The sequence below is a fragment of the Pseudophryne corroboree genome, chromosome 8 (genome assembly GCF_028390025.1).
Source record: "Pseudophryne corroboree isolate aPseCor3 chromosome 8, aPseCor3.hap2, whole genome shotgun sequence".
In the NCBI taxonomy this organism is placed as follows: domain Eukaryota; kingdom Metazoa; phylum Chordata; class Amphibia; order Anura; family Myobatrachidae; genus Pseudophryne; species Pseudophryne corroboree.
In genome coordinates this window covers 57,562,715-57,634,803 of record NC_086451.1, presented here as the reverse complement: position 1 = coordinate 57,634,803, position 72,089 = coordinate 57,562,715, and the positions used below count along the sequence as shown (strand labels likewise).

Sequence of the window (72,089 nt, the reverse complement as noted above, 5' to 3'; positions counted from 1 at the left end):
AAAACCACGGGTAGGTGGTATACAATTATGGACGGACTGCCGAGTGCCGACACAGAGGTAGCCACAGCTGTGAACTACCGTACTGTACTGTGTCTGCTGCTAATATAGACTGGTTGATAAAGAGATGTCGTAGTATGTATGTATGAAGAAGAAAGAAAAAAAAACCACGGGTAGGTGGTATACAATTATGGACGGACTGCCGAGTGCCGACACAGAGGTAGCCACAGCTGTGAACTACCGTACTGTACTGTGTCTGCTGCTAATATAGACTGGTTGATAAAGAGATGTAGTAGTATGTATGTATAAAGAAGAAAGAAAAAAAAACCACGGGTAGGTGGTATACAATTATGGACGGACTGCCGAGTGCCGACACAGAGGTAGCCACAGCCGTGAACTACCGTACTGTACTGTGTCTGCTGCTAATATAGACTGGTTGATAAAGAGATGTCGTAGTATGTATGTATGAAGAAGAAAGAAAAAAAAACCACGGTTAGGTGGTATACAATTATGGACGGACTGCCGAGTGCCGACACAGAGGTAGCCACAGCCGTGAACTACCGTACTGTACTGTGTCTGCTGCTAATATAGACTGGTTGATAAAGAGATGTCGTAGTATGTATGTATAAAGAAGAAAGAAAAAAAAACCACGGTTAGGTGGTATACAATTATGGACGGACTGCCGAGTGCCGACACAGAGGTAGCCACAGCCGTGAACTACCGTACTGTACTGTGTCTGCTGCTAATATAGACTGGTTTATAAAGAGATGTCGTAGTATGTATGTATGAAGAAGAAAGAAAAAAAAAACCACGGTTAGGTGGTATACAATTATGGACGGACTGCCGAGTGCCGACACAGAGGTAGCCACAGCCGTGAACTACCGTACTGTACTGTGTCTGCTGCTAATATAGACTGGTTGATAAAGAGATGTCGTAGTATGTATGTATAAAGAAGAAAGAAAAAAAAACCACGGTTAGGTGGTATACAATTATGGACGGACTGCCGAGTGCCGACACAGAGGTAGCCACAGCCGTGAACTACCGTACTGTACTGTGTCTGCTGCTAATATAGACTGGTTGATAAAGAGATGTCGTAGTATGTATGTATGAAGAAGAAAGAAAAAAAAACCACGGTTAGGTGGTATACAATTATGGACGGACTGCCGAGTGCCGACACAGAGGTAGCCACAGCCGTGAACTACCGTACTGTACTGTGTCTGCTGCTAATATAGACTGGTTGATAAAGAGATGTCGTAGTATGTATGTATAAAGAAGAAAGAAAAAAAAAACACGGTTAGGTGGTATACAATTATGGACGGACTGCCGAGTGCCGACACAGAGGTAGCCACAGCCGTGAACTACCGTACTGTACTGTGTCTGCTGCTAATATAGACTGGTTGATAAAGAGATGTAGTAGTATGTATGTATAAAGAAGAAAGAAAAAAAAAACACGGGTAGGTGGTATACAATTATGGATGGACTGCCGAGTGCCGACACAGAGGTAGCTACAGCCGTGAACTACCGTACTGTGTCTGCTGCGACTGGATGATAAATAATGATATAAAAAATATATATATATCACTACTGCAGCCGGACAGGTATATATATTATATAATGACGGACCTGCTGGACACTGTCTGTCAGCAGAATGAGTTTTTTATAGAATAAAAAAAAAAACACCACACAAGTGAAGTCACACGACGAGTGTTTAACTTTTTCAGGCAATCACAATATAGTATACTACTAACTATACTGGTGGTCAGTGTGGTCAGGTCACTGGTCAGTCACACTGGCAGTGGCACTCCTGCAGCAAAAGTGTGCACTGTTTAATTTTAATATAATATGTACTCCTGGCTCCTGCTATAACCTATAACTGGCACTGCAGTGCTCCCCAGTCTCCCCCACAATTATAAGCTGTGTGAGCTGAGCACAGTCAGATATATAATATATACATAGATGATGCAGCACACTGGGCTGAGCAGTGCACACAGATATGGTATGTGACTGTCTTGTACTCCTGGCTCCTGCTATAACCTATAACTGGCACTGCAGTGCTCCCCAGTCTCCCCCACAATTATAAGCTGTGTGAGCTGAGCACAGTCAGATATATAATATATACATAGATGATGCAGGCATGCAGCACACTGGGCTGAGCAGTGCACACAGATATGGTATGTGACTGAGTCACTGTGTGTACCGTTTTTTTCAGGCAGAGAACGGATATATTAAATAAAACAACTGCACTGCTGGGGGTCACTGTGGTCAGTCACTAAACTCTGCACTCTCTTCTACAGTATCAGCCTCAGGTCAATCTCTCTCTCTCTCTGCTAATCTAAATGGAGAGGACGCCAGCCACGTCCTCTCCCTATCAATCTCAATGCACGTGTGAAAATGGCGGCGACGCGCGGCTCCTTATATAGAATCCGAGTCTCGCGAGAATCCGACAGCGTCATGATGACGTTCGGGCGCGCTCGGGTTAACCGAGCAAGGCGGGAAGATCCGAGTCACTCGGACCCGTGAAAAAAAACATGAAGTTCGTGCGGGTTCGGATTCAGAGAAACCGAACCCGCTCATCTCTACTATATAACCCAGGGATTACACAGTAACTTAGTGTTTACCCAGTAGCTGCTGTTTATGATAATTTGCGCCTAAATTTATGTGCCGCCCTCTTTTTACCCTTTTTCTACCTTGATACTGCAGGGGAGAGCCTGGGGAGCTTCCTCTCAGCGGAGCTGTGAAGAGAAAATGGCGCTGGTTAGTGCTGAGGAAGAAGGCCCCGCCCCCTCAGCGGCGGGCTTCTGTCCCGGGTCTGTGTAATAAAATGGCGGGGGCTCGTACATATATACAGTGCCCAGCTGTATATATGTGTCTTTTTGCCAAGAGGTATCCTAATTGCTGCCGAGGGCGCCCCCCCCCCCTGCGCCCTGCACCCTACAGTGACCGGAGTGTGTGGGTAGTGTGGGCGCAATGGCGCTGCAGTGCTGTGCGCTACCTCATGTGAAGACAGGAGTCTTCTGCCGCCGATTTCGATGTCTTCTTGCTTCTGCCGGCTTCTGACTTCTGGCTCTGCGAGGGGGACGGCGGCGCGGCTCCGGGAACGGACGACAAGGTCAGGTCCTGTGTTCGATCCCTCTGGAGCTAATGGTGTCCAGTAGCCTAAGAAGCGCAACCTAGCCGCAGTTAGTAGGTTTGCTTCTCTCCCCTCAGTCCCACGTAGCAGAGATTCTGTTGCCAGCAGAAGTTCCCTGAAAATAAAAAAAATAAGATTTTACTCACCGGTAAATCTATTTCTCGTAGTCCGTAGTGGATGCTGGGACTCCGTAAGGACCATGGGGAATAGCGGCTCCGCAAGAGACTGGGCACAACTAAAGAAAGCTTTAGGACTACCTGGTGTGCACTGGCTCCTCCCACTATGACCCTCCTCCAGACCTCAGTTAGGATACTGTGCCCGGAAGAGCTGACACAATAAGGAAGGATTTTGAATCCCGGGTAAGACTCATACCAGCCACACCAATCATACCGTATAACTCGTGATACTATGCCCAGTTAACAGTATGAAATATAACTGAGCCTCTCAACAGATGGCTCAACAATAACCCTTTAGTTAGGCAATAACTATATACAAGTATTGCAGACAATCCGCACTTGGGATGGGCGCCCAGCATCCACTACGGACTACGAGAAATAGATTTACCGGTGAGTAAAATCTTATTATCTCTGACGTCCTAAGTGGATGCTGGGACTCCGTAAGGACCATGGGGATTATACCAAAGCTCCCAAACGGGCGGGAGAGTGCGGATGACTCTGCAGCACCGAATGAGCAAACTCTAGGTCCTCCTCAGCCAGGGTATCAAACTTGTAGACTCTTGCAAAAGTGTTTGAACCCGACCAAGTAACAGCTCGGCAAATTTGTAAAGCCGAGACCCCTCGGGCAGCCGCCCAAGAAGAGCCCACTTTCCTCGTGGAATGGGCTTTTACAGATTTAGGGTGCGGCAGTCCAGCTGCAGAATGTGCAAGTTGAATTGTGCTACAGATCCAGCGAGCAATAGTCTGCTTAGAAGCAGGAGCACCTAGCTTGTTGGGTGCATACAGGATAAATAGCGAGTCAGTTTTCCTGACTCCAGCCGTCCTGGAAACATATACTTTTCAGGGCCCTGACTACGTCCAGTAACTTGGAATCCTCCAAGTCCCAAGTAGCCGCAGGCACCACAATAGTTTGGTTCACATGAAAAACTGATACCACCTTAGGAAGGAATTGGGAACGAGTCCTCAATTCCGCCTTATCCATATAAAAATAAGAATTTACTTACCGATAATTCTATTTCTCGGAGTCCGTAGTGGATGCTGGGGTTCCTGAAAGGACCATGGGGAATAGCGGCTCCGCAGGAGACAGGGCACAAAAAAGTAAAGCTTTACTAGGTCAGGTGGTGTGCACTGGCTCCTCCCCCCATGACCCCCCTCCAGACTCCAGTTAGGTACTGTGCCCGGACGAGCATACACAATAAGGGAGGCATTTTGAATCCCGGGTAAGACTCATACCAGCCACACCAATCACACCGTACAACTTGTGATCTAAACCCAGTTAACAGTATGACAACAGAAAGGGCCTCTTAAAGATGGCTCCTTAACAATAACCCGAATTAGTTAACAATAACTATGTACAAGTATTGCAGATAATCCGCACTTGGGATGGGCGCCCAGCATCCACTACGGACTCCGAGAAATAGAATTATCGGTAAGTAAATTCTTATTTTCTCTATCGTCCTAAGTGGATGCTGGGGTTCCTGAAAGGACCATGGGGATTATACCAAAGCTCCCAAACGGGCGGGAGAGTGCGGATGACTCTGCAGCACCGAATGAGAGAACTCCAGGTCCTCCTTTGCCAGGGTATCAAATTTGTAAAATTTTACAAACGTGTTCTCCCCCGACCACGTAGCTGCTCGGCAGAGTTGTAATGCCGAGACCCCTCGGGCAGCCGCCCAAGATGAGCCCACCTTCCTTGTGGAGTGGGCTTTTACAGTTTTAGGCTGTGGCAGGCCTGCCACAGAATGTGCAAGTTGAATTGTGTTACAAATCCAACGAGCAATCGACTGCTTAGAAGCAGGTGCGCCCAACTTGTTGGGTGCATACAATATAAACAGCGAGTCAGATTTTCTGACTCCAGCCGTCCTTGCAATGTATATTTTTAAGGCTCTGACAACGTCCAACAACTTGGAGTCCTCCAAGTCGCTAGTGGCCGCAGGCACCACAATAGGTTGGTTCAGATGAAATGCTGATACCACTTTAGGGAGAAAATGCGGACGAGTCCGCAGTTCTGCCCTATCCGAATGGAAGATTAGATAAGGACTTTTATAAGATAAAGCCGCCAATTCAGATACTCTCCTGGCAGAGGCCAGGGCTAGTAACATAGTCACTTTCAATGTGAGAAATTTCAAATCCACCTTTTTCAATGGTTCAAACCAATGGGATTTGAGGAAATCTAAAACTACATTTAGATCCCACGGTGCCACCGGAGGCACCACAGGAGGCTGTATATGCAGTACTCCCTTGACAAAAGTCTGGACCTCAGGGACAGAGGCCAATTCTTTTTGGAAGAATATTGACAGGGCCGAAATTTGAACCTTAATGGATCCCAATTTGAGACCCATAGATAATCCTGATTGCAGGAAATGTAGGAAACGACCCAGTTGGAATTCCTCCGTCGGAACCCTCCGATCCTCGCACCACGCTACATATTTTCGCCAAATGCGGTGATAATGTTTCACGGTGACTTCCTTCCGTGCCTTAATCAAGGTAGGAATGACTTCTTCTGGAATGCCTTTCCCTTTTAGGATCTGGCGTTCAACCGCCATGCCGTCAAACGCAGCCGCGGTAAGTCTTGAAAAAGACAGGGACCCTGCTGTAGCAGGTCCCTTCTCAGAGGTAGAGGCCACGGTTCGTCCGTGAGCATCTCTTGAAGTTCCGGATACCAAGTCCTTCTCGGCCAATCCGGAACCACTAGTATTGTTCTTACTCTTCTTTGCCGTATGATCTTCAATACCTTTGGTATGAGCGGCAGAGGAGGAAACACATACACTGACTGGTACACCCAAGGAGTTACCAGTGCGTCCACAGCTATTGCCTGTGGATCTCTTGACCTGGCGCAATATTTGTCCAGTTTCTTGTTGAGGCGAGACGCCATCATGTCTACAATTGGTCTTTCCCAACGGTCTATTAACATGTTGAAGACTTCTGGATGTAGACCCCACTCTCCCGGATGAAGATCGTGTCTGCTGAGGAAGTCTGCTTCCCAGTTGTCCACGCCCGGGATGAACACTGCTGACAGTGCTATCACGTGATTCTCCGCCCAGCGAAGAATCTTGGCAGCTTCTGCCATTGCACTCCTGCTTCTTGTGCCGCCCTGCCTGTTTACATGGGCGACCGCCGTGATGTTGTCCGACTGAATCAACACCGGCTTTCCTTGCAGGAGAAGTTCCGCCTGGCTTAGAGCATTGTAGATTGCTCTTAGTTCCAGAATGTTTATGTGAAGAGACTTTTCCAGACTCGTCCATACTCCCTGGAAGTTTCTTCCTTGTGTGACTGCTCCCCAGCCTCTCAGGCTGGCGTCCGTGGTCACCAGGATCCAATCCTGAATGCCGAATCTGCGGCCTTCTAATAGGTGAGCCTTCTGCAACCACCACAGAAGTGACACCCTTGTCTTTGGTGACAGGGTTATTCGCAGGTGCATCTGCAGATGCGACCCTGACCATTTGTCCAACAGATCCCTTTGGAATATTCTTGCATGGAATCTGCCGAATGGAATTGCTTCGTAAGAAGCCACCATTTTTCCCAGGACTCTTGTGCATTGATGTACTGACACTTTTCCTGGTTTTAGGAGGTTCCTGACCAGATCGGATAACTCCTTGGCTTTTTCCTCTGGAAGGAAAACCTTTTTCTGAACCGTGTCCAGAATCATTCCTAGGAACAGCAGACGAGTTGTCGGGATTAAATGGGATTTTGGAATATTCAGAATCCACCCGTGTTGTCTTAGCACCTCTTGAGATAGTGCTAAAGCTGTCTCCAGCTGTTCTCTGGACCTTGCCCTTATTAGGAGATCGTCCAAGTATGGGATAACTAATACGCCTTTTCTTCGAAGAAGAATCATCATCTCGGCCATTACCTTGGTAAAGACCCGAGGCGCCGTGGACAATCCGAACGGCAGCGTCTGAAACTGATAGTGACAGTTTTGAACAATGAACCTGAGGTACCCCTGGTGTGCGGGGTAAATCGGAACGTGTAGATACGCATCCTTGATGTCCAAGGATACCATAAAGTCCCCTTCTTCCAGGTTCGCTATCACTGCTCTGAGTGACTCCATCTTGAACTTGAACTTTTTTATGTAGAGGTTCAAGGACTTCAGATTTAGAATAGGCCTTACCGAGCCATCCGGCTTCGGTACCACAAATAGAGTGGAATAATACCCCTTTCCTTGTTGTAATAGGGGTACTTTGACTATCACCTGCTGAGCGTACAGCTTGTGAATGGCTTCCAACACCCTCTCCCTTTCGGAAGAGACGGTTGGTAAGGCAGACTTCAGGAAACGATGAGGAGGATCCGTCTCTAATTCCAACCTGTACCCCTGAGATATTATCTGCAGGATCCAGGGGTCTACCTGCGAGTGAGCCCACTGCGCGCTGTAATTTTTGAGACGGCCCCCCACTGTCCCCGAGTCCGCTTGAGAGGCCCCAGCGTCATGCTGAGGTTTTTGCAGGAGCCGGGGAGGGCTTCTGTTCCTGGGAAGGAGCTGCCTGTTGGTGTCTCTTCCCTCTTCCTCTGCCTCGTGGCAGGTACGACAAGCCCTTTGCTCTCTTATTTTTGTAGGAGCGAAAAGGCTGCGGTTGAAAGGTCGGTGCCTTTCTCTGTTGGGGAGTGACTTGAGGTAAAAAAGTGGATTTCCCGGCAGTAGCCGTGGCCACCAAGTCTGATAGACCAACTCCAAATAACTCCTCCCCTTTATACGGCAAAACCTCCATGTGACGTTTTGAATCCGCATCGCCTGTCCACTGTCGTGTCCATAAGGCTCTTCTGGCTGAAATGGACATAGCACTCACCCGAGATGCCAGTGTGCAAATATCCCTCTGTGCATCACGCATATAGATAAATGCATCCTTTATTTGTTCTAACGACAGTAAAACATTGTCCCTATCTAGGGTATCAATATTTTCAATCAGGGATTCTGACCAAACTACTCCAGCACTGCACATCCAGGCAGTTGCTATAGCTGGTCGTAGTATAACACCTGCATGTGTGTATATATTCTTTTGAATAACTTCCATCTTTCTATCTGATGGATCCTTAAGTGCGGCCGTCTCAGGAGAGGGTAACGCCACTTGTTTGGATAAGCGTGTGAGCGCCTTGTCCACCTTAGGGGGTGTTTCCCAGCGCGCCCTAACCTCTGGCGGGAAAGGGTATAATGCCAATAACTTTTTTGAAATTATCAACTTTTTATCAGGAGCAACCCACGCTTCATCACACACGTCATTTAATTCTTCTGATTCAGGAAAAACTGTTTGTAGTTTTTTCACACCATACATAATACCCTGTTTTACGGTATCTGTAGTATCAGCTAAATGTAACGTCTCCTTCATTGCCAAAATCATATAACGTGTGGCCCTACTGGAAAATACGTTTGAATTTCTACCGTCGTCACTGGAATCAGTGCCCGTGTCTGGGTCTGTGTCGACCGACTGAGGCAAAGGGCGTTTTACAGCCCCTGACGGTGTTTGAGGCGCCTGGACAGGCATTAATTGATTGTCCGGCCGCCTCATGTCCTCAACTGACTGTTTAAGGGAAGATAAACCATCACGTAATTCCACAAATAAAGGCATCCATTCTGGTGTCGACCCCCTGGGGGGTGACATCTGCATATTTGGCAATTGCTCCGCCTCCACACCAATATCGTCCTCATACATGTCGACACCACGTACCGACACACACCGCAAACTCACAGGGAATGCTCTAATGAAGACAGGACCCACTAGCCCTTTTGGGGAGACAGAGGGAGAGTCTGCCAGCACACACCACAAAGCGCTATATATACAAGGGATATCCTTATATTAAGTGCTCCCTTATAGCTGCTTTAATATATATATATATATAGCCATTAATGTGCCCCCCCTCTCTGTTTTACCCTGTTTCTGTAGTGCAGTGCAGGGGAGAGACCTGGGAGCCGTTCTGACCAGCGGAGCTGTGACAGAAAATGGCGCCGTGTGCTGAGGAGATAGGCCCCGCCCCTTTTTCGGCGGGTTCTTCTCCCGCTATTTTTCCAGTCAGGCAGGGGTTAAATATCTCCATATAGCCCCTATGGGCTATATGTGAGGTATTTTTAGCCTTGTATAAGGTTTATATTTGCCTCTCAGAGCGCCCCCCCCCAGCGCTCTGCACCCTCAGTGACTGCCCAGTGAAGTGTGCTGAGAGGAAAATGGCGCACAGCTGCAGTGCTGTGCGCTACCTTATGAAGACTGAGGAGTCTTCAGCCGCCGGTTTCCGGACCTCTTCACGCTTCAGCATCTGCAAGGGGGTCGGCGGCGCGGCTCCGGGACCGGACTCCACGGCTGGGCCTGTGTTCGATCCCTCTGGAGCTAATGGTGTCCAGTAGCCAAGCAGCAAATCCACTCTGCATGCAGGTGAGTTTACTACTTTCCCCCTAAGTCCCACGTTGCAGTGATCCTGTTGCCAGCAGGACTCACTGTAAAGAAAAAAACCTAAACTAAACTTTCTCTAAGCAGCTCTTTAGGAGAGCCACCTAGATTGCACCCTTCTCGTTCGGGCACAAAATCTAACTGGAGTCTGGAGGGGGGTCATGGGGGGAGGAGCCAGTGCACACCACCTGACCTAGTAAAGCTTTACTTTTTTGTGCCCTGTCTCCTGCGGAGCCGCTATTCCCCATGGTCCTTTCAGGAACCCCAGCATCCACTTAGGACGATAGAGAAATACAGATAAGGGCTTTTGCATGACAAAGCCGCCAATTCTGATACACGCCTGGCCGACGCCAAGGCCCACAGCATGACCACTTTCCACGTGAGGTATTGTAGCTCCACGGATTTAAGTGGCTCAACCCAATGCGACTTCAGGAAATCCAACACCACGTTGAGATCCCACGGTGCCACTGGAGGCACAAACGGGGGCTGACTATGCAGCACTCCCTTAACAAAAGTCTGAACTTCAGGCAGTGAAGCCAGTTCTATTTTGGAAGAAAATCGATAGAGCCGAAATCTGGACCTTAATGGAACCCAATTTTAGGCCCATAGTCACCTCTGACAGTAGGAAGTGCAGAAATCGACCTAGCTGAAATTCCTCCTTTGGGGCCTTCCTGGCCTCACAGCACGCAACATACTTCCGCCATATGCGGTGATAATGGTTTGCGTTCACTTCTTTCCTAGCTTTAATTAGCGTAGGGATAACTTCCTCCGGAATGCCCTTTTCCTTCAGGATCCGGCGTTCAACCGCCATGCCGTCAAACGCAGCCGCGGTACGTCTTGGAACAGACAGGCCCCCTGCTGCAGCAGGTCCTGTCTGAGCGGCAGAGGCCATGGGTCTGGAGTTCTGGGTACCAAGCTCTTCTTGGCCAATCCGGAACAATGAGTATAGTTCTTACTCCTCTCCTTCTTATTATTCTCATTACCCTGGGTAAGAAAGGCAGAGAAGGGAACACATACACCGACTGGTACACCCACGGTGTTACCAGAGCGTCCACATCTATCGCCTGAGGGTCCCTTGACCTGGCGCTATATCTTTGTAGCTTTTTGTTGAGGCGGGACGCCATCATGTCCACCTGTGGCCTTTCCCAACGGTGTACAATCATTTGGAAGACTTCTGGATGAAGTCCCCACTCTCCCGGGTGGAGGTCGTGTCTGCTGAGAAAGTCTGCTTCTCAGTTGTCCACTCCGGGAATGAACACTGCTGACAGTGCTAACACATGATTTTCCGCCCATCGGAGAATCCTTGTGGCTTCTGCCATCGCCATCCTACTTCTTGTGCCGCCCTATCGGTTTACATGAGCGACCGCCGTGATGTTGTCTGACTGGATCAGCACCGGCCGGTGTTGAAGCAGGGGTCTAGCCTGATTTAGGGCATTGTAAATGGCCCTTAGTTCCAGAACATTTATGTGTAGGGAAGTCTCCTGACTTTTCCATAGGCCTTGGAAGTTTCTTCCCTGTGTGACTGCCCCCCAGCCTCGAAGGCTGGCATCCGTGGTCACCAGGACCCAGTCCTGTATGCCGAATCTGCGGCCCCCTAGAAGATGAGCACTCTGCAGCCACCACAACAGCGACACCCTGGCCCTTGGAGACAGGGTTATCCGCCGATGCATCTGAAGATGCGACCCGGACCACTTGTCCCACAGATCCCACTGGAAGATCCTTGCATGGGACCTGGCGAATGGAATTTCTTCGTAAGAAGCTACCATCTTTCCCAGGGCTCGCGTGCATTGATGCACCGACACCTGTATTTGTATTAGGAGGTCTCTGTCTAGAGACGACAACTCCTTGGACTTCTCCTCTGGGAGAAACCCTTTTTATCCTGTTCTGTGTCCAGAACCATACCCAGGAACAGTAGACGCGTCGTAGGAACCAGCTGCGACTTTGGAATATTCAGAATCCAGCCGTGCTGTTGTAGCACTTCCCGAGATAGTGCTACTCTGACGAACAACTGCTCCCTGGACCTCGCCTTTATAAGGAGATCGTCCAAGTACGGGATAATTATTTCGGCCATTACTTTGGTAAATACCCTCGGTGCCGGGGACAGACCAACGGCAACGTCTGGAATTGGTAATGACAATCCTGTACCACAATTTTGAGGTACTCCTGGTGAAGAGGGTAAATAGGGACATGCAGGTAAGCATCCTTGATGTCCAGTGATACCCTGAAATTCTCCAGGCTTGCAATAATCGCCCTGAGCGATTCCATTTTGAACTTGAACCTTCGTATATAAGTGTTCAAGGATTTCAATTTTAGAATGGGTCTCACCGAACCGTCTGGTTTCGGTACCACAACATTTTGGAATAGTAACCCCGGCCTTGTTGAAGGAGGGGTACCTTGATTTCACCTGCTGGAAGTACAGCTTGTGAATTGCCGCCAGTACTACCTTTCTCCGAGGGCAGCCGGCAAGGCTGATGTGAGGTAACGGCGAGGGGGAGTTGCCTCGAACTCCAGCCTGTATCCCTGTGATACTACTTGCAGAACCTAGGGATCCACCTGTGGGCAAGCCCATTGGTCCCTGAAGTTCCCGAGACGCGCCCCCACCGCACCTGTCTCCACCTGTGGAGCCCCAGCGTCATGCGGTGGACTCAGAGGAAGCGGGGGAAGATTTTTGCTCCTGGGAACTGGCTGTCTGGTGCAGCTTTTTCCTTCTTCCCTCGTCTCTGTGCAGAAAGGAAGCGCCTTTGACCCGCTTGCTTTTCTGAAGCCGAAAGGACTGTACCTGAAAATACGGTGCTTTCTTAGGCTGTGAGGAAACCTGAGGTAAAAAATTTTCTTCCCAGCTGTTGCTGTGGATACGAGGTCCCAGAGACCATCCCCAAACAATTCCTCACCCTTATAAGGCAGAATCTTTATGTGCCTTTTAAAAGCAGCATCACCTGTCCACTGCCGGGTCTCTAATACCCTCCTGGCAGAATGGACATTGCATTAATTCTGGATGCCAGCCGGCAAATATCCCTCTGCGCATCCTTCATATATAAGACGACGTCTTTAATATGCTCTATGTTAGCAAAAATATTATCCCTGTCTAGGGTATTAATATTATCTGACAGGGTATCAGACCACGCTGCAGCAGCACTATTTATGCTGAGGCAATTGCAGGTCTCAGTATAGAACCTGATTGTGTATATACAGACTTCAGGATAGCCTCCTGCTTTTTATCAGCAGGCTCCTTCAAGGTGGCCGTATCCTAAGACGGCAGTGCCACCTTTTTTGACAAACGTGTGAGCGCCTTATCCACCCTAGGGGATATATCTCCCAACGTGACCTATCCTCTGGCGGGAAAGGGTACGCCATCAGTAACTTTTTAGAAATTACCAGTTTCTTATCGGGGGAACCCACGCTTCTTTACACACTTCATTCACTCATCTGATGGGGGAACAAAACACTGGCTGCTTTTTCTCCCCAAAAATAAAACCCCTTTTATGTGGTACTTGGGTTCATGTCAGAAATGTGTAACACATTTATCATTGCCGAGATCATGTAACGGATGTTCCTAGTGGATTGTGTATATATCTCAACCTTGTCGACACTGGAGTCAGACTCCGTGTCGACATCTGTGTCTGCCATCTGAGGTAACGGGCGTTTTTTGAGCCCCTGATGGCCTTTGAGACGCCTGGGCAGGCGCGGGCTGAGAAGCCGGCTGTCCCACAGCTGTTACGTCATCCAGCCTTTTATGTAAGGAGTTGACATTGTCGGTTAATACCTTCCACCTATCCATCCACTCTGGTGTCGGCCCCACAGGGGGCGACATCCCATTTATCGGCCTCTGCTCCGCCTCCACGTAACCTTCCTCATCCAACATGTCGACACAGCCGTACCGACACACCGCACACACACAGGGAATGCTCTGACTGAGGACAGGACCCCACAAAGTCCTTTGGGGAGACAGAGAGAGAGTATGCCAGCACACACCAGAGCGCTATATAATGCAGGGATTAACACTATAACTGAGTGATTTTCCCCCCAATAGCTGCTTGTATACACATATTTCGCCTAAATTTAGTGCCCCCCCTCTCTTTTTAACCCTTTGAGCCTGAAGACTACAGGGGAGAGCCTGGGGAGCTATCTTCCAGCTGCACTGTGAAGATAAAATGGCGCCAGTGTGCTGAGGGAGATAGCCCCGCCCCTTTTTCGGCTGACTTTTCTCCCGCTTTTTCATGGATTCTGGCAGGGGTAATTTATCACATATATAGCCCTGAGACTATATATTGTGATGATTTGCCAGCCAAGGTGTATTATATTGCCCTCAGGGCGCCCCCCCCCCCAGCGCCCTGCACCCATCAGTGACCGAAGTGTGAGGTGTGCATGAGGAGCAATGGCACACAGCTGCAGTGCTGTGCGCTACCTTGTTGAAGACAGAAGTCTTCTGCCGCCGATTTTCCGGAACACTTCTTGCTTCTGGCTCTGTAAGGGGGCCGGCGGCGCGGCTCCGGGAACGAACACCAAGGTCGGGTCCTGCGGTCGATCCCTCTGGAGCTAATGGTGTCCAGTAGCCTAAGAAGCCCAAACTACCACCAGTTAGGTAGGTTCGCTTCTTCTCCTCTTAGTCCCTCGCTGCAGTGAGTCTGTTGCCAGCAGATCTCACTGTAAAATAAAAAACCTAAAATATACTTTCTTTCTAGGAGCTCAGGAGAGCCCCTAGTGTGCATCCAGCTCAGCCGGGCACAAGATTCTAACTGAGGTCTGGAGGAGGGTCATAGTGGGAGGAGCCAGTGCACACCAGGTAGTCCTAAAGCTTTCTTTAGTTGTGCCCAGTCTCCTGCGGAGCCGCTATTCCCCATGGTCCTTACGGAGTCCCAGCATCCACTTAGGACGTCAGAGAAACCTAACTAAAATACTTTCTTATTAGCAAGCTCAGAAGAGCTCACTAAAAGCACCCAGCTCTGGCCGGGCACAGATTCTAACTGAGGTCTGGAGGAGGGGCATAGAGGGAGGAGCCAGTGCACACCAGGTAGTACTAAATCTTTCTTTAGAGTGCCCAGTCTCCTGCGGAGCCCGTCTATTCCCCATGGTCCTTACGGAGTCCCCAGCATCCACTAGGACGTTAGAGAAATACACGACACCAGTCTGTAGTTAAACCACTGGGTTCCTACACCACAGCATATTATTGTTGAAAGGGGGTTACAATACAAACAATACAATACAATATAACAGAGTAAATGGCTACAGTCAATGTTACATACGTGAGTGGATTCGCTTGCGCTACCCGGTCCGGTCCTCCGCCATCTGATAGATAACGTTGTGAGCCTTCTGTCTGACCAGGCCTGCTGCAGGCTCTCTTTATTCACTTCCTCCAAAACATAACACAATGGATACTGTGGGGCAGTACGGATGGTGTAATGGTTAGCATTACTGCCTCACAGCACTGAGGTCATGGGTTCGATTCCCACCATGGCCCTAACTGTGCGGAGTTTGTATATTCTCCCCGTACTTGCGTGGGTTTCCTCCGGGTACTCCGGTTTCCTCCCACAATCCAAAAATATACTGGTAGGTTAATTGGCTCCCAACAAAATTAACACTAGCGTGAATGTGTCTGTGTACATGTGGTAGGGAATATAGAATGTAAGCTCCACTGGGGCAGGGTCTGATGTGAATGGGAAAATATTCTCTGTACAGCGCTGCAGAATATGTGTGCGCTATATAAATAACTGGTAATAATAATAATAATAATAATAATAATAATAATACTGTAATCTCTTTGTCCATTGGACACAGGGATGGTCATTTACAGTACAGGAGAGGTCATAGGTCTGTTTGAATAGGTGGGCGATGTCTATTTTCACTGCTCTTGTGGGTGGTCTCCTCTGGATTCCAGCCGCATACATAATGTAAAGTAAATACAGTTTATATCTATATTCTGCTCCTGCACATAACTATCTGCAGGAACATGCGATCTTCCTCAAACCAACACCGGAATGTTTCCCTTAAAATACCCTACAGCTGGATACCAAACACCACCTTGTAACCTTGTTCTGTCCTCTCCTATTCTGTAAAGGTGAATCCCTTTGTTCTGAAACCATTCAAACTGTTGTTACTTTCTGATGTGGTGCAGGGAGGCTATGTGTACATTGTGCACTATTTGGATTAAATATGTAATGTATTTTGATAGCCTTCCATGCGTTCACAAACTCTACCGTAAATACTCATACCACGCGCTAATGCGCAGGACCGCGGGAGCGACCATATGCAAATTGCGAATATGCGCACGCACAGCAGAGCAAGTACGCGCACGGAGGCCATCTGTGTGTAGTTTGTACATGATGTGTGTACTGCAATATTTTTCGACTTTGACACCACACTATACTGCCTCCACTTCATAGTGTGCTACGTTACAGTGCCCCATTCATATTATACCACACTATATTGCCACCACTTCATAGTGTGCTACATTACAGTGCCCCGTTCATATTATACCACACTATACTGCCACCACTTCATAGTGTGCTACGTTACAGTGCCACGTTCATATTATACCACACTATACTGCCACCACTTCATAGTGTGCCACAATACAGTGCCCCCAGTTCATATTATACCACACTATAGTGCCTCCACTTCATAGTGTGCTATATTACAGTGCCCCGTTCATATTATACCACACCGTACTGCCTCCACTTCATAGTGTGCCACATTACAGTGCCCCCAGTTTATATTATACCACACTATATTGCCACCACTTCATAGTGTAACACATTACAGTGCCCCTAGTTCATATTATACCACACTATACTGCCACCACTTCATAGTGTGCCACAATACAGTGCCCCCAGTTCATATTATACCACACTATAGTGCCTCCACTTCATAGTGTGCTATATTACAGTGCCCCGTTCATATTATACCACACCGTACTGCCTCCACTTCATAGTGTGCCACATTACAGTGCCCCCAGTTTATATTATACCACACTATATTGCCACCACTTCATAGTGTAACACATTACAGTGCCCCTAGTTCATATTATACCACACTATACTGCATCCACTTCATAGTGTAACACATTACAGTGCCCCTAGTTCATATTATTCCACACTATAGTGCCTCCACTTCATAGTGTGCTATATTACAGTGCCCCGTTCATATTAAATTACATTCTAGTGCCCCGTGACCATATTATTCCATACTATAGTGCCTACACTTCATTTTGTGGCAGATTGCAATGCTCTAGTTCATATTATGTAACATTATAGTGCCCTCCAGTTCATTTTATACCACATTACAATAAGCAGGTGCAAGCTAGATATATTGAAGCCCCTGCTTGTAAGGGTCCCTACATATAACACAATGGTGAAAAATGTATATAACACATGTAACAGTGGTGGTCATTCCGAGTAGATCGCTAGCTGCCGTTGTTCACAGCGCAGCGATCAGGCTAAAAATCGGCATTTCTGCGCACTGCTTCCGGCCAGCAGTGCGCACGCGTGACGTACTTTCACAAAAAAACTTTACAGTTTTACACAAGGGCGAGCGACTCTTTTCCGTCGCTCTGTTGATCGGTGAGTGATTGACAGGAATGGGGCGTTTCTGGGAGGTAACTGACCATTTTCCGGGAGTGTGCTAAAAAAACGCAGGCGTGCCTGGGGAAACGGGGTAGTGGCTGGCCGAACGCAGGGCGTGTTTGTGACGTCAAAAAACAGGAACTAAACAGACTGAAGTGATCGCAAGGAAGGAGTAGGTCTGCAGCTACTCTGAAACTGCTTGAAAAAAAAATAACCACGTTCTGCGATCTTTTCGTTCGCACTTCTGCTAAGCTAAGATACACTCCCAGTGGGCGGCGGCTTAGCGTTTGTACTGCTGCTAAAAGCAGCTAGCGAGCGAACAACTCGGAATGAGGGCCAGTGACAGGGAAGGATGCACCTCTCAGTTCTGGGCCCCATAGCAGCTGCTCTCCCTGCACCTGTGGCAGCTATGAACTTGTATATAACACCTGTAACTGTGATAGGGAAGGTGGCCTCTCTCAGCTCTGTGCCCCATAGCAGCTGCACCCCCTGCACCTATGGTAGCTACACCCTTGTATATAACACATGTAACTGTGACAGGGAAGGTGGCACCTCTCAGCTCTGAGCCACATTGCAGCTGCACGCCCTGCACCTATGCCATTGTATATAACACATGTAACTGTGACAGCGAAGGTAGCCCCTCTCACTCAGCTCTGGGCCCCATAGCAGCTGCACTCCCTGCACCTATGGAAAACCCTCCAACTGTACCTTTTTAGCAGGTACAGTACCTTTTTTTTATGGTCTGTACCGATTTTTGGCTCTCCAAACTTCCATTGATAGTATAGGAAAATAAGATTTTACTCACCGGTAAATCTATTTCTCATAGTCCGTAGTGGATGCTGGGACTCCGTAAGGACCATGGGGAATAGCGGCTCCGCAGGAGACTGGGCACTCTATAAGAAAGATTTAGGACTACCTGGTGTGCACTGGCTCCTCCCACTATGACCCTCCTCCAGACCTCAGTTAGGATACTGTGCCCGGAAGAGCTGACACAATAAGGAAGGATTTTGAATCCCGGGTAAGACTCATACCAGCCACACCAATCACACCGTATAACTCGTGATACTATACCCAGTTAACAGTATGAAATACAACTGAGCCTCTCAACAGATGGCTCAACAATAACCCTTTAGTTAGTCAATAACTATATACAAGTATTGCAGACAATCCGCACTTGGGATGGGCGCCCAGCATCCACTACGGACTACGAGAAATAGATTTACCGGTGAGTAAAATCTTATTTTCTCTGACGTCCTAGTGGATGCTGGGAACTCCGTAAGGACCATGGGGATTATACCAAAGCTCCCAAACGGGCGGGAGAGTGCAGATGACTCTGCAGCACCGAATGAGAGAACTCAAGGTCCTCCTCAGCCAGGGTATCAAATTTGTAGAATTTAGCAAACGTGTTTGCCCCTGACCAAGTTGCAGCTCGGCAAAGTTGTAAAGCCGAGACCCCTCGGGCAGCCGCCCAAGATGAGCCCACTTTCCGTGTGGAATGGGCTTTTACTGATTTTGGATGCGGTAATCCAGCCGCAGAATGCGCCAGCTGAATTGTGCTACAAATCCAGCGAGCAATAGTCTGCTTAGAAGCAGGAGCACCTATTTTGTTGGGTGCATACAGGATAAAAAGCGAGTCAGTTTTCCTGACTCCAGCCGTCCTGGAAACATAAATTTTCAAGGCCCTGACTACGTCCAGTAACTTGGAATCCTCCAAGTCCCTAGTAGCCGCAGGCACCACAATAGGTTGGTTCAAGTGAAAAGCTGATACCACCTTAGGGAGAAACTGGGTACGAGTCCTCAATTCTGCCCTATCCATATGGAAAATCAGATAAGGGCTTTTACATGACAAAGCCGCCAATTCTGACACACGCCTGGCCGAAGCCAAGGCCAACAACATGACCACTTTCCACGTGAGATATTTCAGATCCACAGTTTTAAGTGGTTCAAACCAATGTGATTTTAGGAAACTCAACACCACATTGAGATCCCAAGGTGCCACAGGAGGCACGAAAGGGGGCTGAATATGAAGCACTCCCTTTACAAAAGTCTGAACTTCAGGCAGTGAAGCCAGTTCTTTCTGGAAGAAAATCGACAGAGCCGAAATCTGGACCTTAATGGAACCCAATTGTAGGCCCATAGTCACTCCTGACTGTAGGAAGTGCAGAAAACGACCCAGCTGAAATTCCTCTGTTGGGGCCTTCCTGGCCTCACACTACGCAACATATTTCCGCCAAATACGGTGATAATGGTTTGCGGTTACTTCTTTCCTGGCTTTTATGAGCGTAGGAATGACTTCCTCCGGAATGCCCTTTTCCTTTAGGATCCGGAATTCAACCGCCATGCCGTCAAACGCAGCCGCGGTAAGTCTTGGAACAGACAGGGCCCCTGCTGTAGCAGATCCTGTCTGAGCGGTAGAGGCCATGGGTCCTCTGATATCAATTCTTGAAGTTCTGGGTACCAAGCTCTTCTTGGCCAATCCGGAACCACGAGTATCATTCTTACTCCCCGCCTTCTTATTATTCTCAATACCTTTGGTATGAGAGGCAGAGGAGGGAACACATAAACCGACTGGTACACCCACGGTGTCACTAGCGCGTCCACAGCTATCGCCTGAGGGTCCCTTGACCTGGCGCAATATCTCTTTAGCTTTTTGTTGAGGCGGGACGCCATCATGTCCACCTGTGGCCTTTCCCAACGGTTTACCAACAGTAGGAAGACTTCTGGATGAAGTCCCCACTCTCCCGGGTGTAGGTCGTGTCTGCTGAGGAAGTCTGCTTCTCAGTTGTCCACTCCCGGAATGAACACTGCCGACAGTGCTATTATGTGATTTTCCGCCCATCGGAGAATCCTTGTGGCTTCTGCCATCGCCATCCTGCTTCTTGTGCCGCCCTGTCGGTTTACATGGGCGACTGCCGTGATGTTGTCTGACTGGATCAGTACCGGCTGGTTTTGAAGCAGGGGTTTTGCCTGACTTAGGGCATTGTAAATGGCCCTTAGTTCCAGAATATTTATGTGCAGGAAAGTCTCCTGACTTGACCATAGTCCTTGGAAGTTTCTTCCCTGTGTGACTGCTCCCCAGCCTCGAAGGCTGGCATCCATGGTCACCAGGACCCAGTCCTGTATGCCGAATCTGCGGCCCTCTAGAAGATGAGCACTATGCAGCCACCACAGAAGAGACACCCTGGTCCTTGGAGACAGGGTTATCAGTTGATGCATCTGAAGATGCGATCCCGACCACTTGTCCAAGAGGTCCCACTGGAAGGTCCTTGCATGGAACCTGCCGAATGGAATTGCTTCGTATGAAGCCACCATTTTTCCCAGGACTCGTGTGCAGTGATGCACCGATACCCGTTTTGGTTTTAGGAGGTCTCTGACTAGAGATGACAGCTCCTTGGCTTTCTCCTGTGGGAGAAACACTTTTTTCTGTTCTGTGTCCAAAATCATCCCCAGGAACAGTAAGCGAGTGGAAGGAACCAGTTGTGACTTCGGAATGTTTAGAATCCAGCCATGCTGTTGTAGCACATCCCGAGATAGTGTTACTCCGACCAGTAACTGCTCCCTGGACCTCGCCTTTATAAGGAGATCGTCCAAGTACGGGATAATTAAAACTCCCTTTTTTCGAAGGAGTATCATCATTTCTGCCATTACCTTGGTAAACACCCTCGGTGCCGTGGACAGTCCAAACGGTAGTGTCTGGAATTGGTAATGGCAATCCTGTACCACAAATCTGAGGTACTCCTGGTGAGGAAGGTAAATGGGGACATGCAGGTAAGCATCCTTGATGTCCAGGGATACCATGTAATCCCCCTCGTCCAGGCTTGCTATAACCGCCCTGAGCGATTCCATCTTGAACTTGAATTTTTTTATGTATGTGTTCAAGGATTTCAAATTTAAAATGGGTCTCACCGAACCGTCCGGTTTCGGTACCACAAACAGTGTGGAATAGTAACCCCGTCCTTGTTGAAGTAGGGGTACCTTGACTATCACCTGCTGGGAATACAGCTTGTGAATGGCCTCTAGCACAGCCTCCCTGCCCGAGGGAGTTGTCGGTAAGGCCGATTTGAGGAAACGGCGGGGGGGAAGCGCCTCGAATTCCAGCTTGTACCCCTGAGATACTATTTGAAGGATCCAGGGATCCACTCGTGAGCGAACCCACTGATCGCTGAAATTTTTGAGGCGGCCCCACACCGTACCTGGCTCCGCCTGTGGAGCCCCACCGTCATGCGGCGGATTTGGAAGAAGCGGGGGAGGACTTTTGGTCCTGGGAACCTGCTGTGCGTTGCAGCTTTTTCCCCCTTCCTCTGCCTCTAGACAGAAGGGACCCACCTTTTCCCCGCCTGTTTTTCTGGGGTCGAAAGGACTGTACCTGGTAATACGGCGCTTTCTTAGGCTGTGAGGGGACATGGGGCAAAAATGCTGACTTCCCAGCTGTAGCTGTGGAAACAAGGTCTGAAAGACCATCCCCGAATAACTCCTCACCCTTATAAGGCAAAACTTCCATGTGCCTTTTAGAATCTGCATCTCCTGTCCACTGCCGAGTCCATAAGCCTCTCCTAGCAGAAATGGACAATGCACTTATTCTAGATGCCAGCCGGCAGATCTCCCTCTGTGCATCTCTCATGTACAAGACTGAGTCTTTTATATGCTCTACGGTTAGCAATATAGTGTCCCTGTCTAGGGTGTCAATATTTTCCGACAGGGAATCTGACCAAGCAGCAGCAGCACTGCACATCCACGCTGAAGCAATAGCTGGTCTCAGTATAACACCAGTGTGTGTATATATAGACTTTAGGATAGCCTCCTGCTTTCTATCAGCAGGTTCCTTTAGGGCGGCCGTATCCGGAGACGGTAGTGCCACCTTTTTAGATAAACGTGTGAGCGCTTTATCCACCCTAGGGGGAGTTTCCCAACGTGACCTATCCTCTGGCGAGAAAGGGAACGCCATTAGTAATTTTTTTGAAATCACCAATTTTTTATCGGGGAAAGCCCACGCTTCTTCACACACTTCATTTAATTCTTCAGATGGGGGAAAAACTATAGGTAGTTTTTTCTCCCCAAACATAATACCCTTTTTTGAGGTACCTGGGTTTATATCAGAAAGGTGTAATACCTCTTTCATTGCCTCAATCATGCAACGAATGGCCCTAGTGGACATTAAATTTGACTCATCGTCGTCGACACTGGTATCAGTATCCGTGTCGACATCTGTGTCTGCCATCTGAGGTAGCGGGCGCTTTAGAGCCCCTGATGGCCTTTGAGTCGTCTGGGCAGGCACGAGCTGAGAAGCCGGCTGTCCCGCATTTGGCATGTCGTAAAAAATTTTATGTAAGGAGTCGACACTTGCACGTAATTCCTTCCATAAATCCATCCACTCAGGTGTCTGCCCCGCAGGGGGTGACATCACATTTACAGGCATCTGCTCCGCCTCCACATAAGTCTCCTCATCAAACATGTCGACACAGCCGTACCGACACACCGCACACACACAGGGAATGCTCTTAAAGGAGACAGGACCCCACAAAAGCCCTTTGGGGAGACAGAGAGTATGCCAGCACACACCAGAGCGCTATAATAATGCAGGGACTAACTGAATTATGACCCTTTATAGCTGCTTATAGTATTAAACTGCGCCTAAATTTAGTGCCCTCCTCTCTTTTTTACCCTTTCTGTAGTGTAGACTGCAGGGGAGAGTCAGGGAGCTTCCTTCCAGCGGAACTGTGAGGGAAAAATGGCGCCAGTGTGCTGAGGGAGATGGCTCCGCCCCTTTTTCGGCTGACTTTTCTCCCGCTATTTTTTGTATTCTGGCAGGGGTAATTACCACATATATAGCCTCTGGGGCTATATATTGTGGTTATTTTGCCAGCCAAGGTGTTTTTATTGCTGCTCAGGGCGCCCCCCCCCCAGCGCCCTGCACCCTCAGTGACCGGAGTGTGAAGTGTGTAATGAGGAGCAATGGCGCACAGCTGCAGTGCTGTGCGCTACCTTGGTGAAGACTGAAGTCTTCTGCCGCCGATTTGCCGGACCATCTTCATGCTTCTGGCTCTGTAAGGGGGACGGCGGCGCGGCTCCGGGAACGAACACCAAGGACGGGTCCTGCGGTCGATCCCTCTGGAGCTAATGGTGTCCAGTAGCCTAAGAAGCCCAAGCTAGCTGCAAGCAGGTAGGTTCGCTTCTTCTCCCCTTAGTCCCTCGTTGCAGTGAGCCTGTTCCCAGCAGGTTTCACTGTAAAATAAAAAACCTAAATTAAACTTTCTTTCTAGGAGCTCAGGAGAGCCCCTAGTGTGCATCCAGCTCAGCCGGGCACAGAAATCTAACTGAGGTCTGGAGGAGGGGCATAGAGGGAGGAGCCAGTGCACACCAGATAGTACCAAATCTTTCTTATAGAGTGCCCAGTCTTCTGCGGAGCCCGTCTATTCCCCATGGTCCTTACGGAGTTCCCAGCATCCACTAGGACGTCAGAGAAAAGGGGAGTGTCCATGCTCCCTTTACCCATGGTCACGCCCCCTTTTCTAATTTGTACCGATTTTTATGTGTAAAATGTTGAAGGGTATGCTATGGTAGCTACACCATTGTATATAACACATGCAACTCATACTTACCGACTCTTCTGCTGCTCTCTCCGGGAGAGAGCAGCCAGGTCTGTTCAGCAGGGGGTGGGGAAGGGTAGTGACGAGGAAAGGGGGCGGAGCAGAGGCGGAACGGGGGCGTGGTCGAGGCGGGGTGGGTGTGTGGCAGAGGTATTTCGTCATTTAAGCCACGCCCCCACCGCATAATGCCGCTAATATAGGCATTATACTGTAGGGGGCGTGGCTATGATGACGCGATTCAACAAGAATCGCGTCATCGACTGCCCGGACCGCCCACTTTACTTACTAAGTGGGCAGCTGGGCAGGGGGGAGCGCAGGGATCGGGAGACTTGCCTGCTTTTCCGGGGGGCCGGGAGGGTCACCCGATTTTCGGGAGCCTCCCGGCCATTCCGGGAGAGTAGGCAAGTATGATGCAACTGTGACAGGGTAGGTGGCCCCTCTCAGCTCTGGGCCCCATAGCAGCTGCTTTCCCTGCACCTATGACAGCTATGCCCTTGTATATAACACATGCAACTGTGACAGGGAAGATGGGATCCTCTCAGCTTTGGGCCACATAGCAGCTGCACCCCCTGCACCTATGGTAGCTACGCCCTTGTATATAACACATGTAACTGTGACAGGGAAGGGGGCCCCTCTCAGCTCTGGGACCAATAGCAGCTGCACTTCCTGCACCTATGGCAGCTTCGCCCTTGTTCCACGGATACAAACTGCAGCTGTCCTGGTGCTATCATATTTTTTATTTATTTGTTTTACACTATTTTCACTTTCATTTTTAAGGAGTAAAGTTCTTTGGAGCTACCACTCCCCTTAGTATCCCATACAAGTATACTGCCAGCTCTCATGGATGCAACTCGGAGGTCTCACACTGGGACATGGCTGCTGTTTATGTTAATGCTGGTAGCACCCCTTCAGGATGTTGAGTGTCTGGAACCTGTCAGTCTGACCATAGCTGCTGCCTCTGCTGTTGCCCTGACCAGCTACGCGTCCCATCGTCTGTACTGCAGACTGACCCAGAGATGCGATGAGGAGAAGCCGTTCAGCACCGCAGGTGAGACCCTGCAGCCTAACTGCGCAACCAGATCACAGCATGGACCCTGTCTGGGGGCAGCAATAGTGGGGGCTGAGGAAGAAGATAGGGAACTGAGCTGGGTCTTTGTGATGGTTGGGAATTAAGAATAGAAAAGTTAATTAGCATTATTATTTTCCCACGTTCATGTTGCAGCAGCTGCAACACAGCTACAAATAAGACCCCAATATAACACATTTGTACACAAAGACTTTAATTTAGCTCCTGATAGGTGTAAAAGTAAAGTAGTTTCAGGACTGGAAAAATAAAATTATAAATGCACAGGTAACCACTGTGAGAATACAATGGTCACTGCTTCAAAACAAACATTCACCCATTTTCCACAGTGTATGAATTATGGACCTAAGTCTGACTGGACCGCTGCAGCGGCAGTGATCGCAGTCTGAAGCCCTTTGTGGAGTGCTTTCGCGCAGCGGGCGCACCCCGGGAGCCCAGTGAGATGCTAAAAGCATCACAGGACTGTGATCGCCTCTGCCTGATAGGCAGAGGCTCTCGCTGGGCGGGAGGAGGCATGCCAACGGCGTTAGAATGCTGTTGGCTGGGCGCAGTCTGGACAACGCAGGTGTGTCCAGCCCGTAGCGGGGGCTGCGTGACGTCACACGCAGCCGCTGCGACCTGGGATGAGGAGGGTAGCCGCCTGCCAGCACAGCTAGGCTACGCAGGCAGGGAGCTTCTCATCGGGTGCAAAAGCATCACCGACGTACAATGCTTTTGCACCTGTGCAGGGGGGGGCGGACTAGCCCTGTGCTGGGCGTCCCCCCGCGTGTCTGAGAAACTGATCATAGATGTGCTAAATTTAACACATCTACGATCAAATCTGAATTACCCCCTATATTAAATGTTACTTTCAAGGTATGGTAGAACTGATTTACTTACTGTGATCTCTCTACCTATACCACACCTAGCGGGTCTGAACTGCGCAGGCCCCGCCAGCGACGGGGAGCACCGGACTGCGATGGGGTGGACGATGAAAGCGATCGCACCGGCGATGGAAAGAAGATTGGCAGGAGGAGGCCGTTTGTGGGTGTCAACTGACCGTTTCCAGGGAGTGTCCGTGAAAACGCAGGCGTGTCAAGGCGTTTTGAAGGGAGGGTTCCTGACGTCAGCTCTCTGCACAAGCGATCGCACCCCTGCACAGCGACTACCCCCTCCCCCTGTAGGTGGTGACTATCTGATCGCAGGGATGTAAGAACCACACCCTAGTGATCAGGTTTGAATTAGGCCCCTTGTTCTAACAGACATGTATAATGCTTCATTTACATCATGCCCGCTGGACTTTGATCAGGATACAGTAGATAACAGCGGCACACGGAATAAACTACAGACACAGGAATTGCTTCAATAACCAACATTTCAATGTCTCTGCATTTTGTTATACGTCACAAATACACAATTCTTACCTTGTATTCCACAGCAGTGCACATTCAGTCATCAGTATTAGAAACAGATGGACGGTGTCTTAACAGATATATAGAGATAGAGATACGGTTAAGATGCCAGCTGTTGGGATCCGGCAGTTGGCATACTGATGCCGGAATACTGACACCCGTCAAAATGCTGATGGCAGAACCCCAACATGTTCAGGAGACCGACGCCAGAATCCCGACAGCCGGCATCCTGACTGTAAGCAGTGCTTAAAGTGGTCCTAGAGAGGTGGTGGAACTCACCCCCCCCCCCCCCCCTGGCGCCCATGCAATAAAAGTATTGCGCGCGCCCCCCAAAAGGGGCATGGTCTCAAACCGAAAGGGGCGTGGTCACACAATAGTAATAATGCCCACAGTAGTAGCACCCCTAATACACATAATGCCCACAGTAGTAGCACCCCGTAATACACAATGCCCACAGCAGTAGCGCCCCTTTTACAATGACCACAGTAGTAGTGCTGCTTATGCAATGTCCACTGTACTGGTAGTGCTCCTTATATAGAGCCCATAGTAGTGGTGCCCCTTATGCAATGCCCCCAGTAGTAGTGCCCCTTATGTCGCCAGTAGTGATGCTACTTATGAAGTGCCCCCTTTACAATGCCCTCATTAGTAGTGCCCCCATTAGTAATGCCCTTAATGGTAATGGCCCTGTGTAGTATTGCCTCCAGTAGTAATGATGCCTGTAGTAATGCCCCCAGTCATTTAGCCCCCTGTAGTTTAGCCCAGTAGTTATGCCCCCAGTAGTTTAGCCCCCAGTAGTAATGCCCCTGCAGTTATGACCCTCACTTTAGTTTAGCCTCCCAGTGGTAATGCCCCTAGTAGATTAGCCCCTGTAGTTTAGTCCTCATGTAGTTTGCCCCATGTAGTTTAGCCCCCAGCGGTAATTCCCCTTGTAGTTTAGCCCCTGCAGTTATGCCCCCAGTAGTTTAGCCCCCCAGTAGTAATGCCCCCAGTAGTTTGGCCCCATGTAGTTTGCCCCAAGTAGGAATGCCCCCTGTAGTTTAGCCCCTGCAGTTATGCCCCCTGTAGTTTAGCCCCCCAGTAGTAATGCCCCCAGTAGTTTAGCCCCATGTAGTTTGCCCCAAGTAGGAATGCCCCCAGTAGTTTAGCCCCTGTAGTTATGCCCCCCTGTAGTTTGCCCCCTTGTAGTTTAGCCCCCTGTAGTTATGCCCCCAGTAGTAATGTGCCCCTGTAGTTATGCCCCCAGTAGCAATGCACCCCTGTAGTTTGCCCCCTTGTAGTTTGCCCCCAGTAGTTAGCCCCATGTAGCTTACCCCCAGTAGTTTGCCCCCTGTAGCTTGCCCCAAAGTAGTATTGCCCCCTTGTAGTTTAGCCCCGCTGTAGTAATGCCCATGTAGTTTGCCCCCAGTAGTAATGCCCCTGCAGTTATGCCCCCAGTAGTAATGCACCCCTGTAGTTAGCCCCATGTAGCTTGCCCCAAGTAGTAATGCCCTCTGTAGTTTGTCCCCTTGTAGATTAGCCCCCTGTAGTAATGCCCCCCTGTAGTTTAGTCCCCAAATAGTAATGCCCCCAGTAGTTTAGCCCCTGTAGTTATGCCCCCAGTAGTGTGCCCCAAGTAGTAATGCCCCAGTCGTAATGCGCCCCTGTAGTTTGCCCCCAGTAGTTTACCCCTTGTAGTTTGCCCCCTGTAGCTTGACATGCCTTAAAAAAAAAAAAGCACCATACTTACTAAGCCCAGCTCCCGCGTCCGACCACTGTGATCCTCCCGGCGTCCGCCTCCCTGCACTATGAGAGAGATGTCACGACGTCTCTCTCATAGCGCACACTAGAGACGGAAGCAGTAGCTCAGTACTGAGCTCCTGCCGCCGGGCTTCCACTGTGCGGGGAGAGCCGGTCGCCGCTGATAACAGCGGGCGCCCGGCATCTCCCTGCGGCACCGGCACACATCGGGTAAGGTGATCCGGAGGAGGCGGAACTGCGTTCCGTCTTCAAGTGTAACTGACGGAACGCAATTCCGCCCCGTTCTGGCTCACTTTAACCCCTGACCGTAAGTATAGCAGTAGGATTAGGGCGGCGGGGGGGAGGGTTGTTTTAGGCACCACCTGGGGGGGTTAGGGTAAGGCAGTGTGTGTGTGGGGATGGGGGGGGGGGGGGGGGGTTGCGCTGTGGGGAAGAGGGGTGGCGGTGAGGGTTAGGCACCACCGGGGGAGGTTAGTTTTAGGCACTAAGGGGAGTTAGGGTTACGCTGCGGGGAGGGGGGGGGGTAAGGGATAGGTACCACCAGGGAAGGTTAGGCACTAAGGGGGAGGGTTAGGGTTAGGCTTCGGGGGAAGGAGGGGGTTAGGTTTAGACACCACCGGGGGGGAGGATAGGGTTATGCTGTGGGGAAGGGGAGGTTAGGGTTACACTGCGGGGAGAGTAAGGGTAAGGTACCACCAGGGGAGGTTAGGTTTAGGCACTTAGGGGGAGAGTTAGGGTTAGGCTGCGGGAGGGGGGAGTTGGGTTACGCTGCGGGGAGGGGGAGTAAGGGTTAGGTACCACCAGGGGAGGTTAGGTAGAGGCACTAAGGGGGAGGGTTAGGGTTAGGCTGCGGGGAAGGGGGGGTTAGGATTAGACACCACCGAGGGGAGGATAGGGTTAGGAAGTAAGGGGGGAAGGTTAGGGTTATGCTGCAGAAAGGGTGGGTTAGGGGGTAGTGGACAGGGGGGAACACACTTCCCTCGCCGCTGTCGGGATTTCACAGATCAGGATTCCGGCATCCCGCACGGCAGTCAATCATACTGAACCCAATATATAAGTACATATAAAATCTATGCAAAGAGTCACTACTCACCAAAAACAATAAAAACTATAGAAATACACCAAAGCTAATATACTATGTACAAAAACAAACTCAAATGATCTGCAACAAATAATCTCCTGCTAAAGTGTCAGAAATCGTATCATTTGAAATGTCTACAACATCAGCAGATTCACTTCAAATTCAATGATGTAAATAAAATACTATGGGGGGGGGTAAAAGTACAATTAGCCGCATGTTCCGCGCCCCTTGCGCATGGGTTAATGTTCCACGCATTTCGCAGGATATTTTCATGGAGAGTGCTCCAGATTCCCTTGCAATTCAATTAGAAGCAGAAAGTCGCAGACGTCACCTGGTAAGGGGATGAAAGTGGGAAAGCAGACAGATCTAGCGGATGTAAGCATATTGCGCGTGCACGAAAGAAAGAAACCAACCACTGCACATGCGCCAGATCACACTTACACTGACAGCGGATTCTACTGTCTGCTGACGGACCACGCTTTCCTAAAAGTGGTTTTCTGCATGATAACTGGGCAGTGCCCGATTTTGTGAGACTGTCGTGGGCGGGTAATCCAACTTCCATGTGTTATCGCAGCCTTTGGATGGAAACAGGATGTCTGTTTCTGACGGATCTTTTGTATTTAGGATGGTCCACAGACCAAGGCCGGCCGGGCCATTAGGCAAAGTATGCATACGCGTACGCGACAGGTCTGTAAGACCGTCATCTCCCACTGCGGTCAGATCATCTGCGACACTGCTGCCTCCCGGCTCCCAGGCCCCGCTGACCACATGAAGGTGCTGCTTAGGGAGGTCAATCCCATGCAGTTTTTTCAATCCCGGGATTTGGGATTGAAAAACAATCAATCCCGGGATTCCTGGGATTGGGTTAGTGTAAAAAAAATTAATTAATGCCCCCCCCCCCCATTGAACAGCCCCCAAAGTGACTCACTCTCCTCTCTGCGTGGCTAGGCAGGCGGCAAGGTTGGCTACTGGTGCAGGCGGTCCGGCCAGTAACGTGGCTTGCAGTTGGGTGCGGCCGGTCCAGCCAGCGGCACAGCTTGTGGCTGCGTAGCGTGACTTCTTACAACAGGTCGCGCTGCAAGCAGGCGTGCAGCTGGGGGCAGGGGGAGCCGGGCAGCATCTGAGCTATATGCTGGAATTAACAAAAAAAGCATTATCTGGCTAATGCCGAAAACCCAGGATTGGAAGCTACAATCCCAGTATTCAATACCGGACAATTTTAGGCCATAAGTGGCCACCCTAGTGCCGCTCCAGGTGGATACCTGTAGCGGAGAGGTACTTTCGTCCGCGGGAGAAGGGGGGTTGCTGCTGTTGCTCGCACTGTGCCCGGGACCCGCATACACAGTAACCCCTCCACTGCCATGCTCCATTTATTTAGATGTACAGGAACAGAAAGCTCCCTGACACTATCTCTCTGTCACTCCTACCTCCCCAGTGACCCACTATCTCCACGTCACCCCTGCCTCTCCAGTCACCCACTATCTCCATATCATCCCTACCTCCCCAGTCACCTACTATCTCCATGTCACCCCTGCCTTCCGAGTCACCCACTATTTCCTTGTCACCTACTATCTCCCCAGTTACCTACTATCTCCCTGTCAACCCTGCCTCCCAGTCACCCACTATATACCTGTCACCCCTGCCTCCCCAGTCACCCACTATCTCCCAGTCATCTCTGCCTCCCCAGTCACCCACTATCTCCCTGTAACCTGGGGGTACTATTGTGTGGCCACGCTACTTCCTTGTGAGACCACACCCCTTTGGCGCACACTGTCCCTTTAAGAATTTGATCCCATTAAGGAGCACCAAAATCTAAATTCGCTTACCCAAAAAATTAAGCTTGGGCCGGCCCTGCCATAAACGGATACCCAGTGGGTGGGACAGACTTCCGCTTTCGATTGCAGGGATTTTCTGCACACTTTGATAGATTCTCGCACTAGTATATGAAAGTAAGTAGACTGCCACGTCAGACCCTAAATCTGCAGTGTACGACCTATATGAAGTACATGGGGATATCATCCTGAACCTTTAAAAAAAGGGGCAAATTAGGTGGCAGGACAGCAACGCAGCAGTGCACCCTGTGCCGGCCCCGCCCCCTAAACCCATGACATTATAACATCACGCCTAGGGGGGCAGGGCTGCTGGCACTGGGAAGTAGAGGACTGCGTGCAGCTTCTGTGATAGCACTCGCAGCCCCATCTGCTGCGGCATTTGGGTGGCGGCATCCAGCACCGTTCTTCAAAATGGGAGGCCCTGTTTTGAAGGCGTGATGGGTCCAGGGTCTGTGTCATCAGACGTAGACTTACTGGACCCAGGTGTACGGATCCAACGGCCAGCCTGAGTAAGCTTCAACTTACGCAGGCTGATCGGTGCCTAATAAATCCGTGGTCGCGATGGTGATCTCAGGCCGGGTCCTCAGACACAGCATTTGGATCTTACAAGTGCAATCTCTATCTCTTAGACGCCTCCTGCTGCATTTTCATTTTAATTACGTGCAATTCCATACAAACATGAACACCTTATAACAATATCTCCTGCACCTCAAAAAAAAGGCTTTGCATCTGTCAATAACATCTTAGAGTCTGAATCATGGCAGCATTTCCAGAAACAAGGCCTGGCATGGTCACCAGATATTAGGGAAAGACAGTCGACAGTTGGTAATAATATTAATTATGCATTACTGTATTACTATTTACACAACAGACTTTCACTTTCCATGTGCAAGGAAATGAAACTTTTTCAAGCCTCCTCCTACTCTTCCCAGTACAGTGTATTCCTAATGAGCCTGTAAGGAAGCCGTGTGTTACTGCTCTGATACAGGCAACTGTCTGCAACTGCACCACTCTGTACTGAATGTCTGAAGCTAATATGACTGACTGACTCCCTCCCTCTCCCTCCCTCTCCCTCTCACACAGCTCACACAGTAGCAGGGATAGGCGGGACAGGGGCGTGCCCTTGTCCACTGGTCCAATCAGTAACGTCGGAGTGTGTACTATATGGATTCTTTGAGATAACGCTAGGGGGCAGTGTGTCAGGTCGCGTACGGTGCACGTTACCGGCAGCCATGGCAGCAGCTCGCTGTTCCTGTCCCGGGACATGGCTGCTGCTGTTCATCTCGTTGCTGGCTCACCCTCATCACGTTGCGGGGTTATTGGACCCCTTCAGCCTGGGCATAGCCGCCGCCTCCGCTGCTGCCCTCACCGGCTACCTGTCCAACCCGCGCTTCTACTGCGGCCGCCTGGTTGAGTGCTGCGAGGAGGACAAGTCGCTGAACATCACAGGTGAGAGTTTCTGGGGGCGAGGTGCGCAGGTACACGTTGTTAGGTTAGGACTACATTTCACAGCATGCCCTGCCAGCCCGGGGAGGGAGGGCAGCAATTACAGCGCTGCCAGTGCAGGGAGAGGGGTCCACTGCTTCTGCCAGTGCAGGGAGAGGGGTCCACTGCTTCTGCCAGTGCAGGGAGAGGGGTCCACTGCGCTGTGTGTGTACGTGCAGAGAGGGGTCCACTGCGCTGTGTGTGTACGTGCAGAGAGGGGTCCACTGCGCTGTGTGTGTACGTGCAGAGAGGGGTCCACTGCGCTGTGTGTGTACGTGCAGAGAGGGGTCCACTGCGCTGTGTGTGTACGTGCAGAGAGGGGTCCACTGCGCTGTGTGTGTACGTGCAGAGAGGGGTCCACTGCGCTGTGTGTGTACGTGCAGAGAGGGGTCCACTGCGCTGTGTGTGTACGTGCAGAGAGGGGTCCACTGCGCTGTGTGTACGTGCAGAGAGGGGTCCACTGCGCTGTGTGTGTACGTGCAGAGAGGGGTCCACTGCGCTGTGTGTGTGTACGTGCAGGCAGGGGTCCACTGCGCTGTGTGTGTGTACGTGCAGGCAGGGGTCCACTGCGCTGTGTGTGTGTACGTGCAGGCAGGGGTCCACTGCGCTGTGTGTGTGTACGTGCAGGCAGGGGTCCACTGCGCTGTGTGTGTGTACGTGCAGGCAGGGGTCCACTGCGCTGTGTGTGTGTACGTGCAGGCAGGGGTCCACTGCGCTGTGTGTGTGTACGTGCAGGCAGGGGTCCACTGCGCTGTGTGTGTGTGTGACGTACGTGCAGGCAGGGGTCCACTTCGTCAGAAAGGAGTCAATGTAATTCCTTATCTGGACGATCTACTGATAAAGGCGAGATCCAGAGAGCAGTTGTTACAAAACATATCACTCTTTCTGTCAATACTCCAAATACTCCAACAACACGGGTGGATCATAAATTACCCAAAGTCACAATTGGAACCGAAAATGGTAAAACAGATATTGAAACCATCAAGTGTGTCGGTCCATTAGTGCATTCGGTTGTTGGGGAAGATGGTGGTGGCCTACGAGGCCCTGCAGTTTGGCAGGTTCCATGCCAGAGTATTCCAGTGGGACCTGTTGGACAAGTGGTCGGGGTCACACCTACACATGCACAGAAAGATAATCCTGTCGTCAAGAGCCAGGATTTCGCTCCTGTGGTGGTTGCAAAGCTCTCACCTACTAGAGGGACGCAGGTTCGGGATTCAGGACTGGGTCCTGGTAACCATGGATGCAAGTCTCCGAGGCTGGGGAGCAGTCTCTCAGGGAGAAAACTTCCAGGGACGTTGGTCACATCAGGAAGCCTGCCTTCACATAAACGTTCTGGAGCTAAGAGCCATTTACAACTGCCTTCAACAAGCGGTACATCTTCTTCAAGACCGTCCCGTGCAGATCCAGGCGGACAATTTAACAGCAGTCGCATACATAAGCAGGCAGGGCGGAACGAAAAGCAGAGTGGCAATGGCAGAGGCGACAAAAATCCTCCGTTGGGCAGAAAAACATCTACAAGCTCTGTCGCCAATATTCATTCCGGGGGTAGACAACTGGGAAGCAGACTTCCTCAGCAGACACGATCTCCATCCAGGAGAGTGGGGCCTCCACCAAGAAGTCTTCGCAGAGGTGACAAGTCTTTGGGGAGTTCCTCAAATAGACATGATGGCGTCTCGTCTCAACAAGAAGCTTCAGAGATACTGTTCCAAGTCGAGAGACCCTCAAGCAGTAGCAGTGGATGCACTGGTGACCCAGTGGGTTTTTCAGTCAGTGTATGTCTTCCCTCCACTTCCGCTGATCCCAAAAGTACTCAGGATCATAAGAAAAACAAGGGTTCGAGCAATCTTCACTGCCCCAGACTGGCCAAGGAGTGCTTGTTACCCAGATCTTCAACAGTTGCTCATAGAAGATCCTCGGCCTCTTCCTCCTCGAGAGGACCTGCTGCAGCAGGGGCCGTGCGTGTACCAAGACTTACCCCGGCTACGTTTCATGGCATGGCTGTTGAGCGCCGTATCCTAGCCAGGAAGGGTATTCCCAAGGAAGACATCCCCACCCTTATTCAGGCCAGAAAGGGAGTAACGTCGAAACATTACCACCGTATCTGGAGAAAATGTGTCTTGGTGTGAATCCAAGAAAGCTCCTACGGAAGAGTTTCACTTAGGACGTTTTCTCCATTTTTTGCAGGATGGTGTGGAGGCGGGCCTCCGATTGGGATCAATCAGGGTCCAGATTTCGGCCTCGTCAGTGTTCTTCCAAAAACAATTGGCCTCTCTTCCAGAGGTTCAGACCTTCGTGAAAGGGGTTCTGCACATCCAACCTCCATTCGTGCCTCCAGTGGCACCATGGGACCTTAACGTGGTATTGCAGTTCCTTCAATCGGATTGGTTTGAGCCTCTACAAAAGATAGTTGAAGTTTCTCACTTGGAAAGTGGTGATGCTTTGGCATCCGCAAGGCGGGTGTCTGAATTGGGGGCCTTGTCTTACAAGAACCCTTACCTGATCTTCCATGAAGATAGGGCAGAGTCGAGGACTCGTCAACATTTTCTTTCGAAGGTGGTTTCATCTTTCCACATAAACCAACCTATTGTGGTGCCAGTAGTTACTGACACATTCACTGATTCAAAATCTTTAGATGTGATTAGAGCTTTGAAAATTTCTATTGCTAGAACAGTTCGTATATGGAAAACAGAGGCCCTGTTTGTCCTGTATGCTCACAACAAGATTGGCTGTCCTGCTTCCAAGCAGACTATTGCACGTTGGATTAGGAATACGATTCAGCAAGCTCATACTACGACTGGATTGCCGTTACCGATGTCTGTAAAGGCCCACTCCACTAGGAAACTTTGCAGTTACTTGGTCAGGGTCAAACACATTTGCTAAGTTCTACAAGTTTGACACCTTGGCCGAGGAGGACCTAAAGTTTGGTCAATCGGTGCTGCAGGGTCATCCGCACTCTCCCGCCCGTACTGGAGCTTTGGTATAGACCCCACGGTCTTGATGTCGTCCCCAGCATCCTCTTGGACATATGAGAAAATAGGATTTTGATACCTACCGGTAAATCCTTTTCTCCTAGTCCGTAGAGGATGCTGGACGCCCGTCCCAGTGCGTATTTTACCTGCAGTTTAGTTATTACAGTTACACAAGTTGTGTTATCCTAGTTTCAGCATGTTGCTGCAATTGGTTCATGCCTGTTTGCGTGTGTTACGTTGAATGCCATGTGTACGGCATGGTTGAGGGTGTGAGTTGGTAGATATCTCACCACTAGTTAAGTAATTATTTTCGTCGTAATGTCAGTCTCCCTGGGCACAGTTCCTACAACTGAGGTCTGGAGGAGGGGCATAGAGGGAGGAGCCAGTTCACACCCAATGAAAAGTCTTTAGAGTGCCCATGTCTCCTGCGGATCCCGTCTATACCCCATGGTCTTGATGTCGTCCCCAGCATCCTCTACGGACTAGGAGAAAAGGATTTACCGGTAGGTATCAAAATCCTATTTTCTCTGACGTCCTAGTGGATGCTGGGAACTCCGTAAGGACCATGGGGAATAGACGGGCTCCGCAGGAGACTGGGCACTCTAAAAGAAAGATTAGGTACTATCTGGTGTGCACTGGCTCCTCCCACTATGACTCTCCTCCAGACCTCAGTTGGATTTCTGTGCCCGGCCGAGCTGGATGCACACTAGGGGCTCTCCTGAGCTCCTAGAAAGAAAGTTTATTTTAGTTTTTTTATTTTACAGTGAGACCTGCTGGCAACAGGCTCACTGCATCGAGGGACTAAGGGGAGAAGAAGCGAACCTACCTGCTTGCAGCTAGCTTGGGCTTCTTAGGCTACTGGACACCATTGGCTCCAGAGGGATCGACCGCATGGAACTGGCCTTGGTGTTCGTTCCCGGAGCCGCGCCGCCGTCCCCCTTACAGAGCCAGAAGCAAGAAGAGGTCCGGAAAATCGGCGGCAGAAGACATCAGTCTTCACCAAGGTAGCGCACAGCACTGCAGCTGTGCGCCATTGCTCCTCATACACACTTCACACTCCGGTCACTGAGGGTGCAGGGCGCTGGGGGGGGGCACCCTGAGCAGCAATAAAAACACCTTGGCTGGCAAATATATCACAATATATAGCCCCAGAGGCTATATATGTGATAAATACCCCTGCCAAAATCCATAAAAAAGCGGGAGAAAAGTCTGCAAAAAAGGGGCGGAGCTATCTCCCTCAGCACACTGGCGCCATTTTCTCTTCACAGTGCAGCTGGAAGACAGCTCCCCAGGCTCTCCCCTGTAGTTTGCAGGCTCAAAGGGTTAAAAAGAGAGGGGGGGGGGCACTACATTTAGGCGCAATATTGTATATACAAGCAGCTATTGGGAAAAATTCACTCAATATAGTGTTAATCCCTAAATTATATAGCGCTCTGGTGTGTGCTGGCATACTCTCTCTCTGTCTCCCCAAAGGGCTGTGTGGGGTCCTGTCCTCAGTCAGAGCATTCCCTGTGTGTGTGCGGTGTGTCGGTACGGCTGTGTTGACACGTTTAATGAGGAGGCTTATGTGGTGGCAGAGCAGATGCCGATAAATGTGATGTCGCCCCCTGTGGGGCCGACACCAGAGTGGATGGATAGGTGGAAGGTATAAACCGACAGTGTCAACTCCTTACATAAAAGGCTGGATGACGTAACAGCTGTGGGACAGCCGGCTTCTCAGCTCGCGCCTGCACAGGCGTCTCAAAGGCCATCAGGGGCTCAAAAACGCCCGCTCCCTCAGATGGCAGATACAGATGTCGACACGGAGTCTGACTCCAGTGTCGACGAGGTTGAGACATATACACAATCCACTAGGAACATCCGTTACATGATCCCGGCAATAAAAAAATGTGTTACACATTTCTGACATTAACCCAAGTACCACTAAAAAAAAAAAAAAAAAAAAAAAAGGGTTTTATGTTTGGGGAGAAAAAGCAGGCAGTGTTTTGTTCCCCCATCAAATGAGTGAATGAAGTGTGAAAAAGCGTGGGTCCCCCCGATAAGAAACTGGTAATTTCTAAAAAGTTACTGATGGCGTACCCTTTCCCGCCAGAGGATAAGTTACGCTGGGAGATATCCCCTAGGGTGGATAAGGCGCTCACACGTTTGTCAAAAAAGGTGGCACTGCCGTCTTAGGATACGGCCACTTTGAAGGTACCTGCTGATAAAAAGCAGGAGACTATCCTGAAGTCTGTATTTACACACTCAGGTACTAGACTGAGACCTGCAGATAGTGCTGCTGCAGCGTGGTCTGTGACCCTGTCAAACAGGGATACTATTTTGCGAACATAAGAGCATATTAAAGATGTCGTCTTATATATGAGGGATGCACAGAGGGATATTTTGCCGGCTGGCATCCAGAATTAATGCAATGTCCATTCTGTCAGGAGGGTATTAGAGACCCGACACTGGACAGGTGATGCTGACTTTAAAAGGCACATAGAGCCTTATAAGGGTGAGGAATTGTTTGGGGATGGTCTCTGGGACCTCGTAACCACAGCAACAGCTGGGAAGAAAATTTTTTACCTCAGGTTTCCTCACAGCCTAAGAAAGCACTGTATTATCAGGTACAGTCCTTTCGGCTTCAGAAAAGCAAGCGGGTCAAAGGCGCTTCCTTTCTGCACAGAGACGAGGGAAGAGGGAAAAAGCTGCACCAGTCAGCCAGTTCCCAGAATCAAAATTCTTCCCCCGCTTCCTCTGAGTCCACCGCATGACGCGGGGGCTTCACAGGCATAGCCAGGTATGGTGGGGGGCCGCCTCAAAAATTTCAGCGATCAGTGGGCTCGCTCACAGGTGGATCCCTGGATCCTTCAAGTAGTATCTCAGGGGTACAAGCTGGAATTCGAGGCGTCTCCCCCCCGCCGTTTCCTCAAATCTGCCTTGCCGACAACTCCCTCAGGCAGGGAGGCTGTGCTAGAGGCAATTCACAAGCTGTATTCCCAGCAGGTGATAGTCAAGGTGCCCCTACTTCAACATGGACGGGGTTACTATTCCACACTGTTTGTGGTACCGAAACCGGACGGTTCGGTGAGACCCATTTTAAATTTGAAATCCTTGAACACATACATAAAAAAATTCAAGTTCAAGATGGAATCGCTCAGGGTGGTTATTGCAAGCCTGGAGGAGGGGGATTACATGGTATCCCTGGACATCAAGGATGCTTACCTGCATGTCCCCATTTACCATCCTCACCAGGAGTACCTCAGATTTGTGGTACAGGATTGCCATTACCAATTCCAAACACTGTTGTTTGGACTGTCCACGGCACCGAGGGTCTTTACCAAGGTAATGGCAGAAATGATGATACTCCTTCGAAGAAAAAAAAGGGAGTTTTAATTATCCCGTACTTGGACGATCTCCTTATAAAGGCGAGGTCCAAGGAGCAGTTGTTGGTCGGAGTAGCACTATCTCGGGAGGTGCTACAACAGCACGGATGGATTCTATGCATTCCAAAGTCACAGCTGGTTCCTACCACACGCCTACTGTTCCTGGGGATGGTTCTGGACACAGAACAGAAAAAAAGTGGTTCTCCTGCAGGAGAAAGCCAAGGAGCTGTCATCTCTGGTCAGAGACCTCCTGAAACCAAAACAGGTATCGGTGCATCACTGCACACGAGTCCTGGGAAAAATGGTAGCTTCTTACGAAGCAAAATTCCATTCGGCAGGTTCCATGCAAGAACCTTTCAGTGGGACCTCTTGGACAAGTGGTCGGGATCGCATCTTCAGATGCATCGGCTGATAACCCTGTCTCCAAGGACCAGGGTATCTCTACTGTGGTGGCTGCAGAGTGCTCATCTTCAAGAGGGCCGCATATTCGGCATACAGGACTGGGTCCTGGTAACCACGGATGCCAGCCTTCGAGGCTGGGGGGGCAGTCACACAGGGTAGAAATTTCCAAGGACTTTGGTCAAGTCAGGAGTCGTCCCTACACATAAATATTCTGGAACTGAGGGCCATTTACAATGCCCTAAGTCTGGCAAGGCCTCTGCTTCAAAAACCAGCCGGTACTGATCCAATCAGACAACATCACGGCAGTCGCCCATGTAAACCGACAGGGCGGCACAAGAAGCAGGATGGCGATGGCAGAAGCCACAAGGATTCTCCGATGGGCGGAAAATCACGTCTTGGCACTGTCAGCAGTGTTCATTCCGGGAGTGGTCAACTGGGAAGCAGACTTCCTCAGCAGACACGACCTACACCCGGGAGAGTGGGGACTTCATCCAGAAGTCTTCCAACTGTTAGTAAACCGTTGGGAAAGGCCACAGGTGGACATGATGGCGTCCCGCCTAAACAAAAAACTAGATATTGCGCCAGGTCAAGGGACCCTCAGGCAATAGCTGTGGACGCTCTAGTGACCCCGTGGGTGTACCAGTCGGTTTATGTATTCCCTCCTCTGCTTCTCATACCAAAGGTACTGAGAATAATAAGAAAACGAGGAGTAAGAACGATACTCGTGGTTCCGGATGGGCCAAGAAGAGCTTGGTACCCAGAACTTCAAGAAATGATATCAGAGGACCCATGGCCTCTACCGCTCAGACAGGATCTGCTACAGCAGGGGCCCTGTCTGTTCCAAGACTTACCGCGGCTGCGTTTGACGGCATGGCGGTTGAATTCCGGATCCTAAAGGAAAAGGGCATTCCGGAGGAAGTCATTCCTACGCTGATAAAAGCCAGGAAAGAAGTAACCGCAAACCATTATCACCGTATTTGGCGAAAATATGTTGCGTGGTGTGAGGCCAGGAAGGCCCCAACAGAGGAATTTCAGCTGAGTCGTTTTCTGCACTTCCTACAGTCAGGAGTGACTATGGGCCTAAACTTGGGTTCCATTAAGGTCCAGATTTCGGCTCTGTCGATTTTTCTTCCAGAAAGAACTGGCTTCACTGCCTGGAGTTCAGACATTTGTAAAGGGAGTGCTACATATTCAGCCCCCTTTTGTGCCTCCTGTGGCACCTTGGGATCTCAACGTGGTGTTGAGTTTCCTAAAATCACATTGGTTTGAGCCACTTAAAACTGTGGATTTGAAATATCTCACGTGGAAAGTGATCATGTTATTGGCCTTGGCTTCGGCCAGGCGTGTGTCAGAATTGGCGGCTTTGTAATATAAAAGCCCTTATCTGATTTTCCATATGGATAGGGCAGAATTGAGGACTCGTCCCCAGTTTCTCCCTAAGGTGGTATCAGCTTTTCACTTGAACCAACCTATTGTGGTGCCTGCGGCTACTAGGGACTTGGAAGATTCCAAGTTACTGGACTTAGTCAGGGCCTTAAAAATGTATATTTCCAGGACGGCTGGAGTCAGGAAAACTGACTCACTTTTTATCCTGTAGTCACCCAACAAAATAGGTGCTCCTGCTTCTAAGCAGATTATTGCTCGCTGAATTTGTAGCACAATTCAGCTGGAGCATTCTGCGGCTGGATTGCCGCATCCTAAATCAGTAATAGCCCATTCCACGAGGAAAGAGGGCTCATCTTGGGCGGCTGCCCGAGGGGTCTCGGCTTTACAACTTTGCCGAGCTGCAACTTGGTCAGGGGCAAACACGTTTGCTAAATTCTACAAATTTGATACCCTGGCTGAGGAGGACTTTGAGTTCTCTCATTCGGTGCTGCAGAGTCATCCGCACTCTCCCGCCCGTTTGGGAGCTTTGGTATAATCCCCATGGTCCTTACGGAGTTCCCAGCATCCACTAGGACGTCAGAGAAAATAAGATTTTACTCACCGGTAAATCTATTTCTCGTAGTCCATAGTGGATGCTGGGCGCCCATCCCAAGTGCGGATTGTCTGCAATACTTGTATGTAGTTATTGCCTAACTAAGGGTTATTGTTGAGCCATCTGTTGAGAGGCTCAGTTATATTTCATACTGTTAACTGGGTATAGTATCACGAGTTATACGGTGTGGCTGGTATGAGTCTTACCCGGGATTCAAAATCCTTCCTTATTGTGTCAGCTCTTCCGGGCACAGTATCCTAACTGAGGTCTGGAGGAGGGTCATAGTGGGAGGAGCCAGTGCACACCAGATAGTACCTAATCTTTCTTTTAGAGTGCCCAGTCTCCTGCGGAGCCCGTCTATTCCCCATGGTCCTTACGGAGTTCCCAGCATCCACTACGGACTACGAGAAATAGATTTACCGGTGAGTAAAATCTTATTATCTGTAGCTCTGGTGCCATTGGAGGGGGCGGAGCTACATCAGAGCGGGACCTGAGGCGTTTTGGCGCCTTCCTCCGCTTACTGCAGCCATTCTCGGCACACGCAGCGCTTCCTGATTCCTCAACCACGCTGGATATCTGGTACAGGGTGTAGCAAAGGGGGAGAGCCGCTTGTGTACACTATCTCGGTCCTCTTTAGGACAGGAATTGTTAGTGTTCACTGTAATATAGTGAGCTGACAGCCTCACTGGGGCTGTACAGCTCAGGGTGTGCTGGTGCTCTCTCTCTGGTTCTGTTTCCTGTGAACAATGTAGCCAATCTTCACGAATCAGTGAAGGGGCTGGGGGAGAGGGTCCAGAGCCCCACTGGTTAGGGTGTCTTTAAAACTGATGTCAGATATGTCATCCCAGCTCACTGCTAATATGCAGAAGACTCAGCTACTATTACAATCTGTTGCAGATTTAGCTGCTAGCCCCCCCCTCTCATGCAGGTCCACAGATGCATGGGTTACCTGCTCTACTCTGATACAGATGATATACAGGAGGATGGGGATGTTTTGGATCCCATTAGTGGGGATCCTGATTCTGCTCAGGGTATTGAACCCCTAATTCTGGCTATAAGGGACGTGTTCAAGATCCCTCTAGAGGACGCTGCGTCACAGCGGTCGTTTTTCTTTGTACAAAACAAGCCTAATGTCACTTTCCCTGACTCTACAGAGTTAGATGACCTATTCAAGCTGGACTGGAAAAATCCAGACAAAAAATTCCAAGTGCAAAAAAATTCTGAGCACTTTCCCATATTGCTCCTGAAGGTAGGAAATTTTGGGAGGAACCCCCTGGGGTGGATGTATCAGTCTCTCGCCTGTCCTAAAAGGCGGTGCTGCTTGCCCTGGGCTCCTTTACCATGAAGGATCCTGGGGATAGGAAGATAGACTACACTCAAATCTATTTACATGGCAGCAGGTGTATCACAAAGGCCGGTTATTGCGGGTTGCTGGATGACCCATGCCATTCATTCCTGGGCCACTCAAATTCAGGGGGGCCTCTCGGGGAATATGCCCTTGGTCACTATGGTGACCCTCCTGAAACACATGCAGGACACTACACGTGTCCTCAGTGATTCGTTCAACGAGATGGGGAACAATAATGCTAGGACTTCTGCCATGGAGTGGCGGTGCACAGGGCCTTGTGGTTGCGTCAGTGGATTGCGGCTGCAGAATCCAAACGTAGTGTAGAATCCCTACCCTTTTCTGGGGAATGACTCCTTGGGGTTGAATTGGATACCTGGATTTCCAAAGTTACAGCTGGGAAATCCACATTTCTCCCCGCCGGCGAGACACTCCTATCCGGGGCCGTCTGTCCAATCCTTTTGGTCTCACTTATTTCGATCTAAGGCCAGAGGTGCCTTAAATGCGACTAGTGGTACCAGAGTTACAACCACACAGCCTGCAAGCACCAGCTCTCAGGACCAGTCCACCGCTTCTGCTTCCGCTAAGGCCTCAGCATGACGGTGCACACTCGCCTCGAGGTGGGAGCTCGACTGCTTCATTTCAGCCGTGTCTAGGAAACTTCCTGCCAGGATACCTTGGTCAGAAATCTCGTTTCTCAGGGCTACAAGCTGGAGTTCGACAGTACTCCTCCTCAACGATTTTTCAAATCAAGCTTACCAGCTTTGGAGGATATGCAAGTTACGTAGACCATTCAAAAGTTGGTCTAGTCCCACGTCATTGTTCCTGTTCCAATACTGCAACGCAGCATGGGTTTTACTCCAACCTGTTTGTGGTGCTGAAACTGTACGGTTCGGTAAGACCCATTTTGAATCTAAAATCTTTGAATCCTTATTTGAAGGTGTTCAAGTTCAAAATGGAATTCCTGCGAGCAGAGATTGCGGGCCTGGAAGAACAGGAATTCATAGTCTCCTTGGATGTCAAGGACGCCTACCTCCATATTTCGATTTGGCCGCCTCATCAGGTGTACCTGCGGTTTGCCCTGCTAGACGATCAGTTCCAGGCACTGCCCTTCGGCCTGTCCACAGCCCCGAGGGTATTCACGAAGATGATGGCGGAGATGATGTTCCAACTCTGGGTCCAGGGGGTCGATGTTGTCCCTTACCTGGACGATCTTCTGATAAAAGCAAGATCCAGGGAGCTTTTATTGCTCCATGTCGACCGCACTATCCATCTTCTGTCAGACCATGGGTGGATCCTCAACTTACAGAAGTCCCACCTGGAGCCAACTCAGACGCTCCTGTTCCTGGGGATGTTGCTGGATACTGTGGCCCAGAAGGTGGTCCTACCGGAAGACAAGGCGAGAACACTTCAGGAGATGGTCCGCATGGTGCTCCGACCTACTCGAGTGTCCATCCATCTTTGCATAAGATTGTTGGGAAAGATGGTTGCCTCATACGAGGTGATCCAGTATGGGAGGTTCCATGCCATAACATTTCAGTTGGATCTCCTGAGCAAGTGGCCCGGATCACATCTAAAGATGCACCGGATGATTCGGCTGTCACCGCAGGCCAGCATTTCCCTGATGTGGTGGCTACAGTCCTACAATGCTAGAGTTTCGGGATTCAGGATTGGACCCTCCTCACGACGGATGCGAATCTAAGGGAATGGGGAGCTGTCACCCAAGGGTCGCAGCTCCAGGGCAGGTGGTCAACCCACGATAGCCTTCTTCCGATCAACATTCTGGCGCTTCGGGCGATCTACAACGCTCTGCTTCAGGCCTCTCCTCTGCTCAGGGATCACGCGATCCAGGTACAGTCGGACAACACCACGGTGGTGGCATACATCAATCGACAGGGAGGGACAAAAAGCAGAGCCTGCATGTGAGAGGTGTTATGGATACTCTTCTGGGTGGAAAGAAATGCAAGAGCTATGTCGGCAATCTTCATTCCGGGTGTGGGTAACTGGGAAGTGGACTTCCTGAGTCGTCACAATCTCCATCTGGGGGAGTGGGGTCCCCACTAGCAGGTGTTCCAGCAAGTCATCAACTGGTGGGGCTTCCTGCAGATAGACATGATGGCTTCTCGTCTCAACGAGAAACTTCCCTGGTATTGAACACAAAAGAAAACAATAGAGTGTGCGATCAACAGCAGCTGGTAAGGGGTTGGTAAGCCTCCCCTATTCGATAATAAACAAAAAACGTAGAAGATATCAGCACTGTCTGTGATGTAAATTATAACAGTGAATAAATAATTGTCAGGACGGTTAGTTTTTAAACTTAATAAAATAAAAGGATTTAATATGCACAATTCATATACTCTTTAAAAAAAACAACAATTAAAATGACACAATACTAGATTGCAACATAGAATCATTAAAAGACTGCCACATTAATTTGGCTCCGTGTTAGCAGCAATATCATAACCTGGCTAGGATTTTCTCTGGAAGTATATCCATATTAGGTACTCGGAGGTGATTAAAATGTACCGATTGAGTCCTGCTTTGTCCCCTTTCACAGCATGCAGTGTGAGATAGCGATAATTAAAGGGATGGCTCTGGTTCCTCTGTGAGGATATACAGATCCAAGGAAATTATGCAGTCCTACTATATACCCGGGTAGGAAATGAGTGTCCAAATCATTTTGATGTGTCTTCCAAGGCTCGGAGCCTTGGAGGACACATCAAAATTATCGGAGCCATCCCTTTAATATTCGCTATCTCACACTGCATGCTGTGAAAGGGGACAAAGCAGGACTCAATAGGTACATTTTAATCGCCTCTGAATACCTAATAGGACTTTCTCTGGCAGTATATCCATAACAGCAATATCTTAACCTGGCTAACACGGAGCCAAATTAATGTCTCTCTTGATTATATTTTGCAATCTAGCATTGTCATTTTAATTGTTGTTTTTTAAAGAGTATATGAACTTACCTGGTATTGTTCGTGAACCAGGGACCCTCGGGCAAGGGCAGTGGATGCACTGGCGTCGCCTTGGCCTTACCGGCTAGTCTACCTGTTTCCTTGAATTCCGTTGCTCCTAAGGGTGCTAAACCAAATCAGGAATCAGAGTCCAGGCAATTCTGATTAACTCGGATTGGCCTCGGAGGGTGTGGTACGCGTATCTTCTGGACATGTCCGTCGAAGACCCTTAGCCTCTACCACTAAGAAGCAATCTTCTTCAGCAAGGACTGTTTGTCTACCCAGACTTACGACGACTTCGTTTGAAGGCATGGAGTTTGAGCAAAACATCCTAGCTCACAAGGGCCTTTCCAAGAAGGTTATTGCTACCATAGTTAAGGCAAGAATACCGGTGACGTCAAAACACTATCATATCTGGAGGAGATGTCTCTTGGTGCGAAGAGCGCACGTATCTGCCTGCTGAGTTTCACTTGGGCCATTTCTTACGGTTCCTGCAGGCTGGTGTGGATAAAGGCTTGCGTCTGGGTTCCATTAAGGTCCAGATTTCAGCTCTCTTCATTTTCTTTCGGAAGAAATTGGAAGTGTTGCCAGAAGTTCTCGCAAGGGGTATTCTACATCCAACCTGATTTTGTGCGGTGCCCTGGGATCTGAATGTAGTGTTGGATTTTCTACAGTCCTCCTGGTTTGATCCACTGACGGTAGAAGACAAGTACCTCACGTGGAAAACAGTGATGTTACTGGCCCTGGCTTCTGCTCGACGTGTCTCCAAATTGGGGGCCTTGTCGTGTAAAAGTCCGTACTTGGTCTTTTACGATGACAGAGCAGAGCTCTGGACTAGGCAGCAGTTCCTGCCGAAGGTTGTCTCAGGGTTTCACTTGAATCAGGCTATTGTGATTCCATCCAGATCTGGCGCTTTTGCTCCTCTGGAGGCATTGGGTGCTGTTCGAGCCTTGAAGATCTATGTCAAGAGAACCACTCGGATCAGAAAGACGGATTCTTTGTTCGTGCTCTATGATGCACAGAAAAAGGGTTGTACTCCTTCAAAGCAGTCCATTGCTCGTTGGATTAGGCTTACTATTCAACAAAATACTTTATATATTTTACATACAGTACACACGGTCGCTGTTGCACAATCCACTAACACATCTATAAAATCATTCCTGCAGTTCTCATAAACATCCTTATTGCAATATTTAGTATTTAAAACTTCAGCTGATTCTGTCTGTTACTAATATTGTAACAATTGTTGCTAATCTTTGCGGTCCAGTGTATCAATAATCAGGAGACACTTAAATGATTTTATGTATCAATCCTCCGCCTGAATGAATATGTCCGTGTATCACTAGGACACACTATCTGTCCACAATGAATGTTCCAATAATTACTCCAATCATCAATCGGTAATCTCTCAGATGTTAAATAGTGACTGAATGCAATGGTCACAACGGTTAGATGCTTTCTGACCTTAATTATAAGATCCTGCAGAGATATAGGGGGTAATTCCAAGTTGACCGCAGTAGGAATTTTGTTAGCAATTGGGCAAAACCATGTGCACTGCAGGGGAGGCAGATATAACGTGCAGAAAGAGTTAGATTTGGGTGGGTTATTTTATTTCTCTGCAGGGTAAATACTGGCTGCTTTATTTTACCCTGCAAATTAGATTGCAGATTGAGCACACCACACCCAAATCTAACTCTCTGCACATGTTAAATCTGCCTCCCCTGCAGTGCACATGGTTTTGCCCAACTGCTAACAAAGTTCCTGCTACGATCAACTTGGAATTACCCCCATAATGTGATCACACTTGCTGCTCTTATGTAGGCAAATGGTCCCCAGGTGAGTGCTCCAAAGTGTGGCGTAGGTGATTTGCGGTGAGCTTCCACATTTATCTCACCCGCTCCAGTCGAGCTGTGATAGTGAAGTCTCCTCCGTCCCACTGGATAGCGGCTCCCTTCTGCACACCTAGTGCACAATGACACAGCAACCCCAGGCGTCTCTCTCCTCTTTACCCGCTTCTCAGCCTTAAACGATCGGCGGCTTCCTCCGATTCTTCTGAGGAAGCCGCCGATCATTTAAGGCAGAGAAATGCGTAAAAAGGAGAGAGAGATGCCCGGGGTTGCTGTGTCATTGTGCACTAGGTGTGCCGGAAGGAGCTGCTATCCAGTGGGACGGAGGAGACATCTGGCAGTCCCAGAGGGAGGAAACGCCTCCCAATGGGACTGCCTTGTGTGTCTGTGACTGACAGGACTTCCAATAGGACGTCACTGCCAATCACGGTGACTGCATCTGGCTCACTGACACTGAGCTCCTGCAGCCCATAGGTAAAATGAAGCTTACTTTGGGGGTGATTCTTGGATGAAGCTTATTTTGGGAGTGATTCAGTTGGTCGTGGGACTTAATCCGTGAGCTAAAACCCTGCAATAAGTGCTCTGAGCTATTCCGCCATTTCCTGTGGTAAGACATAGCCCCCGGGTTAAGTGCCCAGAGCTTTGCGGTTACATTGCAACTAGCCCCGGAAGCACTAGTTAACATGGACTTCTGCTTGAACCTCAGGTGGGTGCTAACAGAAATTTGCATTAAGTGCAACCACAGGGATTACGGTAAGGAATATCTTTGGACACGTAGCTCTAAATCCCCACAGTAAATCCAACAGCTAATTTAACCTCCCCCTTTGATATCTCATAACGCATATAGAATATTTATTTATTTTATTTATTTATTTTATGCAGCTTTGGAGACAGACCTGAGTAACAAACTGTTCGGCCAGCACCTGGCTCATGATGTCATTTTACGGGCATTGACTGGATTTATGAACACTGAAAATCCCAAGAAACCGCTGACCTTATCACTACACGGCTGGACCGGAACTGGCAAGAACTTTGCTAGCAAAATTATTGTTCAGAATATATACGAATTGGGCATGCAAAGCAAATTTGTCCATCTCTTTGTATCCAGTCTGCATTTCCCACACGACGGATTGATCTCTCTGTACAAGGTACTGGTACAGCCAGCAAATAGTACATGCTTCATTTACTAACGTTTTTTTTTTTTTTTTTTTTTTCCCTTCCTGGTTCAGAAGTTGGCGGCAGTCCACAGCACCGGATCCTGGACAGCATGAGTTGTGTCTCAGTGCCATTCCTTAGTGCTGGACCTTGTGGTCCATCACATCTACGTGATAAAACTTCCCAGTTACATAAGCATCAGTGTTTTTACCTAAAGTGCATTATCTTTACATCCCCCTTGGGATCTCAACCTGGTGCTTGGCAGCCTTACAGCATCCTCTTTTTGTACTGTTGTCTTCAGAGGATTTAAAAATGGCCATTCTGTTGCCCATCTCCACAGCTATTAGCATTCCAGAGCTGATAGCTCTGTCTTAAACTTATCCGTTCCTTCCATGAAGACAGAGCTTTTCTTAGAACTAACCCTCCCTTTCCGAACAATATGGTCCCCAGTTCCAGCTGACTCAGGACATTGTGATCCCAACCTTAGACCAGAGCAGGAATGCTTTCTTTGCTCACTGGCTGTTGTATGGGCATTGACAACCCATGTCCTTAGGACAGATGATCATGATAGTACCTTGGCTATGGGGCATGCCTTGAATAATGCTACAGGCTTTTGACGGAAGAGTGTACCCTTCCTCATAGCTTTGGGACAGGGGGATATCCCTAAGAGTTCATTGTACTTTACTTTCCTCTGAATCTAATGGGGGAATTGGACACCATACCTTTTTGTGCTCTTTGTTCTTCTTCATTGTTTTGTCGTCTTTCATGATTTTCATTAGGATTATTGTTTTCATTGCAAAACATTGTCATCGTCCGTCCCCCCCCTCTCCCCCTTCTTCCTCCTGGTTCTGTGCTTTGTAATTAAAACACTTAACTCTCAGGCAACCAATAAGTGCCTAAGCTCCTGTTGCCACACATAATGTCTGGTGTACCCCATTGGAATCGGAAAAAAATAATTTAACACAAGTGTAAAAATCTAATTTTCTTTTATAGTGATGTAATTGAGGCTAACAAAGTGTTTCTCCCTCTCTATGGCAGGACCAGTTGCAGTCTTGGATTCGGGGGAACGTCAGCCGTTGTGCTCGCTCCATATTTATATTTGATGAGATGGACAAGCTTCACTCTGGTCTTATCGATGCCATCAAGCCTTTCCTGGATTATTATGAAGACATTGATGGAGTTTCCTACCGCAAAGCTGTATTCATTTTCCTCAGGTGCTGGACACTAAGGGTTGTGGGGTTTTTTTTTTTGGTTTTGTGCCTCCGCAACCCCCCCCCCCCCCCCAAAAAAAAAGTAATTGTCATTTACAAAAATGTCCTCATTGCTCTGGAACTTTAGGGTTGAAACCAGCTGTCATGCCCTGTGTGCTGAATTTGTGTTCCACTTTTCTGTTGGGTTTCCTCCGGATGCTCAAATTTCCTTATAAGGTTCAACTACTGATACATTAACTGACTTCTAACCAAGTTTGTCATTGGTGTGCCATTTGCACTGGTCAGCTGAAGAAACTGATGACAGGAGGAAGTAGGAATCTGGTTTGGCATGACTGGATGGGGTGTGAGTCAATAGATCTCACACCCGGTCAACAGGTTCAAAAGGTTGACCTGGAAAAGGTAGACGGTACAAAAGGTCGACAGGGTTAAAAGAACGACATAGAAGTAGTTGACACACAAATGGTTGACAAGTTTGGTTTTGGTGTCATTTTGTAGGTAAGTTATAAATACGTTTAATAATAAAAAAATAAAAAAAAATAGTTGACCTTGTGAACCTGTTGACCATACGGGGCTGACCGATTGACTGACTGTTGATTTATAATCTGGAACCCAACTGGATGGCCTATGTCTCCTCTAATCAGGTGACTGATGTCATTCTAAGACCATCCCTGGTCCACTTGCATCCTGTAGTTACCACAGCTGACCAGCAGAAGTCCCGTCTGATTGCTCTATATGTAACAGGTCTTCAGTGTTAAACATGGGTTCCCAGTAAGTACGTATGTAGATGAACACCATAGTGTATAAGTAAATACTCAAAAAAGATAGACAAATCGCGAAATCTCCAAAATGGGTAGCAAAGCAATTTTATTGACGGGAAAACAAATCAATATTTTTTATTTATTTTTTATTTATTTTATTTTTTATATAGAGTGAACACAATGTAACATCGGAGGCTGTAAATGATAAGACCAGATCAGAAAATGCATTACTGAAGTGCTTCTTAACCTCAACCCTTAAGTACCCCCAACAGGTCATGTTTGGAGGATTAATGCCTGTGGAAGCAGGTGGTATAATTGCTCACCCAGCAACATAGATTCCATCACCTGTGTGTGATTAAAGACATCCACAAAACATGACCTGTTGCTGGTATTTGAGGTCTGGCATTGAGAGCCACTATATTATTGTACTAAAGACTGTTGTGTTCAGCTCTGAATTTGTCGTATTTGTAAATGTTTAGTTATTTGGCTGCGACAGCTCAGATGTGTTGTATCTCATGGGGTGGGTGATATAATGGCGCTGCTGAAAAGCACAGACGGCTGCCAGAAAGATTATACAGCTACCGCAGTAAAAGTTGCAGGAACAATAAATTAATCTGAGGAGGCCAGCCCTCTTTAAATAGCGTTTTGCACATTCTTACTGACGGTTTAGTCACACTTGGCCAGAACCCAGCTGAAAACAATCCTGTGTATAGTTATTTATGTTCATAAGTAAATCTTACGTATCATTAATTTATATAATATGCCATGGAAAGTTCTACAAACTGTGTTCTCCTTTAGCAATGCAGGAGGTGATCTGATTAACAAACAGGTGCTGGAGTTCTGGAGGACTGGGAAGAAGAGAGAGGATTTGCAGTTAAGTCATCTGGAATCTGTGCTCTCCATTGGATTATTCAACAACCACAACAGTGAGTAGCTCCACACTGCATTGTAACAATAGTACTACATACCCCCCAACATGACCCGCCTCACTAGGTACAAAATGCTCTGTTTCTGGACTTTCCTCTTAATTTATTATTGCCATCACCTGTGAAGAAACAGCTTTATTATAATTAAACTAGTTCAACACAGGTGATGGAAATCATAAATTAAGAGGGAAGTCCAGAAACAGAGCATTTTGTACCTAGTGGGGTGGGTCATGTTGGAGGGTCTGGTACTATAGTGTCACGGTTTAGAACACATTTAGGCAGATGTATTAACCTGGAGAAGGCATAAGGAAGTGATAAACCAGTGATAAAGCAGTGTTAAGTGCAAGGTGATAATGCACCAGCCAATCAGCTCCTAACTGTTAATTTACATATGGGAGCTGATTGGCTGGTACGTTTATCACCTTGCACATATCACTGGTTTATCACTTCCTTATGCCTTCTCCAGGTTAATACATCTGCCTAAATAAGTGATAAACCAGTGATATGTGCAAGGTGATAAACGTACCAGCCAATCAGCTCCCATATGTAAATTAACAGTTAGGAGCTGATTGGCTGGTGCATTATCACCTTGCACTTAACACTGCTTTATCACTGGTTTATCACTTCCTTATGCCTTCTACAGGTTAATACATCTGCCCCATTCTTTCTAGAAGTCCGTTCACTGTCCTTGTGGTGTTTTGTAGAAGCAAATACGTGTCCTAAGTTTTAGGACTGAAGTGGGATCACTGAGCTTTTGGAATCTGGAAGATAAACGCCTGAGCTTGCAGGATGTACCTGGATAGGGATTCCTTTAGGTGGTGGCTTAGAAATTCAAGAATGTAAAAAACAAACAAACAGAGAAAACCGTAACAAATGGAGATTTACACAGTCTATTTTAGAAGCGACTGACAACCTGTCCAAATAACAGACCTACCTCTGGCAGGCGAGCTTGGAGAAGCAATGCACAGATCACTATGATCTTTTCGCTGTATCTGGGTATTCAAAGAAACTCGCCAGTGCATTTCATCAGCTATTTGAAGCGTGTTTGTAAGATCCTTTGGAGATGCACATGCAGTGACGTCACCCATGTGAACACAAAGCTTAGTGTGCGTCTGGGGTCTGCCGGCATGACCGGTGGGCCCGCAGCGTGACACACACCAGGCTTGATGTTGTTTTCAAATATGTCACCTTTTACTCTATTTATGTTGGTTGTTTGAATCTTGAAGTAAAGAACATTGGGGCAGGTGTATTAACCTGGAGAAGGCATAAGGAAGTGATAAACCAGTGATAAGTGCAAGATGATAAACGTACCAGCCAATCAGCTCCAATATGTAAATTAACAGTTAGGAGCTGACTGGCTGGTGCGTTTATCACCTTGCACATATCACTGGTTTATCACTTCCTTATGCCTTCTCCAGGTTTTCTCTAACGTCCTAAGTGGATGCTGGGACTCCGTAAGGACCATGGGAATTAGCGGCTCCGCAGGAGACTGGGCACAACTAAAGAAAGCTTTAGGACTACCTGGTGTGCACTGGCTCCTCCCACTAAGACCCTCCTCCAGACCTCAGTTAGATTTCTGTGCCCGGCTGAGCTGGATGCACACTAGGGGCTCTCCTGAACACCTAGAAAGTATATTTAGGTTTTTTATTTTCAGTGAGATCTGCTGGCAACAGACTCACTGCAGCGAGGGACTAAGGGGAGAAGAAGCGAACCTACCTAACAGGTGGTAGTTTGGGCTTCTTAGGCTACTGGACACCATTAGCTCCAGAGGGATCGACCGCAGGACCCGACCTTGGTGTTCGTTCCCGGAGCCGCGCCGCCGTCCCCCTTACAGAAGCACGAAGAAGGTCCGGAAAATCGGCGGCAGAAGACTTCAGTCTTCATCAAGGTAGCGCACAGCACTGCAGCTGTGCGCCATTGCTCCTCATGTACACCTCACACTTCGGTCACTGATGGGTGCAGGGCGCTGGGGGGGGGGGGGGGCGCCCTGAGGGCAATAAATAACACCTTGGCTGGCAAAATATACATCATATATAGTCCCAGAGGCTATATAGATGTAAAATTACCCCTGCCAGTATCGCAGAAAAAGCGGGAGAAAGTCAGCCGAAAAGGGGGCGGGGCTTCTCCCTCAGCACACTGGCGCCATTTTCTCTTCACAGTGCAGCTGGAAGACAGCTCCCCAGGCTCTCCCATGTAGTTTTCAGGCTCAAAGGGTTAAAAAGAGAGGGGGGGCACTAAATTTAGGCGCAATATATGTATACAAGCAGCTATTTGGGGAAAAATCACTCAATTATAGTGTTAATCCCTGCATTATATAGCGCTCTGGTGTGTGCTGGCATACTCTCTCTCGGTCTCCCCAAAGGACTTTGTGGGGTCCTGTCCTCAGTCAGAGCATTCCCTGTGTGTGTGCGGTGTCGGTACGGCTGTGTCGACATGTTGGATGAGGAAGGTTACGTGGAGGCGGAGCAGAGGCCGATAAATGGGATGTCGCCCCCTGTGGGGCCGACACCAGAGTGGATGGATAGGTGGAAGGTATTAACCGACCGTGTCAACTCCTTACAGAAAAGGCTGGATGACGTAACAGCTGTGGGACAGCCGGCTTCTCAGCCCGCGTCTGCCCAGGCGTCTCAAAGGCCATCAGGGGCTCAAAACAACGCCCGTTACCTCAGATGGCAGACACAGATGTCGACACAGAGTCTGACTCCAGTGTCGACGAGGTTGAGACATATACACAATCCACTAGGAACATCCGTTACATGATCTCGGCAATGAAAAATGTGTTACGCATTTTCTGACATAAACCCAAGTACCACATAAAAGGGGTTTTATTTTTGGGGAGAAAAAACAGCCACTGTTTTGTTCCCCCATCAGATGAATTAAAGAAGCGTGGTTTCCCCCGATAAGAAACTGGTTATTTCTAAAAAGTTACTGATGGCGTACCCTTTCCCGCCAGAGGATAGGTCACGTTGGGGGATATCCCTTAGGGTGGATAAGGCGCTCACACGTTTGTAAAAAGGTGGCACTGCCGTCTTAGGATACGGCCACCTTGAAGGAACCTGCTGATAAAAAGCAGGAGGCGATCCTGAAGTCTGTATTTACACACTCGGGTTATATACTGAAACCTGCAATTGCCTCAGCATAAATAGTGCTGCTGCAGCGTGGTCTGACACCCTGTCAGATAATATTAATACGCTAAGACAGGGATAATAATATTTGCTAACATTGAGCATATTTAAGACGTTGTCTTATATATAAAGGATGCACAGAGGGATATTTTCCGGCTGGCATCCAGAATTAATGCAATGTCCATTCTGCCAGGAGGGTAGTAGAAACCTGGCAGTGGACAGGTGATGCTGCATTTAAAAGGCACATGGGATTCTGCCTTATAAGGGTGAGGAATTGTTTGGGGATGGTCTCTGGGACCTCGTATCCACAGCAACAGCTGGGAAGAAAAATTTTTACCTCAGGTTTCCTCACAAAAGCCTAAAGAAAGCACCGTATTTTCAGGTACAGTCCTTTCGGCTTCAGAAAAGCAAGCGGGTCAAAGGCGCTTCCTTTCTGCGCAGAGACAAGGGAAGAAGGAAAAAGCTGCACCAGTCAGCCAGTTCCAGGATCAAATATCTTCCCTCGCTTCCTCTGAGTCCACCGCATGACGCTGGGGCTCCACAGGTGGAGACAAGTGCGGTGGGGGCGCGTCTCAGGAACTGCAGGGATCAGTGGGCTTGCCCACAGGTGGATCCCTAGGTTCTGCAAGTAGTATCACAGGGATACAGGCTGGAGTTCGAGACGACTCCCCCTCGCCGTTGCCTCACATCAGCCTTGCCTGCTGCCCTCGGAGAAAGGTAGTACTGGCGGCAATTCACAAGCTGTACTTCCAGCAGGTGAAATCAAGGTACCCCTCTTTCAACAAGGCCGGGGTTACTATTCCAAAATGTTGTGGTACCGAAACCAGACGGTTCGGTGAGACCCATTCTAAAATTGAAATCCTTGAACACTTATATACGAAGGTTCAAGTTCAAAATGGAATCGCTCAGGGCGATTATTGCAAGCCTGGAAAAATTCAGGGTATCACTGGACATCAAGGATACTTAACTGCATGTCCCTATTTACCCTCGTCACCAGGTGTACCTCAAAATTGTGGTACAGGATTGTCATTACCAATTCCAGACGTTGCCGTTGGTCTGTTCCCGGCACCGAGGGTATTTACCAAGGTAATGGCCGAAGTACTTATCCCGTACTTGGACGATCTCCTTATAAAGGCGAGGTCCAGGGAGCAGTTGTTCGTCGGAGTAGCACTATCTCGGGAAGTGCTACAACAGCACGGCTGGATTCTGAATATTCCAAAGTCACTGCTGGTTCCTACGACGCGTCTACTGTTCCTGGGTATGGTTCTGGACACAGAACAGGATAAAAAGGGTTTCTCCCGGAGGAGAAGTCCAAGGAGTTGGCGTCTCTAGACGGAGACGACCTAATACAAATACAGGTATCGGTGCATCTATGCACGCGAGCCTTGGGAAAGATGGTAGCTTCTTACGAAGAATTTCCATTCGCCAAGTCCCATGCAAGGATCTTCCAGTGGGATCTGTTGGACAAGTGGTCCGGGTCGCATTCTCAGATGCATCGGCGGATAACCCTGTCTCCAAGGGCCAGGGTGTCGCTGTGGTGGTGACTGCACATCTTCTAGGGGGCCGCAGATTCCGCATACAGGACTGGGTCCTGGTGACCACGGATGCCAGCTTTCAAGGCTGGGGGGCAGTCACACAGGGAAGAAACTTCCAAGGCTTATGGAAAAGTCAGGAGACTTCCCTACACATAAATGTTCTGGAACTTTTGGCCATTTACAATGCCCTAAGTCAGGCTAGACCCCTGCTTCAACACCGGCCGGTGCTGATCCAGTCAGACAACATCACGGCGGTCGCTCATGTAAACCGACAGGGCGGCACAAGAAGCAGGATGGCGATGGCAGAAGCCACAAGGATTCTCCGATGGGCGGAAAATCATGTGTTAGCACTGTCAGCAGTGTTCATTCCCGGAGTGGACAACTGAGAACTTTCTCAGCAGACACGACCTCCACCCGAGAGAGGGGGGGGACTTAATCCAGAAGTCTTCCAAATGATTGTACACCGTGGGGAAAGGCCACAGGTGGACAGGATGGCGTCCCGCCTCAACAAAAAGCTACAAAGATATTGCGCCAGGTCAAGGGACCTTCAGGCGATAGCTGTAGACGCTCTGGTATGTGTTCCCTTCTCTGCCTCTCATACCCAGGGTAATGAGAATAATAAGAAGGAGAGGAGTAAGAACTATACTCATTGGTCCGGGTGGCCAAGAAGAGCTTGGTACCCAGAACTCCAAGAAATGATCTCAGAGGACCCATGGCCTCTGCCGCTCAGACAGGACCTGCTGCAGCCTGGGGCCTGTCTGTTCCAAGACGTACCGCGGCTGCGTTTGACGGCATGGCGGTTGAACGCCGGATCCTGAAGGAAAAGGGCATTCCGGAGGAAGTTATCCCTACGCTATTTAAAGCTAGGAAAGAAGTGAACGCAAACCATTATCACCGCATATGGCGGTAATATGTTGCGTGCTGTGAGGCCAGTAAGGCCCAAAAGGAGGAATTTCAGCTAGGTCGTTTTCTGCACTTCCTACAAGTCAGAGGTGACTATGGGCCTAAAATTGGGTTCCATTAAGGTCCAGATTTCGGCTCTATCGATTTTCTTCCAAAATAGAACTGGCTTCACTGCCTGAAGTTCAGACTTTTGTTAAGGGAGTGCTGCATAGTCAGCCCCCGTTTGTGCCTCCAGTGGCACCGTGGGATCTCAACGTAGTGTTGGATTTCCTGAAGTCGCATTGAGTTGAGCCACTTAAATCCGTGGAGCTACAATACCTCACGTGGAAAGTGGTCATGCTGTAGGCCGTGGCGTCGGCCAGGCGTGTATCAGAATTGGCGGCTTTGTCATACAAATGCCCTTATCTGTATTCTATATGGATAAGGCGGAATTGAGGACTCGTTCCCAATTCCTTCCTAAGGTGGTATCCGTTTTTCATGTGAACCAACCTATTGTGGTGCCTGCGGCTACTTGGGACTTGGAGGATTCCAAGTTTTCTGGACGTAGTCAGGGCCCTGAAAAGTATATGTTTCCAGGACGGCTGGAGTCGGGAAAACTGACTCGCTATTTATCCTGTATGCACCCAACAAGCTGGGTGCTCCTGCTTCTAAGCAGACTATTGCTCGCTGGATCTGTAGCACGATTCAACTTGCACATTCTGCGGCTGGAATGCCGCACCCTAAATCTGTGAAAGCCCATTCCACAAGGAAAGTGGGCTCTTCTTGGGCGGCTGCCCGAGGGGTCTCGGCTTTACAAATTTGCCGAGCTGTTACTTGGTCGGGTTAAAACACTCTTGCAAGAGTCTACAAGTTTGATACCCTGGCTGAGGAGGACCTAGAGTTTGCTCATTCGGTGCTGCAGAGTCATCCGCACTCTCCCGCCCGTTTGGGAGCTTTGGTATAATCCCCATGGTCCTTATGGAGTCCCAGCATCCACTTAGGACGTCAGAGAAAATAAGATTTTACTCACCGGTAAATCTATTTCTCGTAGTCCGTAGTGGATGCTGGGCGCCCATCCCAAGTGCGGATTGTCTGCAATACTTGTATATAGTTATTGCCTAACTAAAGGGTTATTGTTGAGCCATCTGTTGAGAGGCTCAGTTGTTATCATACTGTTAACTGGGTATAGTATCACGAGTTATACGGTGTGATTGGTGTGGCTGGTATGAGTCTTACCCGGGATTCAAAATCCTTCCTTATTGTGTCAGCTCTTCCGGGCACAGTATCCTAACTGAGGTCTGGAGGAGGGTCTTAGTGGGAGGAGCCAGTGCACACCAGGTAATCCTAAAGCTTTCTTTAGTTGTGCCCAGTCTCCTGCGGAGCCGCTAATCCCCATGGTCCTTACGGAGTCCCAGCATCCACTACGGACTACGAGAAATAGATTTACCGGTGAGTAAAATCTTATTACATCTGCCCCATTGCTTGAACATGCTTCACCATTGTTATACTGTATATGAGAGAAAATGGCAACAGGAATTCCTAAACATGTATTCCTTTTAATGTTTTAAAACTATCCGTCAAAGCTGCTGACTGTTGGCGGCTCTGATAACTCGCTACTTAGTAAATATACCCCCATAACTCAGCTCCTCTTTGACGTAGTGATTTTGAGCAGATTAGGTGAACAGTTACTGTGTATCCTGTAGTAAGTCTGCTTTTTTATTTCTTCATCCTCAGGTGGATTTTGGCACAGCAGCCTGATTGACAAGAACCTCATTGATTTCTTCATCCCCTTCCTGCCGCTGGAGCTCAGACACGTGAAGAAATGCATCTTAGCGGAACTAAGGCAGCGCGGGCTTAGAGAAGACGAAGAGTTGGCATCACGGGTGGCTAACGAGGAGATGATTTATTTCCCAAAAGACAGTAGATTGTTTTCTGACAAGGGCTGTAAAACGGTTTCGGCTAAACTCAACCTTCATCTGTAGCCGCTGCTATGTCTCAGTGCCTCCAACGCAGCGCTAATTGCCATACGGCCTCTGCAGGTACAGACTGCCATCCCCCATTAGACCGTTCCTTTTATTCCTCCAGAGTGTGATTCGGGATCCTGTCTATTCATATTGAATGGCTGTTACATATAATCCTTCAGATCTCAGGGATATGCCAGCGGCGCCTCAAGTCGTGCCTTTTGCTGACATTGATGTCAAGAAGTAGAAACCATTCTGTGCCCTCTTCGTGGTTCATCTCGTCGTCGTCTTGTGATATCGCTTTGCGTATGAATTTTCATTATCCCACCATGGAATTGGACGGGCTTTATATTTTAGCACAGAGTGAAACCACTATTTTAGTTGTGTCTCCAGCTGTGGACATGAGACACTTTCTGTGGACCCACTCCAAGATTTTTTTATCGGTCACATGCTCCAGTCTACCACTGGTCTATGAGTAAAGAAAAGGAAAGGAGTCTCCCTTTCTTTCCTCTTCTGCTAAAATTCTACCACTTATTAAAAAGTATGTTTTAAACAGTCTATAATATCCATTATGATCGGTGTTTAATTTTGTTGTGATTTTAGAATTCTTACAAATGTATATTCATGACACAATTCAAGCTGTATCCGGTCAGATGGTCGACAATGTTAAGGTCGACGGTCGACACGTGAAAGGTCACCACGTGAAAATGTTGACATGAATTTTTCACCTTTTTTTTTTTTTTTTTTTTTTTTCCCCCTTTTTCTCTATTTTGGAACTTTTTCATACTTTACGATCCACGTGGACTACGATTGGGAACGGTAGAGGCACCTTGCCCGAAGCATGGCGAGCGAAGCGGTGCACTAATTGGGGTTCCCCGTCACTTTACGCATAAAACAACACCATAAAAAGTAAAAAAACTCATGTTGACATTTTCTTGTGCCGGCCATTAGTCCATGTTGACCTTAACATTGTTGACCATTCATACAGGAACCAATTCAAGCAATGGGGGGGTTTCAGTCATTCTGTATTATAGGCCATTTCCCCCATCTGGAAAAATGTTTAGTGCACTTGGAATAGAACGCTGACACTAGCTATGATGGGAATATACGGTTTATCATGGAGATGTTCAATTTTCAGGCAAATTGGTTACTTATACAAATGTCTTTCCGAATGGAGTGAAATTGGGAACATCAGACTTTACTTTCCCAAATTCTTGGGGCCCTATGTGGTTTCAGCTTTCCTGTATGGACCCTTGTTCCTTGTTCTACAGCACATTCTGCACTTTGATTTGTAAAATGACATGGAATGTTTTTTTGGGTTTTTTATATATATTTTTGTAGATTTTAATGATGTAAAAACACAAATCCCTCAGTCTTCCAATCTCATGCAGTCTATTATGTCTTTGTCACTTGTGCCTGATGTGGTTATATTTTTTATTTATTTATACCACTTTCACACAGAAAATGAAATTACCAGGTGAAGCAGTTCTACCCGGTGTCAAAGTCAGAAAAATATCTCTATGCACACTACCATATTTGCACCTCACACAGGTCCGTGCTGCGCATGCGTACGCTCTCCCGTACGTGCGCATACTCAGTCGCGGGCACCCGCAGGCGCACGGTATGCGTATTTACGGTAGAGTTTATGTGATCGTAGCGTGCGACTCAATCGTTACATATTTTCACTATATAATGTATTTTGTAGATCATGGTCCCTTTGATAGATTCTGAAAGTTTGGTTAATATAGAATGTTCGTGAACAGAGAGATCCCTCTTTGTTTGATACGAAGGGTCAGACAGGAGTAATACAGTGGTGTTTAGTACCCATCGGAAGAGTATTTAATTAGCAATATTCCGGTGTTGGTTTGAAGCAGATTAATCGCTCGTGCGAATAGTTATGGACATAAGAAGTTTATGAACATTTACTGTATTTGCACTTATCCATGCGGCGGGAAACCCAGTTTCCCTCCCACCTGAGCTGTTGGAAATAGTCACAGCCCACCTGTATGAATCAACCTATGACCTTTTGTTATAATGCGAAGAGGAATTCCTGTGTCCAATGAACAATGAGATTGTAGGGACCATTGAATTGCATTGTGTGTGGGGCATAAATAGACAGGCCGATCACATCCAGCTCTCACTCTTCAACGGTTATCATTGCTGAAAATCGGGAGCTGGATGTCCAGAGGCGCATGCGATCGTTTCCTTTGTGCGTAAGTTTTTCTCCGCAACTATATTGATCTTCTTGTTATTGTGGGCCAATCTCTCTCTCTCTCTCTTCTCCTCTTTCTCTCTTATTTTCCCTTAAATAGTAATTGTATTGTATTTCCTGTGTAGTTATCTGGTTAGGTAGTCTATGTTATATTGTAGTGTATGATTTGTATTTGTATTAATTCTTTTGCAAGTATATCATTCATAATATATATATATATTAGGCGTTGGACCCTAAGCCCAGGTATCTGTGTATTTCTTATAGTGTTAAGTATTCTCAGAGCGTCGGTGACGCTAGAACAGCTTTAAAGTTAATAAGGTTTTACTGCACAATACACTGTTTATGGTTTAGATACAAAGGTTTAACATTGTGAGCGTCAGCGCCGCTGGTGATCTCCTCGTGGTCCCGAGCGTCCGCTACGCTATGGCGAATCATTAAGTTAGTCAGCAGCCAATAGCGTGCCTGCCTGTGATCTCTTGGCCGTGAGCGAACGTGACGCTTGAGCGTCTCGACTACGGCTAAGCTATTGTTACGCAACGTGCGTACCCTTACGGTACTTCATACGTAGATAGCGTACAGTGTTCTTAGACCTCATAAAGGGTATTATATAAGATAAATATTTAGCTTTATCAATTGCGGGCTCGTCCTGTCCTTCACACATCTGCACTAGGTAATTTCAGCAGACATTATCCAGCAGCAAAGGGCGGGAGATCATATTCCTCGTAGTGCTGTTTGGATAAGCGTCTGCTTCTCTTAGTAAAGGGTGCTGAAGGAATCCAGGAACCGGAGGTAAGAACAACACGCTAGTCTCTTTTAAAACTGTTTATTTTTCTGTCTTGCGTACACACGCACGCACACATATATATCTGCATTTCTTTTTTTCATTTGTGTATTTTCGTATATCACTCTCCTGTTTGCCAGTTTTATAGTTGATAAACGTGCTGAGAGATTTGCTGCTATTTTATAGTTTAAGAGTAAAAAGGTAATATAGTTAAAGTATAGACAAACACAGCTGTGCCTGAGAGACAAGGCGAAGTCAGTGTGGTGCGCGGTAGATGATAAAGGATCATCTACATTGATAAACGTATAAATTGTTACGGTGGATCTTTGCTGTGCGTACACGTGTCTCTAACAAAGGACTGAGACTTGCGTACGCAACCCAAGGGCCGACGCACGCAGCGTATATTACGCAACGGAGCGTACGGGTACGCCCACGTAACTCAAATCACAAGTGTTAATTTTTTTTTCTCAACGCGGTAAATAGCGCAACGCGGTAAATAACGCAAGGCGATAAATCGCGCAAATCTATTCTAACATTCGAAATTTAAATTAACAGATCCTTCTAATTGGTAACACATCTGGTCTAAAGAAAATTTCTGCGCAGAAATAGAAATAGAAACAAAAGTGTATATGTGGTGAGTGAGTGTTTGTTTTTACAATTTTTGAGGTTGAACCACAAGAAAAGTCGAGTTCTCGTGAGGTACATACGTGTAAGTGACGTACATGGTGGCTAGGGAGGCATCCCTGGTTAAAACATACAATTTGAGCATTAGAGTGTAGCAGACCAGGAGGTCATACTGTAACAGACCGGGAGGTCATAGCAGACCAGCAGGTTCAGGTACAGCAGACAAGGAAGTCCGCTATACAGTCCACAGGCACAACACCTAAAAGGGTTGGTGCAACACCCATATAGGCCATACAAGCTCTGGCTGAAGGAATTCGCAGCCGTAATTTTCGATTCCGTTGGTCGCTCAGTACATAAGATTAGTTGCTTATGTGCTGAACGATTGTACCGCACGTAATAGTGTGCAGTAGTAAACCTGACCGGTACTTTGTGTACGAAGGTCATAAACGCTATTTGTACATTTTAACGTGATTTGTGAATTTTTTTTTTTTTTAAGGGAAGTTCGCTGGTCACTCAGGAACTATCCAACAACCGATACTTGCTGGGGAACGCGCCCCAGTAAATAAAGGTTCATAGGGGCCCTAGGTTGGGTACAACAGCTCTGGATACAGTGATTGTGTTACTGGCCAACGTGGGCGAGAAGTGAGTGGAGTACTCGGTAAACTTCACCGCCAGCCTGCCCCGGGCATCTTGGTTTTTGTAAGGGTTCGCTGAAGAAAAGCAACACCTGCAAGTTATGGGGGCCAGTTGTTCAGGTAGGGGGCGATCAACCTCGGTTCGGGTTGATTTAGTAAACCGACCAATCGGGTCGGCCAGGTATGTAATGTGTGAAAAATACGGTTCACACACAGAGGTTTTATGTGATGAATAGGAAAGAATGACTGTACATGACGGGGAGAAATTCCCAAGAATAGGTAGCTTTAGCCCAGAAGTGTTACTAAATCTAAAGAGAAGGATAGGTCTTATTGAACCAGCAAAGAGACGGATCAAACATTATGATTGTTTAAAGTTATGGCAACAGGAAAGTGAAATGCAAAAAGAGCTAACTGACATACCTGACTCTCATCTTGGGAGGAGAGATGTGGCAATGGAGAGGATTATGGTTGCGGAGAAAGGCACAATGTTGAACAATAAAAACGCACTTAGCAACTGTAGTATAGATGATAAGAATAAGTGTAATAAACATAACAATGATAATTGTAATACTGTTAAATGTACAACTATTAACCCGTGCAAGTTGCACCCCATGTCAAACTTCCCTCAGGAATACGAGCAAGAAAGAGAACTCAACACGATGTCGGCACCTCTTCCAGCAGCCATCACACAAGACATCCAGGTGGACGCGACCAAATCGGTAAAGGCAATAATCAAACCCCCTAACGGAGGGTCAGGTGAGGTCGTGTCCACAGGTACGTACAATGTTTTATATCACGCACAAACAAATGTACCCCATATTGTAAGACCAAAACAAGGTGATGTAATTGAGTTTAGTCCTGTCAGGGTGATCACAGTCCCCAATGGGAAGACTGACGATCAGGGAACCATTCCCGTCCAGGACAGTGCAATGCGCTGTCCCTGGTCCCGGACCGAATTGAGATCAATTATGTCCGAATTTCCTGATCCAAGGAAAAATCTAGTCGCATGTCAAAGGTTCATTAAAGAACTAGGAAACTCAACAGAACCCACCAACAAAGATTGGCGGACAGTGCTGAGGGCATGTTTGCCCCCCGGTGTTGACTCTGCGACATTTATTACTGATTGTCAATTAGACACAGAAGTACCTCAAACGGAGGAACACAATCAGGAATGTATTAAGCAGATAAACCAACAGTTGGAAGTATATTTCCCTGCCGTTGTCAAGTGGAATGAAATCTTCTCCATAAGACAAAACGAAAGGGAAAGTATCTCCAGTTATTTCAATCGAGCACTGCAAGTAATGGCTAGGAACACTGGGATCACAGACATCAAAACATGCGCACAGCATAGAGAAATAGCGGTTAAGGTATTAATGAATGGTTTAAAGGAGGTATTGAGTACAAGGGTACAGACCACCAACCCAAACTGGAGAAATATCTCGGTGGCCGCATTAAGAGAGGCCGCTATTGATATTGATCAAAATATCACCAGATACAGAGAGTCACAAAGTGATAAATTAATGGCCGCAAGTATACAGGCCCTAACCACAAGACCACTCCAGCATAAGCCCCAAACCCCTGCGAGAAATTTAAATGTGGAAGTCTGTTACAATTGTCATAAAAAAGGACACTTTGCGAGAGATTGTAGATCAAGAGGAATACAAAAGTCATATCAATCCCCTAGACAACAACATAACCATGATATCCAAGGAAGCAGGGAAGCACAGGGAAAGCGGTTGATGGTGATGAGCATCCAAGCGTTTGAGGAGGCATCAAAACAACCAAAACCCCAGGCCATTGGCACATGGAGGAACTCAAGGATTTGTTATCTTTGTAAAAGAGAAGGGCATTATGCCAGCAACTGTAATAGCACACATAAAGTCAGACCCCCTAGACATGAAAATGAGCATAAATATGACACACCAAATTACAATCAGGGATCACATAGGAAGAATTTTGAGCCACACCCATGATATGTAGTCAGGAAAGGTGATCATACGACTGATGGTAAGCCTGAGGTAACGGTTAATAAATTGGGAGGTCATTCCCTGAAGACACAGGAATGACCAGGTGAAACGTTGTAAATGTATTTGTGAAAAATGTTTTTTTTCTCTTTCTCTCTCTCTATCCCCATCTCTGACGATTATTGGTAGGATTCAAACATTGCATATATACTTGGTCTTTGCAGAAGTCTACCAAACCCCAGCATGGCCTATCCGCACCAATGTATTCTGGCCAGATACAGACAATGGAATATGGAAGTGCTGGGGGGAGGGACTGCGCAAGGAAACCATTAGACATGTAGATATGACAGCCTGATGATCTGACAATGTTTTAAAATGTTTGAAAACTGTTTGTTTGAAAAATGTTTGTTTGAAAAATGTTTTTTTTTTCCTGCTGTTGTTTATTGATGTGTTACGTTATATATATATATATATATGTACATATGTGTGTGTATGTATATATATATATATATATATATATATATATATATATATATATATATATATATATATATATATATATATATATATACACATATACATGTGTGAACGGTTCTTTCTCTCTCGTTTTTTTTTTTTTTTTTCCTTTCCCTCTTCTCACTCATGTTTTATGTTTTAAAGATGGTATGTCACACCTCAGTTAGACAAATGGTAATGCAAGATTTTTTGCTCCTTACAGAAAGATCGCTGGTTTGGAAGGAATATTGCATCACCAGAATGTATCGTTTGGAAGACTGAGAGACAACACCTTTGAGATGACAGCAGAACAAGAAGAACAACAAGACTAGAGAACTTAATTATCGTAAAAAGTTTCTCTCCCCCTCAAACTGGTTTTCTGTACCCCCATTACAAATTTCTTCTTTTCTCCTCCTGTAAGATGGACTTGCCCCAAGAGACTGTGATATGGATTTTTCCTGTTGACCATGATGTTGACCCGAGCAGTCTGTTTCGGTGAGAGTACCAGTGAGGTCGAGGAAGGACCCAGAAAGGTTCCAATGACTAAGACGGAGGTGTAAATTTCCAATAACAACCCAATCACCAAGCAAAGGCGAGTACCGGAAACGATCCAGCAGTCATGTTATTTGTAAACATTGTGAAGGATTGTTAGCTGAAGAAAACTGTATCTGTCGGCTCTGTAACAATGTCATTGAGGATGGGTGCATAAAGAAATGCCAATCCAGTTTTAATATCCACATGGACCGGCATCCATTGAGTGACTATCACTCCTTAGTGGGTAGTGTGTTAAGACAGATTGTTGGGTATGCTCTCAAGTACCTCAAGGTCATAGCAAATCAGGGCTAGTACCATTTCCTTTAACGGTAGGGGAGGTACTTGAGCTAAAGGGTGGGAGACCGGTGGACAGGAGGTTTAATATCTCCAGTCCTCCTAGTTTGAAGCTCCACCAATATCATGTGGATAGATCCCTAATATGTTCTAACATTACCAATCCCCGAAAGCCGGGAAATTGGGAAGTGTCATGGAGTAATCAAACCATGACCTTTTCGCATAGAGCAGATAGAATGCCTACAGATACAGAGCTTATATGCCACATAACCAGTAGAGGAAAATCTTTCCGGTATAGGTATACCTTAGGAAATAGGATTACGAGAGTTGGAGAGGTATCACCAGGATACTGTGCACATATCGTACAACCTGATAGGTGTACTAGACAGATGGGAGAATTAGGGTTAGGAGAGTTCACATGGAAAATGTGTAACATGGTAATGACATATTCAGTCCCATATGTTCTCCCCGATGATGCATATTTCACATGCGGGAGAAAGGCGTATGAGCGGCTTGCCCCAAACTCAGAAGGATTGTGTTATATTGGAAAAGTACTACCTGAGGTAATGAGTTTAAGGAGTGAGGAAACTGTAATTCCAATGGATTTGATTTATGACCCAAATGTAGAAACAATGATGGGATGAAAATGCGATTTCTACGGTCCGTCTCTTTCACCTGTTTTTCCGTTTCCTCCAAGGTAAAAAGACCCACTTGGACGAGGAATTTGATGAGCCGATATACAGACAACAGATGGATTAAAGAAGAAGTTTTGACAACCTGATACACAGATTTTTGATGAACTATGCCATGGATCCCCAGTTTCCCTAGAAATTTTAGAATTACGCTAGCCCAACACTTTTGTAAATCTATGGACATTGACAGCTTTTGCTCGCACCTTATGGGCAAAAGCACAAAGAAGACTGCATTCAACAGACACCAAACAAGACCTCAATCGACGAATGTACATTTACCTGACATAGAATACCACCGCATTTACCGTAATTATGTCTTTTCTTCATTTCTACAACCCTCAGGTAATGACACACATAGTCGATAGGGAATACAGGCACAGATATCAGCAATCACATATCTCCCCCATTCATGTATCATCAACTAAAATGTGCTCCCCCATTTTGTTACAACCAAAGCCGAAAAGAGCTCGGTAAAGTTTGACAGCCCATCCACAGACCCGTACCACGGGATAAGAAGGAATTCAAATGTATACTTCGCAATACCTCGAAGCTTGATTTAAAACACTTACGGCACGATGATACATGACCCCCAAGCACGGATTCATACACACATGCTTCTGCTATCTCACTAGGTCATACCCTTTTCTCTAACGTCCTAGTGGATGCTGGGAACTCCGTAAGGACCATGGGGAATAGCGGGCTCCGAAGGAGGCTGGGCACTCTAGAAAGATCTTAGACTACCTGGTGTGCACTGGCTCCTCCCACCATGACCCTCCTCCAAGCCTCAGTTAGATTTCGTGCCCGGCCGAGGTTGGATGCACACTAGGGGCTCTCCTGAGCTCTTAGAAAGTTATAGTCTTAGAATTTGTTCTTTTCAGTGAGACCTGCTGGCAACAGGCTCACTGCAGCGAGGGACTAAGGGGAGAAGAAGCGAACTCGCCTGCTTGCAGCCGGATTGGGCTTCTTAGGCTACTGGACACCATTAGCTCCAGAGGGATCGACCGCAGGCCCAGCCTTGATGTTCGGTCCCGGAGCCGCGCCGCCGTCCCCCTTACAGAGCCAGAAGCAAGAAGATGGTCCGGAAAATCGGCGGCATGAAGACTCAGTCTTCACCAAGGTAGCGCACAGCACTGCAGCTGTGCGCCATTGCTCCTCTCACACACTTCATACTCCGGTCACTGAGGGTGCAGGGCGCTGGGGGGGGGCGCCCTGAGGCAGCAATAAAAACACCTTGGCTGGCAAAAATACCTCAATATATAGCCCCAGGGGCTATATATGAGGTAAATACCCCTGCCAGAAGTCCATAAAAAACGGGAGAATAGGCCGCGAAAAAGGGGCGGAGCCTATCTCCTCAGCACACTGGCGCCATTTTCCCTCACAGCTCCGTTGGAGGGAAGCTCCCTGGCTCTCCCCTGCAGTCTACAAGGGTTAAAAAAAGAGAGAGGGGGCACTAAATTTAGGCGCAGTATACATTATATATATAGATATAAAGCTATAGGGGACATAACTCAGTTAGTCCCTGCAGTATATAGCGCTCTGGTGTGTGCTGGCATACTCTCACTCTGTCCCCCCAAAGGGCTTTTGTGGGTCCTGTCCTCGTTTAGAGCATTCCCTGTGTGTCTGCGGTGTGTCGGTACGGCTGTGTCGACATGTTGAATGAGGAGGCTTATATGGTGACGGAACAGAGGCCGATATATGTGATGTCGCCCCCTGTGGGGCCGACACCAGAGTGGATAGAGAGGTAAAAGGTATTAACCGACAGTGTCAACTCCTTACATAAAAGGGTGGATGACGTAACAGTTGTGGGACAGCCGGCTTCGCAGCCCGCGCCTGCCCAGGCGTCTCAAAGGCCATCAGGGGCTCAAAAACGCCCGCTCTCTCAGATGGCAGACACAGATGTCGACACGGAGTCTGACTCCAGTGTCGACAAGGTGGAGACATATACACAATCCAATCCGGGACTTGATCCCGGCAATAAAAAATGTGTTATACATTTCTGACTTTAACCTCTATAAATGGGTTTTAGGTTTGGGGAGAAAAAACAGGCAGTGTTTTGTTCCCCCATCAGATGAATAAATTAAGTGTGTGAAAAGCGTGGGTTCCCCCGTTAAGAAACTGGTAATTTATAAAAAAGTTACTGATGGCGTACCCTTTCCCGCCAGGAGGATAAGTTACGCTGGGAGATATCCCCTAGGGTGGATAAGGCGCTCACACGTTTGTCAAAAAAGGTGGCACTGCCGTCTTAGGATACGGCCACTTTAATAGGTACCTGTTGATAAAAAACAGGAGGCTATCCTGAAGTCTGTATTTACACACTCAGGTACTAGACTGAGACCTGCAGATAGTGCTGCTGCAGCGTGGTTGGTGACCCTGTCAAACAGGGATAATAGTTGGCAAACATAAAAACATATTAAAGACGTTGTCTTATATATGGGGGATGCACAGAGGGATATTTTGCCGGCTGGCATCCAAAATAAATGTAATGTCCATTCTGTCAGGAGGGTATTAGAGACCTGTCACTGGACAGGTGATGCTGACTTAAAAAGCGCATAGAGAGCCTTATAAGGGTGAGGAATTATTTGGGGATGGTCTCTGGGACCTCGTATCCACAGCAACTGCTGGGAAGAAATAATTTTACCTCAGGTTTCCTCACAGAAAAAGGTACAGTCCTTTCGGCTTCAGAAAAGCAAACGGGTCAAATGGCGCTTCCTTTCTGTACAGAGACAAGGGTAGAGGGAAAAAGCTGCACCAGTCAGCCTGTTCCCAGAATCAAGATTCTTCCCCCGCCTCCTGTGAGTACACACCATGACGCGGGTGCTCCACAGGTGTAGCCAGGTACGGTGGGGGGCCGCCTCAAAAATTTCAGCAATTAGTGGGCTCGCTCACAGGTGGATCCCTGTTTCTTCCAAGTAGTATTTCAGGGGTACAAGCTGGAATTAGAGATGTCTCCCCCCAGCCATTTCCTAAAATATGCCTTGCTGACAACTCCCTCAGGCAGGGAGGCTGTGCTAGAGGCAATTAATAAGCGGTATTCCCAGCAGGTAATACTCAAGGTGCCCCTACTTCAACAAGGACGGGGTTACTATTCCACACGGGTTGGGGTACCGAAACCGCATGGTTCGGTGTGACCCATTTTATATTTAAAATCCTTGAACATAAAAAAATTCAAGTTCAAGATGGAATCGCTCAGGGCGGTTATTGCAAGCCTGGACGAGGGGGATTACATGGTATCCCGGGACATCAAGGATGCTTACCTGCATGTCCCCATTTACCATCCTCGCCAGGAGTACCTCAGATTTGTGGTACAGGATTACCATTACCAAGTCCAGACACTGCCGTTTGGACTGTACATGGCACCGAGGGTGTTTTATCAAGGTAATGGCCGAAATGATGATACTCCTTCAAAAAAAAAGGGAGTTGTAATTATCCCGTAATTGGACAATCTCGTTATAAGGGCGAGGTCCAAGGAGCAGTTGGTAGTCGGGGTAGCACTATTTTGGAAAGTGCTACAACAGCATAGGTGGATTCTAAACAGTCCAAAGTCACAGCTGGTTCCTATGACACGTCTACTGTTCCTGGGGATGGTTCTGGACATAAACCAGAAATAGTGTTTCTCCCGGAGGAGAAAGCCAAGGAGTTGTCATCTCTAGTCAGAGACCTCCTGAAACCAAAATAGGTAGCGGTGCATCATTGCACGCGAGTCCTGGGAAAAATGGTAGCTTCTTACGAAGCAATCCCATTAGGCAGGTTCCATACAAGAACTTTTCAGAGGGACCTGTTGGACAAGTGGTCCGGATCGCATCTTCCGATGCATAGGCTGATAACCCTGTCTCCAAGGACCAGGGTATCTCTACTGTGGTGGCTGCAGAGTGCCCATCTTCAAGAGGGCCGCAGGTTCGGCATACAGGACTAGGTCCTAGTGACCATGGATTCCAGCCTTTGAGGCTGGGGGGCAGTCGCATAGGGAAGAAACTTCCAGGGACTTTGGTCAAGTCAGGTTATTTCCCTACACATAAATATTCTGGATCTGAGGGCCATTTACAATGCCCTGAGGCCAACAAGGCCTCTGCTTCAAAACTAGCCGGTACTGATCCAATCAGACAACATCACGGCAGTCGCCCATGTAATCAACAGGGCGGCACAAAAAGCAGGATGGCGATGGCAGAAGCCACAAGGATTCTCCGATAGGCGGAAAATCATGTGTTAGCACTGTCAGCAGTGTTCATTCCCGGAGTGGACAACTGGGAAGCAGATCTTCTCAACAGACACGACCTCCACCCGGGAGAATGGGGACTTCCTCCAGAAGTCTTCCAATAGGATTGTACACCATTGGAAAAGGCCACAGGTGGACATGATGGCGTCCCGCCTTAACAAAAAGCTATAAAAGATATTGCTCCAGGTCAAGGGACCCTCAGGCGATAGCTATGGACGCTCTGGTAACACCGTGGGTGTACCAGTCGGTTTAGGTGTTCTCCCCTCTGCCTCTCATACCAAAGGTACTGAGAATAATAAGAAGGCGAGGAGTAAGAACGATACTCGTGGATGGCCAAGAAGAGCTTGGTACCCAGAACTTCAAGAATTTATATCAGAGGACCAATGGCCTCTGCCACTCAGTCAGGACCTGCGGCAGCAGGGGCCCTGTCTGTTCCAAGACTTACCGCGGCTGCGTTTGACGGCATGGCGGTTGAACGCCGGATCCTGAAGGAAAAGGGTATTCCGGAGGAAGTAATTCCTACGCTTACTAAAGCCAGGAAAGAGGTTACAGCAACTCATTATCACCGCATATGGCGAAAATATGTTGCATGGTGTGAGGCCGAAAGGGCCCCAACAGAGGAATTTCAACTAGGTCGATTTCTGCATTTCCTGCAAGCAGGAGTGACTATGGGCCTTAAATTGGGTTCCATTAAGATACAGATCTCGGCTCTGTCGATTTTCTTTCAAAAAAGAACTAGCTTCAGTACCTGAAGTTCAGACATTTATAAAAGGAGTGCTGCATAGTCAGCCCC

The 72,089-nt window shown here is 48.1% G+C and overlaps 1 protein-coding gene and 1 long non-coding RNA gene across 2 annotated transcripts; both read left to right on the top strand.

Moving 5' to 3' along the window:
- The first annotated feature begins 24,480 nt into the window (after positions 1 to 24,480).
- On the top strand, positions 24,481 to 26,261 carry LOC134947485 (uncharacterized). Its single transcript, XR_010182573.1, has 2 exons — positions 24,481 to 24,871; positions 25,816 to 26,261. It is a non-coding gene; the product is annotated as an uncharacterized LOC134947485 (long non-coding RNA).
- A 5,859-nt stretch (positions 26,262 to 32,120) lies between these two features.
- Positions 32,121 to 59,419, top strand: LOC134948457 (torsin-1A-like). The gene is made up of 5 exons (XM_063936439.1): positions 32,121 to 32,397; positions 48,182 to 48,447; positions 49,493 to 49,668; positions 51,222 to 51,349; positions 58,626 to 59,419. The coding sequence occupies exons 1-5, from the start codon at positions 32,181 to 32,183 to the stop codon at positions 58,871 to 58,873; spliced, it is 1,035 nt and encodes a 344-aa protein (XP_063792509.1). The 5' UTR covers positions 32,121 to 32,180; the 3' UTR covers positions 58,874 to 59,419.
- Positions 59,420 to 72,089: the final 12,670 nt, after the last annotated feature.

Excerpts from the sequence above, each read along its gene's own strand:
- LOC134948457 (XM_063936439.1), top strand. The coding sequence starts at position 32,181 with ATGGCAGCAGCTCGCTGTTCCTGTCCCGGGACATGGCTGCTGCTGTTC. Across the intron at positions 32,398-48,181 it reads CAAGTCGCTGAACATCACAG|CTTTGGAGACAGACCTGAGT; the intron begins GTGAGAGTTTCT and ends TATTTTATGCAG. Across the intron at positions 51,350-58,625 it reads ATTATTCAACAACCACAACA|GTGGATTTTGGCACAGCAGC; the intron begins GTGAGTAGCTCC and ends CTTCATCCTCAG.